We start from the raw sequence: 72,089 nt of genomic DNA, 5'->3' as shown, positions 1-72,089 counted from the left end.
AAAGAATCGAATTGAATCAAATCGAATCGAAATGAAAAGAATCGAATCGATTCAAATAGAAAAGAATCGAATCGAAAAGAATCAAATCGACACGAAAAGAATTGAATCGAATCAAAAAGTATCGAATTGATTCGAAAACATTCGAATCGAAAAGAATCGAATTGAAATGAATCCGATCGAAATGAAAAGAATCTACTCGATTCGAATCCAAAAGAATCGAATCCAAAAGAATCGAATCCAAAAGAATCGAATTGAATTGAATCAAAAGAAATGAATTGAATTGAATCAAAAAGGAACTAATCGAATCAAATCGAAAAAAATCGAATAGAATCAAATCGAATCAAAAAGAATCGAATAGCTTCGAATAAAAAAGAATCGAATTGAGGGATGCCTGGGTGGCGCAGCGGTTTAGCGCCTGCCTTTGGCCCAGGGCGCGATCCTGGAGACCCGGGATCGAATCCCACATCGGGCTCCTGGTGCATGGAGCCTGCTTCTCCCTCTGCATGTGTCTCTGCCTCTCTGTCTCTCTCTGTGACTATCTAAAAAAAAAGAATCGAATTAAATCGAGTTGAAAAAAATCATAAAGAATCAAATCGAAAAGAATCGAATTCCATGTAACGAAAAGATTCGAATTGAAAAGAATCGAATCGAAACAAAAGAATCGAATCGAATCGACATGAATCAAAAAGAATCGAATCAAAACGAATCGAAAAGAAACAAATCAAGTAGAATCTAAAAGAATCGAATCGAATCAAATCGAAAAAATTCGAATAGAATTGAATCGAAAAGAATCAAAACGAATCGAACCGAAGAGAATCGATTCGAATCAAAATAAAAAGTATCGTATCAAATCGAATCGAAAAGAATCATATCAAATAGAATCGAAAGAATGGAATAAAATCTAAAACAATCGAATCGAATCGAAAAGAATCGGATTGAATGGAATCGAATCGAAAAGAATACAATAGAATAGAATCGAAAGAAATCGAATAGAATCAAATCAAATCAAAAAGAATCGAATTGAATTGATCCTAACCAAAATAAGCGAAATGAATCGACTCGAACCGAAAAAAATCAAATCGAAAAGAATCTAATCTCAACGAAAATCATCCAAATGAATAGAAACGAATTGAATCAAATCGAAAAGAATCGAATGGAATCCAATCGAAAAGAATCAAATTGATTCGAATCGAAACAAATTGAATCCAATCGAAAAGAATCTAATTGAATCGAATCGAAAAGAATCGAATTCAATCAAAACGAATCGATTCGAATGGAATAGAAAAGAATAGAATAGAATAGAATCGAAAAGAATCAAATCAAATCGAAAAGAATCGAATCGAAAAGAATTGAATCGAATCGAAAAGAAACGAATCGAATCGAACCGAATCAAAAAGAAAACAATCGAATCGAATCAAATACAAAAGAATCGCTTTGAATAACATAGAATTGAAAAGAATCGAATCAATCGAATTGAAAACAATCGAATCGAAAAGAATCGAATCAAAAAAAGTCGAATCGAAACGAAAACAATCGAATCGAATCGAATCTAAAAGAATCGTATTGAATTGCATCGAGTCGAAAAGACTCGAATCAAAAAGACTCGAATCGAATTGAATCAAATCGAAAAGAATCTAATAGAAACCACTCGAACAGAATCAAATCGAAATGATTCAAAATGAATCGAATAGAATAGAATCGGGGATCCCTTGTTGGCACAGCGGTTTGGCGCGTGCCTTTGGCCCGGGGCGTGATCCTGGAGACCCGGGATCGAATCCCACATCGGGCTCCCCGTGCATGGAGCCTGCTTCTCCTTAAAAAAAAAAAGAAAGAAAGAAAAAAAGAATAGAATAGAATCGAAAAAAATCGAATAGAATCGAAACGAATCGAAACGAAATGAATCGAAGAGAATCGATTAGAATCGAAATGAAAAGAATCGTATTGAATCGAATCGAAAAGAATCAAATCAAATCGAATCGAGAGAATTGAATCAAATCGAAAAGAATCCAATCGAATCGAAAAGAATCGAACTGAATGGAATCAAATCGAAAAGAATCTAATCGAATCGAAAAGAATCGATCAAATTTAATGGAATCGAAAAGAATCGAATTGAATCGAAAAGAATCGAAATGAAACAAATCAGATCAAATGGAAAAGCATCAAATCGAATTGACAAGAATCGAATCGAATCGAAATGAATCGAATCGAATTAAAAATATCAAATCGAATCGAATCGAAAAGAATCGAATTGAAAAGACTCGAATTGAAACGAATCGATTTGAAACGAAAAGAATCGAATCGAATCGAATCGAATTGAAAGAATCGAATTGAATAGAAAAAAATCGAATAGAAAAGAATCCAACCGAAAAGAAAAGAATCAAATTGAATCAGTCGATTAAATTCTAGTCGAATCGAATCAAAAAGAATGAAATCGAGTCGAATCGAATCGAAAAGAATCGAATCGAATCGAAAAGAATCGAATTGTATCTAATCAAAAAGAATCGAATCGTACCGACTCGAATCGAAAAGAATCCAATTGCATCATCGAATGGAAACTAATCGAATTGAATAGAATAGAAAAGAATCGAATCGAATCAAATCGAAAACAATCAAATTGAATTGATCGAAAAGAATCGAATTGAATCAAATCGAATCGAAATGAAAAGAATCGAATCGATTCAAATAGAAAAGAATCGAATCGAAAAGAATCAAATCGACACGAAAAGAATCGAATCGAATCAAATAGTATCAAATTGATTCGAAAACATTCGAATCGAAAAGAATCGAATTGAAATGAATCCGATCGAAATGAAAAGAATGTACTCGATTCGAATCCAAAAGAATCGAATCCAAAAGAATCGAATCGAATCCAAAAGAATCGAATTGAATTGAATCAAAAGAAATGAATTGAATTGAATCAAAAAGGAACTGATCGAATCAAATCGAAAAAACTCGAATAGAATCAAATCGAATCAAAAAGAATCGAATAGATTCGAATAAAAAAGAATCGAATTGAGGGATCCCTGGGTGGCGCAGCGGTTTAGCGCCTGCCTTTGGCCCAGGGCGCGATCCTGGAGACCCGGGATCGAATCCCACATCGGGCTCCCGGTGCATGGAGCCTGCTTCTCCCTCTGCATGTGTCTCTGCCTCTCTCACTCTCTCTGTGACTGTCATAAAAAAAAGAATCGAATTGAATCGCGTTGAAAAAAATCATAAAGAATCAAATCGAAAAGAATCGAATTCCATGTAACGAAAAGATTCGAATTGAAAAGAATCGAATCGAAACAAAAGAATCGAATCGAATCGACATGAATCAAAAAGAATCGAATCAAAACGAATCGAAAAGAAACAAATCAAGTAGAATCTAAAAGATTCGAATCGAATCAAATCGAAAAAATTCGAATAGAATTGAATCGAAAAGAATCAAAACGAATCGAACCGAAGAGAATCGATTCGAATCAAAATAAAAAGTATCGTATCAAATCGAATCGAAAAGAATCATATCAAATAGAATCGAAAGAATGGAATCAAATCTAAAACAATCGAATCGAATCGAAAAGAATCGAATTGAACGGAATGGAATCGAAAAGAATACAATAGAATAGAATCGAAAGAAATCGAATAGAATCAAATCAAATCAAAAAGAATCGAATTGAATTGATCCTAACCAAAATAAGCGAAATGAATCGACTCGAACCGAAAAAAATCAAATCGAAAAGAATCTAATCTCAACGAAAATCATCCAAATGAATAGAATCGAAAAGAATCGAATTGAATCAAATCGAAAAGAATCGAATGGAATCCAATCGAAAAGAATCAAATTGATTCGACTCGAAACAAATTGAATCCAATCGAAAAGAATCTAATTGAATCGAATCGAAAAGAATCGAATTCAATCAAAACGAATCGATTCGAATGGAATAGAAAAGAATAGAATCGAATCGAAAAGAATCAAATCGAATCGAAAAGAATCGAATCGAAAAGAATTGAATCGAATCGAAAAGAAGCGAATCGAACCGAATCAAAAACAATCGAATCGAATCAAATACAAAAGAATCGCTTTGAATAGCATAGAATTGAAAAGAATCGAATCAATCGAATTGAAAACAATCGAATCGAAAAGAATCGAATCAAAAAAAGTCGAATCGAAACGAAAACAATCGAATCGAATCGAATCTAAAAGAATCGTATTGAATTGCATCGAGTCGAAAAGACTCGAATCAAAAAGACTCGAATCGAATTGAATCAAATCGAAAAGAATCTAATAGAAACCACTCGAACAGAATCAAATCGAAATGATTCAAAATGAATCGAATAGAATAGAATCGAAAAAATTCGAATAGAATCGAAACGAATCGAAACGAATTGAATCGAAGAGAATCGATTAGAATCGAAATGAAAAGAATCGTATTGAATCGAATCGAAAAGAATCAAATCAAATCGAATCGAAAGAATTGAATCAAATCGAAAAGAATCCAATCGAATCGAAAAGAATCGAATCAAATTTAATGGAATCGAAAAGAATCGAATTGAATCGAAAAGAATCGAAATGAAACAAATCAGATCAAATGGAAAAGCATCAAATCGAATTGAAAACAATCGAATCGAATCGAAATGAATCGAATCAAAAAGACTCGAATCGAAAAGAATAGAATTGAAAAGAATCGAATCGAATTCAAAAGACTCGAATCGAATTAAAAATATCAAATCGAATCGAATCGCAAAGATTCGAATTGAAAAGACTCGAATTGAAACGAATCGATTTGAAACGAAAAGAATCGAATCGATTCGAATTGAAAGAATCGAATTGAATAGAAAAAAATCGAATAGAAAAGAATCGAACCGAAAAGAAAAGAATCAAATTGAATCAGTCGATTAAATTCTAGTCGAATCGAATCAAAAAGAATGAAATCGAGTCGAATCGAATCGAAAAGAATCGAATTGTATCTAATCAAAAAGAATCGAAGCGTATCGACTCGAATCGAAAAGAATCCAATTGCATCACCGAATGGAAACTAATCGAATTGAATAGAATAGAAAAGAATTGAATCGAATCAAATCGAAAACAATCAAATTGAATTGATCGAAAAGAATCGAATTGAATCAAATCGAATCGAAATGAAAAGAATCGAATCGATTCAAATAGAAAAGAATCGAATCGAAAAGAATCAAATCGACACGAAAAGAATCGAATCGAATCAAAAAGTATCGAATTGATTCGAAAACATTCGAATCGAAAAGAATCGAATTGAAATGAATCCGATCGAAATGAAAAGAATCTACTCGATTCGAATCCAAAAGAATCGAATCCAAAAGAATCGAATCCAAAAGAATCGAATTGAATTGAATCAAAAGAAATGAATTGAATTGAATCAAAAAGGAACTAATCGAATCAAATCGAAAAAAATCGAATAGAATCAAATCGAATCAAAAAGAATCGAATAGCTTCGAATAAAAAAGAATCGAATTGAGGGATGCCTGGGTGGCGCAGCGGTTTAGCGCCTGCCTTTGGCCCAGGGCGCGATCCTGGAGACCCGGGATCGAATCCCACATCGGGCTCCTGGTGCATGGAGCCTGCTTCTCCCTCTGCATGTGTCTCTGCCTCTCTGTCTCTCTCTGTGACTATCTAAAAAAAAAGAATCGAATTAAATCGAGTTGAAAAAAATCATAAAGAATCAAATCGAAAAGAATCGAATTCCATGTAACGAAAAGATTCGAATTGAAAAGAATCGAATCGAAACAAAAGAATCGAATCGAATCGACATGAATCAAAAAGAATCGAATCAAAACGAATCGAAAAGAAACAAATCAAGTAGAATCTAAAAGAATCGAATCGAATCAAATCGAAAAAATTCGAATAGAATTGAATCGAAAAGAATCAAAACGAATCGAACCGAAGAGAATCGATTCGAATCAAAATAAAAAGTATCGTATCAAATCGAATCGAAAAGAATCATATCAAATAGAATCGAAAGAATGGAATAAAATCTAAAACAATCGAATCGAATCGAAAAGAATCGGATTGAATGGAATCGAATCGAAAAGAATACAATAGAATAGAATCGAAAGAAATCGAATAGAATCAAATCAAATCAAAAAGAATCGAATTGAATTGATCCTAACCAAAATAAGCGAAATGAATCGACTCGAACCGAAAAAAATCAAATCGAAAAGAATCTAATCTCAACGAAAATCATCCAAATGAATAGAAACGAATTGAATCAAATCGAAAAGAATCGAATGGAATCCAATCGAAAAGAATCAAATTGATTCGAATCGAAACAAATTGAATCCAATCGAAAAGAATCTAATTGAATCGAATCGAAAAGAATCGAATTCAATCAAAACGAATCGATTCGAATGGAATAGAAAAGAATAGAATAGAATAGAATCGAAAAGAATCAAATCAAATCGAAAAGAATCGAATCGAAAAGAATTGAATCGAATCGAAAAGAAACGAATCGAATCGAACCGAATCAAAAAGAAAACAATCGAATCGAATCAAATACAAAAGAATCGCTTTGAATAACATAGAATTGAAAAGAATCGAATCAATCGAATTGAAAACAATCGAATCGAAAAGAATCGAATCAAAAAAAGTCGAATCGAAACGAAAACAATCGAATCGAATCGAATCTAAAAGAATCGTATTGAATTGCATCGAGTCGAAAAGACTCGAATCAAAAAGACTCGAATCGAATTGAATCAAATCGAAAAGAATCTAATAGAAACCACTCGAACAGAATCAAATCGAAATGATTCAAAATGAATCGAATAGAATAGAATCGGGGATCCCTTGTTGGCACAGCGGTTTGGCGCGTGCCTTTGGCCCGGGGCGTGATCCTGGAGACCCGGGATCGAATCCCACATCGGGCTCCCCGTGCATGGAGCCTGCTTCTCCTTAAAAAAAAAAAAAAAGAAAGAAAAAAAGAATAGAATAGAATCGAAAAAAATCGAATAGAATCGAAACGAATCGAAACGAAATGAATCGAAGAGAATCGATTAGAATCGAAATGAAAAGAATCGTATTGAATCGAATCGAAAAGAATCAAATCAAATCGAATCGAGAGAATTGAATCAAATCGAAAAGAATCCAATCGAATCGAAAAGAATCGAACTGAATGGAATCAAATCGAAAAGAATCTAATCGAATCGAAAAGAATCGATCAAATTTAATGGAATCGAAAAGAATCGAATTGAATCGAAAAGAATCGAAATGAAACAAATCAGATCAAATGGAAAAGCATCAAATCGAATTGACAAGAATCGAATCGAATCGAAATGAATCGAATCGAATTAAAAATATCAAATCGAATCGAATCGAAAAGAATCGAATTGAAAAGACTCGAATTGAAACGAATCGATTTGAAACGAAAAGAATCGAATCGAATCGAATCGAATTGAAAGAATCGAATTGAATAGAAAAAAATCGAATAGAAAAGAATCCAACCGAAAAGAAAAGAATCAAATTGAATCAGTCGATTAAATTCTAGTCGAATCGAATCAAAAAGAATGAAATCGAGTCGAATCGAATCGAAAAGAATCGAATCGAATCGAAAAGAATCGAATTGTATCTAATCAAAAAGAATCGAATCGTACCGACTCGAATCGAAAAGAATCCAATTGCATCATCGAATGGAAACTAATCGAATTGAATAGAATAGAAAAGAATCGAATCGAATCAAATCGAAAACAATCAAATTGAATTGATCGAAAAGAATCGAATTGAATCAAATCGAATCGAAATGAAAAGAATCGAATCGATTCAAATAGAAAAGAATCGAATCGAAAAGAATCAAATCGACACGAAAAGAATCGAATCGAATCAAATAGTATCAAATTGATTCGAAAACATTCGAATCGAAAAGAATCGAATTGAAATGAATCCGATCGAAATGAAAAGAATGTACTCGATTCGAATCCAAAAGAATCGAATCCAAAAGAATCGAATCGAATCCAAAAGAATCGAATTGAATTGAATCAAAAGAAATGAATTGAATTGAATCAAAAAGGAACTGATCGAATCAAATCGAAAAAACTCGAATAGAATCAAATCGAATCAAAAAGAATCGAATAGATTCGAATAAAAAAGAATCGAATTGAGGGATCCCTGGGTGGCGCAGCGGTTTAGCGCCTGCCTTTGGCCCAGGGCGCGATCCTGGAGACCCGGGATCGAATCCCACATCGGGCTCCCGGTGCATGGAGCCTGCTTCTCCCTCTGCATGTGTCTCTGCCTCTCTCACTCTCTCTGTGACTGTCATAAAAAAAAGAATCGAATTGAATCGCGTTGAAAAAAATCATAAAGAATCAAATCGAAAAGAATCGAATTCCATGTAACGAAAAGATTCGAATTGAAAAGAATCGAATCGAAACAAAAGAATCGAATCGAATCGACATGAATCAAAAAGAATCGAATCAAAACGAATCGAAAAGAAACAAATCAAGTAGAATCTAAAAGATTCGAATCGAATCAAATCGAAAAAATTCGAATAGAATTGAATCGAAAAGAATCAAAACGAATCGAACCGAAGAGAATCGATTCGAATCAAAATAAAAAGTATCGTATCAAATCGAATCGAAAAGAATCATATCAAATAGAATCGAAAGAATGGAATCAAATCTAAAACAATCGAATCGAATCGAAAAGAATCGAATTGAACGGAATGGAATCGAAAAGAATACAATAGAATAGAATCGAAAGAAATCGAATAGAATCAAATCAAATCAAAAAGAATCGAATTGAATTGATCCTAACCAAAATAAGCGAAATGAATCGACTCGAACCGAAAAAAATCAAATCGAAAAGAATCTAATCTCAACGAAAATCATCCAAATGAATAGAATCGAAAAGAATCGAATTGAATCAAATCGAAAAGAATCGAATGGAATCCAATCGAAAAGAATCAAATTGATTCGACTCGAAACAAATTGAATCCAATCGAAAAGAATCTAATTGAATCGAATCGAAAAGAATCGAATTCAATCAAAACGAATCGATTCGAATGGAATAGAAAAGAATAGAATCGAATCGAAAAGAATCAAATCGAATCGAAAAGAATCGAATCGAAAAGAATTGAATCGAATCGAAAAGAAGCGAATCGAACCGAATCAAAAACAATCGAATCGAATCAAATACAAAAGAATCGCTTTGAATAGCATAGAATTGAAAAGAATCGAATCAATCGAATTGAAAACAATCGAATCGAAAAGAATCGAATCAAAAAAAGTCGAATCGAAACGAAAACAATCGAATCGAATCGAATCTAAAAGAATCGTATTGAATTGCATCGAGTCGAAAAGACTCGAATCAAAAAGACTCGAATCGAATTGAATCAAATCGAAAAGAATCTAATAGAAACCACTCGAACAGAATCAAATCGAAATGATTCAAAATGAATCGAATAGAATAGAATCGAAAAAATTCGAATAGAATCGAAACGAATCGAAACGAATTGAATCGAAGAGAATCGATTAGAATCGAAATGAAAAGAATCGTATTGAATCGAATCGAAAAGAATCAAATCAAATCGAATCGAAAGAATTGAATCAAATCGAAAAGAATCCAATCGAATCGAAAAGAATCGAATCAAATTTAATGGAATCGAAAAGAATCGAATTGAATCGAAAAGAATCGAAATGAAACAAATCAGATCAAATGGAAAAGCATCAAATCGAATTGAAAACAATCGAATCGAATCGAAATGAATCGAATCAAAAAGACTCGAATCGAAAAGAATAGAATTGAAAAGAATCGAATCGAATTCAAAAGACTCGAATCGAATTAAAAATATCAAATCGAATCGAATCGCAAAGATTCGAATTGAAAAGACTCGAATTGAAACGAATCGATTTGAAACGAAAAGAATCGAATCGATTCGAATTGAAAGAATCGAATTGAATAGAAAAAAATCGAATAGAAAAGAATCGAACCGAAAAGAAAAGAATCAAATTGAATCAGTCGATTAAATTCTAGTCGAATCGAATCAAAAAGAATGAAATCGAGTCGAATCGAATCGAAAAGAATCGAATTGTATCTAATCAAAAAGAATCGAAGCGTATCGACTCGAATCGAAAAGAATCCAATTGCATCACCGAATGGAAACTAATCGAATTGAATAGAATAGAAAAGAATTGAATCGAATCAAATCGAAAACAATCAAATTGAATTGATCGAAAAGAATCGAATTGAATCAAATCGAATCGAAATGAAAAGAATCGAATCGATTCAAATAGAAAAGAATCGAATCGAAAAGAATCAAATCGACACGAAAAGAATTGAATCGAATCAAAAAGTATCGAATTGATTCGAAAACATTCGAATCGAAAAGAATCGAATTGAAATGAATCCGATCGAAATGAAAAGAATCTACTCGATTCGAATCCAAAAGAATCGAATCCAAAAGAATCGAATCCAAAAGAATCGAATTGAATTGAATCAAAAGAAATGAATTGAATTGAATCAAAAAGGAACTAATCGAATCAAATCGAAAAAAATCGAATAGAATCAAATCGAATCAAAAAGAATCGAATAGCTTCGAATAAAAAAGAATCGAATTGAGGGATCCCTGGGTGGCGCAGCGGTTTAGCGCCTGCCTTTGGCCCAGGGCGCGATCCTGGAGACCCGGGATCGAATCCCACATCGGGCTCCTGGTGCATGGAGCCTGCTTCTCCCTCTGCATGTGTCTCTGCCTCTCTGTCTCTCTCTGTGACTATCTAAAAAAAAAGAATCGAATTAAATCGAGTTGAAAAAAATCATAAAGAATCAAATCGAAAAGAATCGAATTCCATGTAACGAAAAGATTCGAATTGAAAAGAATCGAATCGAAACAAAAGAATCGAATCGAATCGACATGAATCAAAAAGAATCGAATCAAAACGAATCGAAAAGAAACAAATCAAGTAGAATCTAAAAGAATCGAATCGAATCAAATCGAAAAAATTCGAATAGAATTGAATCGAAAAGAATCAAAACGAATCGAACCGAAGAGAATCGATTCGAATCAAAATAAAAAGTATCGTATCAAATCGAATCGAAAAGAATCATATCAAATAGAATCGAAAGAATGGAATAAAATCTAAAACAATCGAATCGAATCGAAAAGAATCGGATTGAATGGAATCGAATCGAAAAGAATACAATAGAATAGAATCGAAAGAAATCGAATAGAATCAAATCAAATCAAAAAGAATCGAATTGAATTGATCCTAACCAAAATAAGCGAAATGAATCGACTCGAACCGAAAAAAATCAAATCGAAAAGAATCTAATCTCAACGAAAATCATCCAAATGAATAGAAACGAATTGAATCAAATCGAAAAGAATCGAATGGAATCCAATCGAAAAGAATCAAATTGATTCGAATCGAAACAAATTGAATCCAATCGAAAAGAATCTAATTGAATCGAATCGAAAAGAATCGAATTCAATCAAAACGAATCGATTCGAATGGAATAGAAAAGAATAGAATAGAATAGAATCGAAAAGAATCAAATCAAATCGAAAAGAATCGAATCGAAAAGAATTGAATCGAATCGAAAAGAAACGAATCGAATCGAACCGAATCAAAAAGAAAACAATCGAATCGAATCAAATACAAAAGAATCGCTTTGAATAGCATAGAATTGAAAAGAATCGAATCAATCGAATTGAAAACAATCGAATCGAAAAGAATCGAATCAAAAAAAGTCGAATCGAAACGAAAACAATCGAATCGAATCGAATCTAAAAGAATCGTATTGAATTGCATCGAGTCGAAAAGACTCGAATCAAAAAGACTCGAATCGAATTGAATCAAATCGAAAAGAATCTAATAGAAACCACTCGAACAGAATCAAATCGAAATGATTCAAAATGAATCGAATAGAATAGAATCGGGGATCCCTTGTTGGCACAGCGGTTTGGCGCGTGCCTTTGGCCCGGGGCGTGATCCTGGAGACCCGGGATCGAATCCCACATCGGGCTCCCCGTGCATGGAGCCTGCTTCTCCTTAAAAAAAAAAAAAAAGAAAGAAAAAAAGAATAGAATAGAATCGAAAAAAATCGAATAGAATCGAAACGAATCGAAACGAAATGAATCGAAGAGAATCGATTAGAATCGAAATGAAAAGAATCGTATTGAATCGAATCGAAAAGAATCAAATCAAATCGAATCGAGAGAATTGAATCAAATCGAAAAGAATCCAATCGAATCGAAAAGAATCGAACTGAATGGAATCAAATCGAAAAGAATCTAATCGAATCGAAAAGAATCGATCAAATTTAATGGAATCGAAAAGAATCGAATTGAATCGAAAAGAATCGAAATGAAACAAATCAGATCAAATGGAAAAGCATCAAATCGAATTGACAAGAATCGAATCGAATCGAAATGAATCGAATCGAATTAAAAATATCAAATCGAATCGAATCGAAAAGAATCGAATTGAAAAGACTCGAATTGAAACGAATCGATTTGAAACGAAAAGAATCGAATCGAATCGAATCGAATTGAAAGAATCGAATTGAATAGAAAAAAATCGAATAGAAAAGAATCCAACCGAAAAGAAAAGAATCAAATTGAATCAGTCGATTAAATTCTAGTCGAATCGAATCAAAAAGAATGAAATCGAGTCGAATCGAATCGAAAAGAATCGAATCGAATCGAAAAGAATCGAATTGTATCTAATCAAAAAGAATCGAATCGTACCGACTCGAATCGAAAAGAATCCAATTGCATCATCGAATGGAAACTAATCGAATTGAATAGAATAGAAAAGAATCGAATCGAATCAAATCGAAAACAATCAAATTGAATTGATCGAAAAGAATCGAATCGAAAAGAATCAAATCGACACGAAAAGAATCGAATCGAATCAAATAGTATCAAATTGATTCGAAAACATTCGAATCGAAAAGAATCGAATTGAAATGAATCCGATCGAAATGAAAAGAATCTACTCGATTCGAATCCAAAAGAATCGAATCCAAAAGAATCGAATCCAAAAGAATCGAATTGAATTGAATCAAAAGAAATGAATTGAATTGAATCAAAAAGGAACTAATCGAATCAAATCGAAAAAAATCGAATAGAATCAAATCGAATCAAAAAGAATCGAATAGCTTCGAATAAAAAAGAATCGAATTGAGGGATCCCTGGGTGGCGCAGCGGTTTAGCGCCTGCCTTTGGCCCAGGGCGCGATCCTGGAGACCCGGGATCGAATCCCACATCGGGCTCCTGGTGCATGGAGCCTGCTTCTCCCTCTGCATGTGTCTCTGCCTCTCTGTCTCTCTCTGTGACTATCTAAAAAAAAAGAATCGAATTAAATCGAGTTGAAAAAAATCATAAAGAATCAAATCGAAAAGAATCGAATTCCATGTAACGAAAAGATTCGAATTGAAAAGAATCGAATCGAAACAAAAGAATCGAATCGAATCGACATGAATCAAAAAGAATCGAATCAAAACGAATCGAAAAGAAACAAATCAAGTAGAATCTAAAAGAATCGAATCGAATCAAATCGAAAAAATTCGAATAGAATTGAATCGAAAAGAATCAAAACGAATCGAACCGAAGAGAATCGATTCGAATCAAAATAAAAAGTATCGTATCAAATCGAATCGAAAAGAATCATATCAAATAGAATCGAAAGAATGGAATAAAATCTAAAACAATCGAATCGAATCGAAAAGAATCGGATTGAATGGAATCGAATCGAAAAGAATACAATAGAATAGAATCGAAAGAAATCGAATAGAATCAAATCAAATCAAAAAGAATCGAATTGAATTGATCCTAACCAAAATAAGCGAAATGAATCGACTCGAACCGAAAAAAATCAAATCGAAAAGAATCTAATCTCAACGAAAATCATCCAAATGAATAGAAACGAATTGAATCAAATCGAAAAGAATCGAATGGAATCCAATCGAAAAGAATCAAATTGATTCGAATCGAAACAAATTGAATCCAATCGAAAAGAATCTAATTGAATCGAATCGAAAAGAATCGAATTCAATCAAAACGAATCGATTCGAATGGAATAGAAAAGAATAGAATAGAATAGAATCGAAAAGAATCAAATCAAATCGAAAAGAATCGAATCGAAAAGAATTGAATCGAATCGAAAAGAAACGAATCGAATCGAACCGAATCAAAAAGAAAACAATCGAATCGAATCAAATACAAAAGAATCGCTTTGAATAGCATAGAATTGAAAAGAATCGAATCAATCGAATTGAAAACAATCGAATCGAAAAGAATCGAATCAAAAAAAGTCGAATCGAAACGAAAACAATCGAATCGAATCGAATCTAAAAGAATCGTATTGAATTGCATCGAGTCGAAAAGACTCGAATCAAAAAGACTCGAATCGAATTGAATCAAATCGAAAAGAATCTAATAGAAACCACTCGAACAGAATCAAATCGAAATGATTCAAAATGAATCGAATAGAATAGAATCGGAGATCCCTTGTTGGCACAGCGGTTTGGCGCGTGCCTTTGGCCCGGGGCGTGATCCTGGAGACCCGGGATCGAATCCCACATCGGGCTCCCCGTGCATGGAGCCTGCTTCTCCTTAAAAAAAAAAAAAAGAAAGAAAAAAAGAATAGAATAGAATCGAAAAAAATCGAATAGAATCGAAACGAATCGAAACGAAATGAATCGAAGAGAATCGATTAGAATCGAAATGAAAAGAATCGTATTGAATCGAATCGAAAAGAATCAAATCAAATCGAATCGAGAGAATTGAATCAAATCGAAAAGAATCCAATCGAATCGAAAAGAATCGAACTGAATGGAATCAAATCGAAAAGAATCTAATCGAATCGAAAAGAATCGATCAAATTTAATGGAATCGAAAAGAATCGAATTGAATCGAAAAGAATCGAAATGAAACAAATCAGATCAAATGGAAAAGCATCAAATCGAATTGACAAGAATCGAATCGAATCGAAATGAATCGAATCGAATTAAAAATATCAAATCGAATCGAATCGAAAAGAATCGAATTGAAAAGACTCGAATTGAAACGAATCGATTTGAAACGAAAAGAATCGAATCGAATCGAATCGAATTGAAAGAATCGAATTGAATAGAAAAAAATCGAATAGAAAAGAATCCAACCGAAAAGAAAAGAATCAAATTGAATCAGTCGATTAAATTCTAGTCGAATCGAATCAAAAAGAATGAAATCGAGTCGAATCGAATCGAAAAGAATCGAATCGAATCGAAAAGAATCGAATTGTATCTAATCAAAAAGAATCGAATCGTACCGACTCGAATCGAAAAGAATCCAATTGCATCATCGAATGGAAACTAATCGAATTGAATAGAATAGAAAAGAATCGAATCGAATCAAATCGAAAACAATCAAATTGAATTGATCGAAAAGAATCGAATTGAATCAAATCGAATCGAAATGAAAAGAATCGAATCGATTCAAATAGAAAAGAATCGAATCGAAAAGAATCAAATCGACACGAAAAGAATCGAATCGAATCAAATAGTATCAAATTGATTCGAAAACATTCGAATCGAAAAGAATCGAATTGAAATGAATCCGATCGAAATGAAAAGAATGTACTCGATTCGAATCCAAAAGAATCGAATCCAAAAGAATCGAATCGAATCCAAAAGAATCGAATTGAATTGAATCAAAAGAAATGAATTGAATTGAATCAAAAAGGAACTGATCGAATCAAATCGAAAAAACTCGAATAGAATCAAATCGAATCAAAAAGAATCGAATAGATTCGAATAAAAAAGAATCGAATTGAGGGATCCCTGGGTGGCGCAGCGGTTTAGCGCCTGCCTTTGGCCCAGGGCGCGATCCTGGAGACCCGGGATCGAATCCCACATCGGGCTCCCGGTGCATGGAGCCTGCTTCTCCCTCTGCATGTGTCTCTGCCTCTCTCACTCTCTCTGTGACTGTCATAAAAAAAAGAATCGAATTGAATCGCGTTGAAAAAAATCATAAAGAATCAAATCGAAAAGAATCGAATTCCATGTAACGAAAAGATTCGAATTGAAAAGAATCGAATCGAAACAAAAGAATCGAATCGAATCGACATGAATCAAAAAGAATCGAATCAAAACGAATCGAAAAGAAACAAATCAAGTAGAATCTAAAAGATTCGAATCGAATCAAATCGAAAAAATTCGAATAGAATTGAATCGAAAAGAATCAAAACGAATCGAACCGAAGAGAATCGATTCGAATCAAAATAAAAAGTATCGTATCAAATCGAATCGAAAAGAATCATATCAAATAGAATCGAAAGAATGGAATCAAATCTAAAACAATCGAATCGAATCGAAAAGAATCGAATTGAACGGAATGGAATCGAAAAGAATACAATAGAATAGAATCGAAAGAAATCGAATAGAATCAAATCAAATCAAAAAGAATCGAATTGAATTGATCCTAACCAAAATAAGCGAAATGAATCGACTCGAACCGAAAAGAATCAAATCGAAAAGAATCTAATCTCAACGAAAATCATCCAAATGAATAGAATCGAAAAGAATCGAATTGAATCAAATCGAAAAGAATCGAATGGAATCCAATCGAAAAGAATCAAATTGATTCGAATCGAAACAAATTGAATCCAATCGAAAAGAATCTAATTGAATCGAATCGAAAAGAATCGAATTCAATCAAAACGAATCGATTCGAATGGAATAGAAAAGAATAGAATCGAATCGAAAAGAATCAAATCGAATCGAAAAGAATCGAATCGAAAAGAATTGAATCGAATCGAAAAGAAGCGAATCGAACCGAATCAAAAACAATCGAATCGAATCAAATACAAAAGAATCGCTTTGAATAGCATAGAATTGAAAAGAATCGAATCAATCGAATTGAAAACAATCGAATCGAAAAGAATCGAATCAAAAAAAGTCGAATCGAAACGAAAACAATCGAATCGAATCGAATCTAAAAGAATCGTATTGAATTGCATCGAGTCGAAAAGACTCGAATCAAAAAGACTCGAATCGAATTGAATCAAATCGAAAAGAATCTAATAGAAACCACTCGAACAGAATCAAATCGAAATGATTCAAAATGAATCGAATAGAATAGAATCGAAAAAATTCGAATAGAATCGAAACGAATCGAAACGAATTGAATCGAAGAGAATCGATTAGAATCGAAATGAAAAGAATCGTATTGAATCGAATCGAAAAGAATCAAATCAAATCGAATCGAAAGAATTGAATCAAATCGAAAAGAATCCAATCGAATCGAAAAGAATCGAATCAAATTTAATGGAATCGAAAAGAATCGAATTGAATCGAAAAGAATCGAAATGAAACAAATCAGATCAAATGGAAAAGCATCAAATCGAATTGAAAACAATCGAATCGAATCGAAATGAATCGAATCAAAAAGACTCGAATCGAAAAGAATAGAATTGAAAAGAATCGAATCGAATTCAAAAGACTCGAATCGAATTAAAAATATCAAATCGAATCGAATCGCAAAGATTCGAATTGAAAAGACTCGAATTGAAACGAATCGATTTGAAACGAAAAGAATCGAATCGATTCGAATTGAAAGAATCGAATTGAATAGAAAAAAATCGAATAGAAAAGAATCGAACCGAAAAGAAAAGAATCAAATTGAATCAGTCGATTAAATTCTAGTCGAATCGAATCAAAAAGAATGAAATCGAGTCGAATCGAATCGAAAAGAATCGAATTGTATCTAATCAAAAAGAATCGAAGCGTATCGACTCGAATCGAAAAGAATCCAATTGCATCACCGAATGGAAACTAATCGAATTGAATAGAATAGAAAAGAATTGAATCGAATCAAATCGAAAACAATCAAATTGAATTGATCGAAAAGAATCGAATTGAATCAAATCGAATCGAAATGAAAAGAATCGAATCGATTCAAATAGAAAAGAATCGAATCGAAAAGAATCAAATCGACACGAAAAGAATTGAATCGAATCAAAAAGTATCGAATTGATTCGAAAACATTCGAATCGAAAAGAATCGAATTGAAATGAATCCGATCGAAATGAAAAGAATCTACTCGATTCGAATCCAAAAGAATCGAATCCAAAAGAATCGAATCCAAAAGAATCGAATTGAATTGAATCAAAAGAAATGAATTGAATTGAATCAAAAAGGAACTAATCGAATCAAATCGAAAAAAATCGAATAGAATCAAATCGAATCAAAAAGAATCGAATAGCTTCGAATAAAAAAGAATCGAATTGAGGGATGCCTGGGTGGCGCAGCGGTTTAGCGCCTGCCTTTGGCCCAGGGCGCGATCCTGGAGACCCGGGATCGAATCCCACATCGGGCTCCTGGTGCATGGAGCCTGCTTCTCCCTCTGCATGTGTCTCTGCCTCTCTGTCTCTCTCTGTGACTATCTAAAAAAAAAGAATCGAATTAAATCGAGTTGAAAAAAATCATAAAGAATCAAATCGAAAAGAATCGAATTCCATGTAACGAAAAGATTCGAATTGAAAAGAATCGAATCGAAACAAAAGAATCGAATCGAATCGACATGAATCAAAAAGAATCGAATCAAAACGAATCGAAAAGAAACAAATCAAGTAGAATCTAAAAGAATCGAATCGAATCAAATCGAAAAAATTCGAATAGAATTGAATCGAAAAGAATCAAAACGAATCGAACCGAAGAGAATCGATTCGAATCAAAATAAAAAGTATCGTATCAAATCGAATCGAAAAGAATCATATCAAATAGAATCGAAAGAATGGAATAAAATCTAAAACAATCGAATCGAATCGAAAAGAATCGGATTGAATGGAATCGAATCGAAAAGAATACAATAGAATAGAATCGAAAGAAATCGAATAGAATCAAATCAAATCAAAAAGAATCGAATTGAATTGATCCTAACCAAAATAAGCGAAATGAATCGACTCGAACCGAAAAAAATCAAATCGAAAAGAATCTAATCTCAACGAAAATCATCCAAATGAATAGAAACGAATTGAATCAAATCGAAAAGAATCGAATGGAATCCAATCGAAAAGAATCAAATTGATTCGAATCGAAACAAATTGAATCCAATCGAAAAGAATCTAATTGAATCGAATCGAAAAGAATCGAATTCAATCAAAACAAATCGATTCGAATGGAATAGAAAAGAATAGAATAGAATAGAATCGAAAAGAATCAAATCAAATCGAAAAGAATCGAATCGAAAAGAATTGAATCGAATCGAAAAGAAACGAATCGAATCGAACCGAATCAAAAAGAAAACAATCGAATCGAATCAAATACAAAAGAATCGCTTTGAATAACATAGAATTGAAAAGAATCGAATCAATCGAATTGAAAACAATCGAATCGAAAAGAATCGAATCAAAAAAAGTCGAATCGAAACGAAAACAATCGAATCGAATCGAATCTAAAAGAATCGTATTGAATTGCATCGAGTCGAAAAGACTCGAATCAAAAAGACTCGAATCGAATTGAATCAAATCGAAAAGAATCTAATAGAAACCACTCGAACAGAATCAAATCGAAATGATTCAAAATGAATCGAATAGAATAGAATCGGGGATCCCTTGTTGGCACAGCGGTTTGGCGCGTGCCTTTGGCCCGGGGCGTGATCCTGGAGACCCGGGATCGAATCCCACATCGGGCTCCCCGTGCATGGAGCCTGCTTCTCCTTAAAAAAAAAAAGAAAGAAAGAAAAAAAGAATAGAATAGAATCGAAAAAAATCGAATAGAATCGAAACGAATCGAAACGAAATGAATCGAAGAGAATCGATTAGAATCGAAATGAAAAGAATCGTATTGAATCGAATCGAAAAGAATCAAATCAAATCGAATCGAGAGAATTGAATCAAATCGAAAAGAATCCAATCGAATCGAAAAGAATCGAACTGAATGGAATCAAATCGAAAAGAATCTAATCGAATCGAAAAGAATCGATCAAATTTAATGGAATCGAAAAGAATCGAATTGAATCGAAAAGAATCGAAATGAAACAAATCAGATCAAATGGAAAAGCATCAAATCGAATTGACAAGAATCGAATCGAATCGAAATGAATCGAATCGAATTAAAAATATCAAATCGAATCGAATCGAAAAGAATCGAATTGAAAAGACTCGAATTGAAACGAATCGATTTGAAACGAAAAGAATCGAATCGAATCGAATCGAATTGAAAGAATCGAATTGAATAGAAAAAAATCGAATAGAAAAGAATCCAACCGAAAAGAAAAGAATCAAATTGAATCAGTCGATTAAATTCTAGTCGAATCGAATCAAAAAGAATGAAATCGAGTCGAATCGAATCGAAAAGAATCGAATCGAATCGAAAAGAATCGAATTGTATCTAATCAAAAAGAATCGAATCGTACCGACTCGAATCGAAAAGAATCCAATTGCATCATCGAATGGAAACTAATCGAATTGAATAGAATAGAAAAGAATCGAATCGAATCAAATCGAAAACAATCAAATTGAATTGATCGAAAAGAATCGAATTGAATCAAATCGAATCGAAATGAAAAGAATCGAATCGATTCAAATAGAAAAGAATCGAATCGAAAAGAATCAAATCGACACGAAAAGAATCGAATCGAATCAAATAGTATCAAATTGATTCGAAAACATTCGAATCGAAAAGAATCGAATTGAAATGAATCCGATCGAAATGAAAAGAATGTACTCGATTCGAATCCAAAAGAATCGAATCCAAAAGAATCGAATCGAATCCAAAAGAATCGAATTGAATTGAATCAAAAGAAATGAATTGAATTGAATCAAAAAGGAACTGATCGAATCAAATCGAAAAAACTCGAATAGAATCAAATCGAATCAAAAAGAATCGAATAGATTCGAATAAAAAAGAATCGAATTGAGGGATCCCTGGGTGGCGCAGCGGTTTAGCGCCTGCCTTTGGCCCAGGGCGCGATCCTGGAGACCCGGGATCGAATCCCACATCGGGCTCCCGGTGCATGGAGCCTGCTTCTCCCTCTGCATGTGTCTCTGCCTCTCTCACTCTCTCTGTGACTGTCATAAAAAAAAGAATCGAATTGAATCGCGTTGAAAAAAATCATAAAGAATCAAATCGAAAAGAATCGAATTCCATGTAACGAAAAGATTCGAATTGAAAAGAATCGAATCGAAACAAAAGAATCGAATCGAATCGACATGAATCAAAAAGAATCGAATCAAAACGAATCGAAAAGAAACAAATCAAGTAGAATCTAAAAGATTCGAATCGAATCAAATCGAAAAAATTCGAATAGAATTGAATCGAAAAGAATCAAAACGAATCGAACCGAAGAGAATCGATTCGAATCAAAATAAAAAGTATCGTATCAAATCGAATCGAAAAGAATCATATCAAATAGAATCGAAAGAATGGAATCAAATCTAAAACAATCGAATCGAATCGAAAAGAATCGAATTGAACGGAATGGAATCGAAAAGAATACAATAGAATAGAATCGAAAGAAATCGAATAGAATCAAATCAAATCAAAAAGAATCGAATTGAATTGATCCTAACCAAAATAAGCGAAATGAATCGACTCGAACCGAAAAAAATCAAATCGAAAAGAATCTAATCTCAACGAAAATCATCCAAATGAATAGAATCGAAAAGAATCGAATTGAATCAAATCGAAAAGAATCGAATGGAATCCAATCGAAAAGAATCAAATTGATTCGACTCGAAACAAATTGAATCCAATCGAAAAGAATCTAATTGAATCGAATCGAAAAGAATCGAATTCAATCAAAACGAATCGATTCGAATGGAATAGAAAAGAATAGAATCGAATCGAAAAGAATCAAATCGAATCGAAAAGAATCGAATCGAAAAGAATTGAATCGAATCGAAAAGAAGCGAATCGAACCGAATCAAAAACAATCGAATCGAATCAAATACAAAAGAATCGCTTTGAATAGCATAGAATTGAAAAGAATCGAATCAATCGAATTGAAAACAATCGAATCGAAAAGAATCGAATCAAAAAAAGTCGAATCGAAACGAAAACAATCGAATCGAATCGAATCTAAAAGAATCGTATTGAATTGCATCGAGTCGAAAAGACTCGAATCAAAAAGACTCGAATCGAATTGAATCAAATCGAAAAGAATCTAATAGAAACCACTCGAACAGAATCAAATCGAAATGATTCAAAATGAATCGAATAGAATAGAATCGAAAAAATTCGAATAGAATCGAAACGAATCGAAACGAATTGAATCGAAGAGAATCGATTAGAATCGAAATGAAAAGAATCGTATTGAATCGAATCGAAAAGAATCAAATCAAATCGAATCGAAAGAATTGAATCAAATCGAAAAGAATCCAATCGAATCGAAAAGAATCGAATCAAATTTAATGGAATCGAAAAGAATCGAATTGAATCGAAAAGAATCGAAATGAAACAAATCAGATCAAATGGAAAAGCATCAAATCGAATTGAAAACAATCGAATCGAATCGAAATGAATCGAATCAAAAAGACTCGAATCGAAAAGAATAGAATTGAAAAGAATCGAATCGAATTCAAAAGACTCGAATCGAATTAAAAATATCAAATCGAATCGAATCGCAAAGATTCGAATTGAAAAGACTCGAATTGAAACGAATCGATTTGAAACGAAAAGAATCGAATCGATTCGAATTGAAAGAATCGAATTGAATAGAAAAAAATCGAATAGAAAAGAATCGAACCGAAAAGAAAAGAATCAAATTGAATCAGTCGATTAAATTCTAGTCGAATCGAATCAAAAAGAATGAAATCGAGTCGAATCGAATCGAAAAGAATCGAATTGTATCTAATCAAAAAGAATCGAAGCGTATCGACTCGAATCGAAAAGAATCCAATTGCATCACCGAATGGAAACTAATCGAATTGAATAGAATAGAAAAGAATTGAATCGAATCAAATCGAAAACAATCAAATTGAATTGATCGAAAAGAATCGAATTGAATCAAATCGAATCGAAATGAAAAGAATCGAATCGATTCAAATAGAAAAGAATCGAATCGAAAAGAATCAAATCGACACGAAAAGAATCGAATCGAATCAAAAAGTATCGAATTGATTCGAAAACATTCGAATCGAAAAGAATCGAATTGAAATGAATCCGATCGAAATGAAAAGAATCTACTCGATTCGAATCCAAAAGAATCGAATCCAAAAGAATCGAATCCAAAAGAATCGAATTGAATTGAATCAAAAGAAATGAATTGAATTGAATCAAAAAGGAACTAATCGAATCAAATCGAAAAAAATCGAATAGAATCAAATCGAATCAAAAAGAATCGAATAGCTTCGAATAAAAAAGAATCGAATTGAGGGATGCCTGGGTGGCGCAGCGGTTTAGCGCCTGCCTTTGGCCCAGGGCGCGATCCTGGAGACCCGGGATCGAATCCCACATCGGGCTCCTGGTGCATGGAGCCTGCTTCTCCCTCTGCATGTGTCTCTGCCTCTCTGTCTCTCTCTGTGACTATCTAAAAAAAAAGAATCGAATTAAATCGAGTTGAAAAAAATCATAAAGAATCAAATCGAAAAGAATCGAATTCCATGTAACGAAAAGATTCGAATTGAAAAGAATCGAATCGAAACAAAAGAATCGAATCGAATCGACATGAATCAAAAAGAATCGAATCAAAACGAATCGAAAAGAAACAAATCAAGTAGAATCTAAAAGAATCGAATCGAATCAAATCGAAAAAATTCGAATAGAATTGAATCGAAAAGAATCAAAACGAATCGAACCGAAGAGAATCGATTCGAATCAAAATAAAAAGTATCGTATCAAATCGAATCGAAAAGAATCATATCAAATAGAATCGAAAGAATGGAATCAAATCTAAAACAATCGAATCGAATCGAAAAGAATCGGATTGAATGGAATCGAATCGAAAAGAATACAATAGAATAGAATCGAAAGAAATCGAATAGAATCAAATCAAATCAAAAAGAATCGAATTGAATTGATCCTAACCAAAATAAGCGAAATGAATCGACTCGAACCGAAAAAAATCAAATCGAAAAGAATCTAATCTCAACGAAAATCATCCAAATGAATAGAAACGAATTGAATCAAATCGAAAAGAATCGAATGGAATCCAATCGAAAAGAATCAAATTGATTCGAATCGAAACAAATTGAATCCAATCGAAAAGAATCTAATTGAATCGAATCGAAAAGAATCGAATTCAATCAAAACGAATCGATTCGAATGGAATAGAAAAGAATAGAATAGAATAGAATCGAAAAGAATCAAATCAAATCGAAAAGAATCGAATCGAAAAGAATTGAATCGAATCGAAAAGAAACGAATCGAATCGAACCGAATCAAAAAGAAAACAATCGAATCGAATCAAATACAAAAGAATCGCTTTGAATAGCATAGAATTGAAAAGAATCGAATCAATCGAATTGAAAACAATCGAATCGAAAAGAATCGAATCAAAAAAAGTCGAATCGAAACGAAAACAATCGAATCGAATCGAATCTAAAAGAATCGTATTGAATTGCATCGAGTCGAAAAGACTCGAATCAAAAAGACTCGAATCGAATTGAATCAAATCGAAAAGAATCTAATAGAAACCACTCGAACAGAATCAAATCGAAATGATTCAAAATGAATCGAATAGAATAGAATCGGAGATCCCTTGTTGGCACAGCGGTTTGGCGCGTGCCTTTGGCCCGGGGCGTGATCCTGGAGACCCGGGATCGAATCCCACATCGGGCTCCCCGTGCATGGAGCCTGCTTCTCCTTAAAAAAAAAAAAAAAGAAAGAAAAAAAGAATAGAATAGAATCGAAAAAAATCGAATAGAATCGAAACGAATCGAAACGAAATGAATCGAAGAGAATCGATTAGAATCGAAATGAAAAGAATCGTATTGAATCGAATCGAAAAGAATCAAATCAAATCGAATCGAGAGAATTGAATCAAATCGAAAAGAATCCAATCGAATCGAAAAGAATCGAACTGAATGGAATCAAATCGAAAAGAATCTAATCGAATCGAAAAGAATCGATCAAATTTAATGGAATCGAAAAGAATCGAATTGAATCGAAAAGAATCGAAATGAAACAAATCAGATCAAATGGAAAAGCATCAAATCGAATTGACAAGAATCGAATCGAATCGAAATGAATCGAATCGAATTAAAAATATCAAATCGAATCGAATCGAAAAGAATCGAATTGAAAAGACTCGAATTGAAACGAATCGATTTGAAACGAAAAGAATCGAATCGAATCGAATCGAATTGAAAGAATCGAATTGAATAGAAAAAAATCGAATAGAAAAGAATCCAACCGAAAAGAAAAGAATCAAATTGAATCAGTCGATTAAATTCTAGTCGAATCGAATCAAAAAGAATGAAATCGAGTCGAATCGAATCGAAAAGAATCGAATCGAATCGAAAAGAATCGAATTGTATCTAATCAAAAAGAATCGAATCGTACCGACTCGAATCGAAAAGAATCCAATTGCATCATCGAATGGAAACTAATCGAATTGAATAGAATAGAAAAGAATCGAATCGAATCAAATCGAAAACAATCAAATTGAATTGATCGAAAAGAATCGAATTGAATCAAATCGAATCGAAATGAAAAGAATCGAATCGATTCAAATAGAAAAGAATCGAATCGAAAAGAATCAAATCGACACGAAAAGAATCGAATCGAATCAAATAGTATCAAATTGATTCGAAAACATTCGAATCGAAAAGAATCGAATTGAAATGAATCCGATCGAAATGAAAAGAATGTACTCGATTCGAATCCAAAAGAATCGAATCCAAAAGAATCGAATCGAATCCAAAAGAATCGAATTGAATTGAATCAAAAGAAATGAATTGAATTGAATCAAAAAGGAACTGATCGAATCAAATCGAAAAAACTCGAATAGAATCAAATCGAATCAAAAAGAATCGAATAGATTCGAATAAAAAAGAATCGAATTGAGGGATCCCTGGGTGGCGCAGCGGTTTAGCGCCTGCCTTTGGCCCAGGGCGCGATCCTGGAGACCCGGGATCGAATCCCACATCGGGCTCCCGGTGCATGGAGCCTGCTTCTCCCTCTGCATGTGTCTCTGCCTCTCTCACTCTCTCTGTGACTGTCATAAAAAAAAGAATCGAATTGAATCGCGTTGAAAAAAATCATAAAGAATCAAATCGAAAAGAATCGAATTCCATGTAACGAAAAGATTCGAATTGAAAAGAATCGAATCGAAACAAAAGAATCGAATCGAATCGACATGAATCAAAAAGAATCGAATCAAAACGAATCGAAAAGAAACAAATCAAGTAGAATCTAAAAGATTCGAATCGAATCAAATCGAAAAAATTCGAATAGAATTGAATCGAAAAGAATCAAAACGAATCGAACCGAAGAGAATCGATTCGAATCAAAATAAAAAGTATCGTATCAAATCGAATCGAAAAGAATCATATCAAATAGAATCGAAAGAATGGAATCAAATCTAAAACAATCGAATCGAATCGAAAAGAATCGAATTGAACGGAATGGAATCGAAAAGAATACAATAGAATAGAATCGAAAGAAATCGAATAGAATCAAATCAAATCAAAAAGAATCGAATTGAATTGATCCTAACCAAAATAAGCGAAATGAATCGACTCGAACCGAAAAAAATCAAATCGAAAAGAATCTAATCTCAACGAAAATCATCCAAATGAATAGAATCGAAAAGAATCGAATTGAATCAAATCGAAAAGAATCGAATGGAATCCAATCGAAAAGAATCAAATTGATTCGAATCGAAACAAATTGAATCCAATCGAAAAGAATCTAATTGAACCGAATCGAAAAGAATCGAATTCAATCAAAACGAATCGATTCGAATGGAATAGAAAAGAATAGAATCGAATCGAAAAGAATCAAATCGAATCGAAAAGAATCGAATCGAAAAGAATTGAATCGAATCGAAAAGAAGCGAATCGAACCGAATCAAAAACAATCGAATCGAATCAAATACAAAAGAATCGCTTTGAATAGCATAGAATTGAAAAGAATCGAATCAATCGAATTGAAAACAATCGAATCGAAAAGAATCGAATCAAAAAAAGTCGAATCGAAACGAAAACAATCGAATCGAATCGAATCTAAAAGAATCGTATTGAATTGCATCGAGTCGAAAAGACTCGAATCAAAAAGACTCGAATCGAATTGAATCAAATCGAAAAGAATCTAATAAAAACCACTCGAACAGAATCAAATCGAAATGATTCAAAATGAATCGAATAGAATAGAATCGAAAAAATTCGAATAGAATCGAAACGAATCGAAACGAATTGAATCGAAGAGAATCGATTAGAATCGAAATGAAAAGAATCGTATTGAATCGAATCGAAAAGAATCAAATCAAATCGAATCGAAAGAATTGAATCAAATCGAAAAGAATCCAATCGAATCGAAAAGAATCGAATCAAATTTAATGGAATCGAAAAGAATCGAATTGAATCGAAAAGAATCGAAATGAAACAAATCAGATCAAATGGAAAAGCATCAAATCGAATTGAAAACAATCGAATCGAATCGAAATGAATCGAATCAAAAAGACTCGAATCGAAAAGAATAGAATTGAAAAGAATCGAATCGAATTCAAAAGACTCGAATCGAATTAAAAATATCAAATCGAATCGAATCGCAAAGATTCGAATTGAAAAGACTCGAATTGAAACGAATCGATTTGAAACGAAAAGAATCGAATCGATTCGAATTGAAAGAATCGAATTGAATAGAAAAAAATCGAATAGAAAAGAATCGAACCGAAAAGAAAAGAATCAAATTGAATCAGTCGATTAAATTCTAGTCGAATCGAATCAAAAAGAATGAAATCGAGTCGAATCGAATCGAAAAGAATCGAATTGTATCTAATCAAAAAGAATCGAAGCGTATCGACTCGAATCGAAAAGAATCCAATTGCATCACCGAATGGAAACTAATCGAATTGAATAGAATAGAAAAGAATTGAATCGAATCAAATCGAAAACAATCAAATTGAATTGATCGAAAAGAATCGAATTGAATCAAATCGAATCGAAATGAAAAGAATCGAATCGATTCAAATAGAAAAGAATCGAATCGAAAAGAATCAAATCGACACGAAAAGAATTGAATCGAATCAAAAAGTATCGAATTGATTCGAAAACATTCGAATCGAAAAGAATCGAATTGAAATGAATCCGATCGAAATGAAAAGAATCTACTCGATTCGAATCCAAAAGAATCGAATCCAAAAGAATCGAATCCAAAAGAATCGAATTGAATTGAATCAAAAGAAATGAATTGAATTGAATCAAAAAGGAACTAATCGAATCAAATCGAAAAAAATCGAATAGAATCAAATCGAATCAAAAAGAATCGAATAGCTTCGAATAAAAAAGAATCGAATTGAGGGATGCCTGGGTGGCGCAGCGGTTTAGCGCCTGCCTTTGGCCCAGGGCGCGATCCTGGAGACCCGGGATCGAATCCCACATCGGGCTCCTGGTGCATGGAGCCTGCTTCTCCCTCTGCATGTGTCTCTGCCTCTCTGTCTCTCTCTGTGACTATCTAAAAAAAAAGAATCGAATTAAATCGAGTTGAAAAAAATCATAAAGAATCAAATCGAAAAGAATCGAATTCCATGTAACGAAAAGATTCGAATTGAAAAGAATCGAATCGAAACAAAAGAATCGAATCGAATCTACATGAATCAAAAAGAATCGAATCAAAACGAATCGAAAAGAAACAAATCAAGTAGAATCTAAAAGAATCGAATCGAATCAAATCGAAAAAATTCGAATAGAATTGAATCGAAAAGAATCAAAACGAATCGAACCGAAGAGAATCGATTCGAATCAAAATAAAAAGTATCGTATCAAATCGAATCGAAAAGAATCATATCAAATAGAATCGAAAGAATGGAATAAAATCTAAAACAATCGAATCGAATCGAAAAGAATCGGATTGAATGGAATCGAATCGAAAAGAATACAATAGAATAGAATCGAAAGAAATCGAATAGAATCAAATCAAATCAAAAAGAATCGAATTGAATTGATCCTAACCAAAATAAGCGAAATGAATCGACTCGAACCGAAAAAAATCAAATCGAAAAGAATCTAATCTCAACGAAAATCATCCAAATGAATAGAAACGAATTGAATCAAATCGAAAAGAATCGAATGGAATCCAATCGAAAAGAATCAAATTGATTCGAATCGAAACAAATTGAATCCAATCGAAAAGAATCTAATTGAATCGAATCGAAAAGAATCGAATTCAATCAAAACGAATCGATTCGAATGGAATAGAAAAGAATAGAATAGAATAGAATCGAAAAGAATCAAATCAAATCGAAAAGAATCGAATCGAAAAGAATTGAATCGAATCGAAAAGAAACGAATCGAATCGAACCGAATCAAAAAGAAAACAATCGAATCGAATCAAATACAAAAGAATCGCTTTGAATAACATAGAATTGAAAAGAATCGAATCAATCGAATTGAAAACAATCGAATCGAAAAGAATCGAATCAAAAAAAGTCGAATCGAAACGAAAACAATCGAATCGAATCGAATCTAAAAGAATCGTATTGAATTGCATCGAGTCGAAAAGACTCGAATCAAAAAGACTCGAATCGAATTGAATCAAATCGAAAAGAATCTAATAGAAACCACTCGAACAGAATCAAATCGAAATGATTCAAAATGAATCGAATAGAATAGAATCGGGGATCCCTTGTTGGCACAGCGGTTTGGCGCGTGCCTTTGGCCCGGGGCGTGATCCTGGAGACCCGGGATCGAATCCCACATCGGGCTCCCCGTGCATGGAGCCTGCTTCTCCTTAAAAAAAAAAAAAAAGAAAGAAAAAAAGAATAGAATAGAATCGAAAAAAATCGAATAGAATCGAAATGAATCGAAACGAAATGAATCGAAGAGAATCGATTAGAATCGAAATGAAAAGAATCGTATTGAATCGAATCGAAAAGAATCAAATCAAATCGAATCGAGAGAATTGAATCAAATCGAAAAGAATCCAATCGAATCGAAAAGAATCGAACTGAATGGAATCAAATCGAAAAGAATCTAATCGAATCGAAAAGAATCGATCAAATTTAATGGAATCGAAAAGAATCGAATTGAATCGAAAAGAATCGAAATGAAACAAATCAGATCAAATGGAAAAGCATCAAATCGAATTGACAAGAATCGAATCGAATCGAAATGAATCGAATCGAATTAAAAATATCAAATCGAATCGAATCGAAAAGAATCGAATTGAAAAGACTCGAATTGAAACGAATCGATTTGAAACGAAAAGAATCGAATCGAATCGAATCGAATTGAAAGAATCGAATTGAATAGAAAAAAATCGAATAGAAAAGAATCCAACCGAAAAGAAAAGAATCAAATTGAATCAGTCGATTAAATTCTAGTCGAATCGAATCAAAAAGAATGAAATCGAGTCGAATCGAATCGAAAAGAATCGAATCGAATCGAAAAGAATCGAATTGTATCTAATCAAAAAGAATCGAATCGTACCGACTCGAATCGAAAAGAATCCAATTGCATCATCGAATGGAAACTAATCGAATTGAATAGAATAGAAAAGAATCGAATCGAATCAAATCGAAAACAATCAAATTGAATTGATCGAAAAGAATCGAATTGAATCAAATCGAATCGAAATGAAAAGAATCGAATCGATTCAAATAGAAAAGAATCGAATCGAAAAGAATCAAATCGACACGAAAAGAATCGAATCGAATCAAATAGTATCAAATTGATTCGAAAACATTCGAATCGAAAAGAATCGAATTGAAATGAATCCGATCGAAATGAAAAGAATGTACTCGATTCGAATCCAAAAGAATCGAATCCAAAAGAATCGAATCGAATCCAAAAGAATCGAATTGAATTGAATCAAAAGAAATGAATTGAATTGAATCAAAAAGGAACTGATCGAATCAAATCGAAAAAACTCGAATAGAATCAAATCGAATCAAAAAGAATCGAATAGATTCGAATAAAAAAGAATCGAATTGAGGGATCCCTGGGTGGCGCAGCGGTTTAGCGCCTGCCTTTGGCCCAGGGCGCGATCCTGGAGACCCGGGATCGAATCCCACATCGGGCTCCCGGTGCATGGAGCCTGCTTCTCCCTCTGCATGTGTCTCTGCCTCTCTCACTCTCTCTGTGACTGTCATAAAAAAAAGAATCGAATTGAATCGCGTTGAAAAAAATCATAAAGAATCAAATCGAAAAGAATCGAATTCCATGTAACGAAAAGATTCGAATTGAAAAGAATCGAATCGAAACAAAAGAATCGAATCGAATCGACATGAATCAAAAAGAATCGAATCAAAACGAATCGAAAAGAAACAAATCAAGTAGAATCTAAAAGATTCGAATCGAATCAAATCGAAAAAATTCGAATAGAATTGAATCGAAAAGAATCAAAACGAATCGAACCGAAGAGAATCGATTCGAATCAAAATAAAAAGTATCGTATCAAATCGAATCGAAAAGAATCATATCAAATAGAATCGAAAGAATGGAATCAAATCTAAAACAATCGAATCGAATCGAAAAGAATCGAATTGAACGGAATGGAATCGAAAAGAATACAATAGAATAGAATCGAAAGAAATCGAATAGAATCAAATCAAATCAAAAAGAATCGAATTGAATTGATCCTAACCAAAATAAGCGAAATGAATCGACTCGAACCGAAAAAAATCAAATCGAAAAGAATCTAATCTCAACGAAAATCATCCAAATGAATAGAATCGAAAAGAATCGAATTGAATCAAATCGAAAAGAATCGAATGGAATCCAATCGAAAAGAATCAAATTGATTCGACTCGAAACAAATTGAATCCAATCGAAAAGAATCTAATTGAATCGAATCGAAAAGAATCGAATTCAATCAAAACGAATCGATTCGAATGGAATAGAAAAGAATAGAATCGAATCGAAAAGAATCAAATCGAATCGAAAAGAATCGAATCGAAAAGAATTGAATCGAATCGAAAAGAAGCGAATCGAACCGAATCAAAAACAATCGAATCGAATCAAATACAAAAGAATCGCTTTGAATAGCATAGAATTGAAAAGAATCGAATCAATCGAATTGAAAACAATCGAATCGAAAAGAATCGAATCAAAAAAAGTCGAATCGAAACGAAAACAATCGAATCGAATCGAATCTAAAAGAATCGTATTGAATTGCATCGAGTCGAAAAGACTCGAATCAAAAAGACTCGAATCGAATTGAATCAAATCGAAAAGAATCTAATAGAAACCACTCGAACAGAATCAAATCGAAATGATTCAAAATGAATCGAATAGAATAGAATCGAAAAAATTCGAATAGAATCGAAACGAATCGAAACGAATTGAATCGAAGAGAATCGATTAGAATCGAAATGAAAAGAATCGTATTGAATCGAATCGAAAAGAATCAAATCAAATCGAATCGAAAGAATTGAATCAAATCGAAAAGAATCCAATCGAATCGAAAAGAATCGAATCAAATTTAATGGAATCGAAAAGAATCGAATTGAATCGAAAAGAATCGAAATGAAACAAATCAGATCAAATGGAAAAGCATCAAATCGAATTGAAAACAATCGAATCGAATCGAAATGAATCGAATCAAAAAGACTCGAATCGAAAAGAATAGAATTGAAAAGAATCGAATCGAATTCAAAAGACTCGAATCGAATTAAAAATATCAAATCGAATCGAATCGCAAAGATTCGAATTGAAAAGACTCGAATTGAAACGAATCGATTTGAAACGAAAAGAATCGAATCGATTCGAATTGAAAGAATCGAATTGAATAGAAAAAAATCGAATAGAAAAGAATCGAACCGAAAAGAAAAGAATCAAATTGAATCAGTCGATTAAATTCTAGTCGAATCGAATCAAAAAGAATGAAATCGAGTCGAATCGAATCGAAAAGAATCGAATTGTATCTAATCAAAAAGAATCGAAGCGTATCGACTCGAATCGAAAAGAATCCAATTGCATCACCGAATGGAAACTAATCGAATTGAATAGAATAGAAAAGAATTGAATCGAATCAAATCGAAAACAATCAAATTGAATTGATCGAAAAGAATCGAATTGAATCAAATCGAATCGAAATGAAAAGAATCGAATCGATTCAAATAGAAAAGAATCGAATCGAAAAGAATCAAATCGACACGAAAAGAATTGAATCGAATCAAAAAGTATCGAATTGATTCGAAAACATTCGAATCGAAAAGAATCGAATTGAAATGAATCCGATCGAAATGAAAAGAATCTACTCGATTCGAATCCAAAAGAATCGAATCCAAAAGAATCGAATCCAAAAGAATCGAATTGAATTGAATCCAAAGAAATGAATTGAATTGAATCAAAAAGGAACTAATCGAATCAAATCGAAAAAAATCGAATAGAATCAAATCGAATCAAAAAGAATCGAATAGCTTCGAATAAAAAAGAATCGAATTGAGGGATGCCTGGGTGGCGCAGCGGTTTAGCGCCTGCCTTTGGCCCAGGGCGCGATCCTGGAGACCCGGGATCGAATCCCACATCGGGCTCCTGGTGCATGGAGCCTGCTTCTCCCTCTGCATGTGTCTCTGCCTCTCTGTCTCTCTCTGTGACTATCTAAAAAAAAAGAATCGAATTAAATCGAGTTGAAAAAAATCATAAAGAATCAAATCGAAAAGAATCGAATTCCATGTAACGAAAAGATTCGAATTGAAAAGAATCGAATCGAAACAAAAGAATCGAATCGAATCGACATGAATCAAAAAGAATCGAATCAAAACGAATCGAAAAGAAACAAATCAAGTAGAATCTAAAAGAATCGAATCGAATCAAATCGAAAAAATTCGAATAGAATTGAATCGAAAAGAATCAAAACGAATCGAACCGAAGAGAATCGATTCGAATCAAAATAAAAAGTATCGTATCAAATCGAATCGAAAAGAATCATATCAAATAGAATCGAAAGAATGGAATAAAATCTAAAACAATCGAATCGAATCGAAAAGAATCGGATTGAATGGAATCGAATCGAAAAGAATACAATAGAATAGAATCGAAAGAAATCGAATAGAATCAAATCAAATCAAAAAGAATCGAATTGAATTGATCCTAACCAAAATAAGCGAAATGAATCGACTCGAACCGAAAAAAATCAAATCGAAAAGAATCTAATCTCAACGAAAATCATCCAAATGAATAGAAACGAATTGAATCAAATCGAAAAGAATCGAATGGAATCCAATCGAAAAGAATCAAATTGATTCGAATCGAAACAAATTGAATCCAATCGAAAAGAATCTAATTGAATCGAATCGAAAAGAATCGAATTCAATCAAAACGAATCGATTCGAATGGAATAGAAAAGAATAGAATAGAATAGAATCGAAAAGAATCAAATCAAATCGAAAAGAATCGAATCGAAAAGAATTGAATCGAATCGAAAAGAAACGAATCGAATCGAACCGAATCAAAAAGAAAACAATCGAATCGAATCAAATACAAAAGAATCGCTTTGAATAACATAGAATTGAAAAGAATCGAATCAATCGAATTGAAAACAATCGAATCGAAAAGAATCGAATCAAAAAAAGTCGAATCGAAACGAAAACAATCGAATCGAATCGAATCTAAAAGAATCGTATTGAATTGCATCGAGTCGAAAAGACTCGAATCAAAAAGACTCGAATCGAATTGAATCAAATCGAAAAGAATCTAATAGAAACCACTCGAACAGAATCAAATCGAAATGATTCAAAATGAATCGAATAGAATAGAATCGGGGATCCCTTGTTGGCACAGCGGTTTGGCGCGTGCCTTTGGCCCGGGGCGTGATCCTGGAGACCCGGGATCGAATCCCACATCGGGCTCCCCGTGCATGGAGCCTGCTTCTCCTTAAAAAAAAAAAGAAAGAAAGAAAAAAAGAATAGAATAGAATCGAAAAAAATCGAATAGAATCGAAACGAATCGAAACGAAATGAATCGAAGAGAATCGATTAGAATCGAAATGAAAAGAATCGTATTGAATCGAATCGAAAAGAATCAAATCAAATCGAATCGAGAGAATTGAATCAAATCGAAAAGAATCCAATCGAATCGAAAAGAATCGAACTGAATGGAATCAAATCGAAAAGAATCTAATCGAATCGAAAAGAATCGATCAAATTTAATGGAATCGAAAAGAATCGAATTGAATCGAAAAGAATCGAAATGAAACAAATCAGATCAAATGGAAAAGCATCAAATCGAATTGACAAGAATCGAATCGAATCGAAATGAATCGAATCGAATTAAAAATATCAAATCGAATCGAATCGAAAAGAATCGAATTGAAAAGACTCGAATTGAAACGAATCGATTTGAAACGAAAAGAATCGAATCGAATCGAATCGAATTGAAAGAATCGAATTGAATAGAAAAAAATCGAATAGAAAAGAATCCAACCGAAAAGAAAAGAATCAAATTGAATCAGTCGATTAAATTCTAGTCGAATCGAATCAAAAAGAATGAAATCGAGTCGAATCGAATCGAAAAGAATCGAATCGAATCGAAAAGAATCGAATTGTATCTAATCAAAAAGAATCGAATCGTACCGACTCGAATCGAAAAGAATCCAATTGCATCATCGAATGGAAACTAATCGAATTGAATAGAATAGAAAAGAATCGAATCGAATCAAATCGAAAACAATCAAATTGAATTGATCGAAAAGAATCGAATTGAATCAAATCGAATCGAAATGAAAAGAATCGAATCGATTCAAATAGAAAAGAATCGAATCGAAAAGAATCAAATCGACACGAAAAGAATCGAATCGAATCAAATAGTATCAAATTGATTCGAAAACATTCGAATCGAAAAGAATCGAATTGAAATGAATCCGATCGAAATGAAAAGAATGTACTCGATTCGAATCCAAAAGAATCGAATCCAAAAGAATCGAATCGAATCCAAAAGAATCGAATTGAATTGAATCAAAAGAAATGAATTGAATTGAATCAAAAAGGAACTGATCGAATCAAATCGAAAAAACTCGAATAGAATCAAATCGAATCAAAAAGAATCGAATAGATTCGAATAAAAAAGAATCGAATTGAGGGATCCCTGGGTGGCGCAGCGGTTTAGCGCCTGCCTTTGGCCCAGGGCGCGATCCTGGAGACCCGGGATCGAATCCCACATCGGGCTCCCGGTGCATGGAGCCTGCTTCTCCCTCTGCATGTGTCTCTGCCTCTCTCACTCTCTCTGTGACTGTCATAAAAAAAAGAATCGAATTGAATCGCGTTGAAAAAAATCATAAAGAATCAAATCGAAAAGAATCGAATTCCATGTAACGAAAAGATTCGAATTGAAAAGAATCGAATCGAAACAAAAGAATCGAATCGAATCGACATGAATCAAAAAGAATCGAATCAAAACGAATCGAAAAGAAACAAATCAAGTAGAATCTAAAAGATTCGAATCGAATCAAATCGAAAAAATTCGAATAGAATTGAATCGAAAAGAATCAAAACGAATCGAACCGAAGAGAATCGATTCGAATCAAAATAAAAAGTATCGTATCAAATCGAATCGAAAAGAATCATATCAAATAGAATCGAAAGAATGGAATCAAATCTAAAACAATCGAATCGAATCGAAAAGAATCGAATTGAACGGAATGGAATCGAAAAGAATACAATAGAATAGAATCGAAAGAAATCGAATAGAATCAAATCAAATCAAAAAGAATCGAATTGAATTGATCCTAACCAAAATAAGCGAAATGAATCGACTCGAACCGAAAAAAATCAAATCGAAAAGAATCTAATCTCAACGAAAATCATCCAAATGAATAGAATCGAAAAGAATCGAATTGAATCAAATCGAAAAGAATCGAATGGAATCCAATCGAAAAGAATCAAATTGATTCGACTCGAAACAAATTGAATCCAATCGAAAAGAATCTAATTGAATCGAATCGAAAAGAATCGAATTCAATCAAAACGAATCGATTCGAATGGAATAGAAAAGAATAGAATCGAATCGAAAAGAATCAAATCGAATCGAAAAGAATCGAATCGAAAAGAATTGAATCGAATCGAAAAGAAGCGAATCGAACCGAATCAAAAACAATCGAATCGAATCAAATACAAAAGAATCGCTTTGAATAGCATAGAATTGAAAAGAATCGAATCAATCGAATTGAAAACAATCGAATCGAAAAGAATCGAATCAAAAAAAGTCGAATCGAAACGAAAACAATCGAATCGAATCGAATCTAAAAGAATCGTATTGAATTGCATCGAGTCGAAAAGACTCGAATCAAAAAGACTCGAATCGAATTGAATCAAATCGAAAAGAATCTAATAGAAACCACTCGAACAGAATCAAATCGAAATGATTCAAAATGAATCGAATAGAATAGAATCGAAAAAATTCGAATAGAATCGAAACGAATCGAAACGAATTGAATCGAAGAGAATCGATTAGAATCGAAATGAAAAGAATCGTATTGAATCGAATCGAAAAGAATCAAATCAAATCGAATCGAAAGAATTGAATCAAATCGAAAAGAATCCAATCGAATCGAAAAGAATCGAATCAAATTTAATGGAATCGAAAAGAATCGAATTGAATCGAAAAGAATCGAAATGAAACAAATCAGATCAAATGGAAAAGCATCAAATCGAATTGAAAACAATCGAATCGAATCGAAATGAATCGAATCAAAAAGACTCGAATCGAAAAGAATAGAATTGAAAAGAATCGAATCGAATTCAAAAGACTCGAATCGAATTAAAAATATCAAATCGAATCGAATCGCAAAGATTCGAATTGAAAAGACTCGAATTGAAACGAATCGATTTGAAACGAAAAGAATCGAATCGATTCGAATTGAAAGAATCGAATTGAATAGAAAAAAATCGAATAGAAAAGAATCGAACCGAAAAGAAAAGAATCAAATTGAATCAGTCGATTAAATTCTAGTCGAATCGAATCAAAAAGAATGAAATCGAGTCGAATCGAATCGAAAAGAATCGAATTGTATCTAATCAAAAAGAATCGAAGCGTATCGACTCGAATCGAAAAGAATCCAATTGCATCACCGAATGGAAACTAATCGAATTGAATAGAATAGAAAAGAATTGAATCGAATCAAATCGAAAACAATCAAATTGAATTGATCGAAAAGAATCGAATTGAATCAAATCGAATCGAAATGAAAAGAATCGAATCGATTCAAATAGAAAAGAATCGAATCGAAAAGAATCAAATCGACACGAAAAGAATTGAATCGAATCAAAAAGTATCGAATTGATTCGAAAACATTCGAATCGAAAAGAATCGAATTGAAATGAATCCGATCGAAATGAAAAGAATCTACTCGATTCGAATCCAAAAGAATCGAATCCAAAAGAATCGAATCCAAAAGAATCGAATTGAATTGAATCCAAAGAAATGAATTGAATTGAATCAAAAAGGAACTAATCGAATCAAATCGAAAAAAATCGAATAGAATCAAATCGAATCAAAAAGAATCGAATAGCTTCGAATAAAAAAGAATCGAATTGAGGGATGCCTGGGTGGCGCAGCGGTTTAGCGCCTGCCTTTGGCCCAGGGCGCGATCCTGGAGACCCGGGATCGAATCCCACATCGGGCTCCTGGTGCATGGAGCCTGCTTCTCCCTCTGCATGTGTCTCTGCCTCTCTGTCTCTCTCTGTGACTATCTAAAAAAAAAGAATCGAATTAAATCGAGTTGAAAAAAATCATAAAGAATCAAATCGAAAAGAATCGAATTCCATGTAACGAAAAGATTCGAATTGAAAAGAATCGAATCGAAACAAAAGAATCGAATCGAATCGACATGAATCAAAAAGAATCGAATCAAAACGAATCGAAAAGAAACAAATCAAGTAGAATCTAAAAGAATCGAATCGAATCAAATCGAAAAAATTCGAATAGAATTGAATCGAAAAGAATCAAAACGAATCGAACCGAAGAGAATCGATTCGAATCAAAATAAAAAGTATCGTATCAAATCGAATCGAAAAGAATCATATCAAATAGAATCGAAAGAATGGAATAAAATCTAAAACAATCGAATCGAATCGAAAAGAATCGGATTGAATGGAATCGAATCGAAAAGAATACAATAGAATAGAATCGAAAGAAATCGAATAGAATCAAATCAAATCAAAAAGAATCGAATTGAATTGATCCTAACCAAAATAAGCGAAATGAATCGACTCGAACCGAAAAAAATCAAATCGAAAAGAATCTAATCTCAACGAAAATCATCCAAATGAATAGAAACGAATTGAATCAAATCGAAAAGAATCGAATGGAATCCAATCGAAAAGAATCAAATTGATTCGAATCGAAACAAATTGAATCCAATCGAAAAGAATCTAATTGAATCGAATCGAAAAGAATCGAATTCAATCAAAACGAATCGATTCGAATGGAATAGAAAAGAATAGAATAGAATAGAATCGAAAAGAATCAAATCAAATCGAAAAGAATCGAATCGAAAAGAATTGAATCGAATCGAAAAGAAACGAATCGAATCGAACCGAATCAAAAAGAAAACAATCGAATCGAATCAAATACAAAAGAATCGCTTTGAATAACATAGAATTGAAAAGAATCGAATCAATCGAATTGAAAACAATCGAATCGAAAAGAATCGAATCAAAAAAAGTCGAATCGAAACGAAAACAATCGAATCGAATCGAATCTAAAAGAATCGTATTGAATTGCATCGAGTCGAAAAGACTCGAATCAAAAAGACTCGAATCGAATTGAATCAAATCGAAAAGAATCTAATAGAAACCACTCGAACAGAATCAAATCGAAATGATTCAAAATGAATCGAATAGAATAGAATCGGGGATCCCTTGTTGGCACAGCGGTTTGGCGCGTGCCTTTGGCCCGGGGCGTGATCCTGGAGACCCGGGATCGAATCCCACATCGGGCTCCCCGTGCATGGAGCCTGCTTCTCCTTAAAAAAAAAAGAAAGAAAGAAAAAAAGAATAGAATAGAATCGAAAAAAATCGAATAGAATCGAAACGAATCGAAACGAAATGAATCGAAGAGAATCGATTAGAATCGAAATGAAAAGAATCGTATTGAATCGAATCGAAAAGAATCAAATCAAATCGAATCGAGAGAATTGAATCAAATCGAAAAGAATCCAATCGAATCGAAAAGAATCGAACTGAATGGAATCAAATCGAAAAGAATCTAATCGAATCGAAAAGAATCGATCAAATTTAATGGAATCGAAAAGAATCGAATTGAATCGAAAAGAATCGAAATGAAACAAATCAGATCAAATGGAAAAGCATCAAATCGAATTGACAAGAATCGAATCGAATCGAAATGAATCGAATCGAATTAAAAATATCAAATCGAATCGAATCGAAAAGAATCGAATTGAAAAGACTCGAATTGAAACGAATCGATTTGAAACGAAAAGAATCGAATCGAATCGAATCGAATTGAAAGAATCGAATTGAATAGAAAAAAATCGAATAGAAAAGAATCCAACCGAAAAGAAAAGAATCAAATTGAATCAGTCGATTAAATTCTAGTCGAATCGAATCAAAAAGAATGAAATCGAGTCGAATCGAATCGAAAAGAATCGAATCGAATCGAAAAGAATCGAATTGTATCTAATCAAAAAGAATCGAATCGTACCGACTCGAATCGAAAAGAATCCAATTGCATCATCGAATGGAAACTAATCGAATTGAATAGAATAGAAAAGAATCGAATCGAATCAAATCGAAAACAATCAAATTGAATTGATCGAAAAGAATCGAATTGAATCAAATCGAATCGAAATGAAAAGAATCGAATCGATTCAAATAGAAAAGAATCGAATCGAAAAGAATCAAATCGACACGAAAAGAATCGAATCGAATCAAATAGTATCAAATTGATTCGAAAACATTCGAATCGAAAAGAATCGAATTGAAATGAATCCGATCGAAATGAAAAGAATGTACTCGATTCGAATCCAAAAGAATCGAATCCAAAAGAATCGAATCGAATCCAAAAGAATCGAATTGAATTGAATCAAAAGAAATGAATTGAATTGAATCAAAAAGGAACTGATCGAATCAAATCGAAAAAACTCGAATAGAATCAAATCGAATCAAAAAGAATCGAATAGATTCGAATAAAAAAGAATCGAATTGAGGGATCCCTGGGTGGCGCAGCGGTTTAGCGCCTGCCTTTGGCCCAGGGCGCGATCCTGGAGACCCGGGATCGAATCCCACATCGGGCTCCCGGTGCATGGAGCCTGCTTCTCCCTCTGCATGTGTCTCTGCCTCTCTCACTCTCTCTGTGACTGTCATAAAAAAAAGAATCGAATTGAATCGCGTTGAAAAAAATCATAAAGAATCAAATCGAAAAGAATCGAATTCCATGTAACGAAAAGATTCGAATTGAAAAGAATCGAATCGAAACAAAAGAATCGAATCGAATCGACATGAATCAAAAAGAATCGAATCAAAACGAATCGAAAAGAAACAAATCAAGTAGAATCTAAAAGATTCGAATCGAATCAAATCGAAAAAATTCGAATAGAATTGAATCGAAAAGAATCAAAACGAATCGAACCGAAGAGAATCGATTCGAATCAAAATAAAAAGTATCGTATCAAATCGAATCGAAAAGAATCATATCAAATAGAATCGAAAGAATGGAATCAAATCTAAAACAATCGAATCGAATCGAAAAGAATCGAATTGAACGGAATGGAATCGAAAAGAATACAATAGAATAGAATCGAAAGAAATCGAATAGAATCAAATCAAATCAAAAAGAATCGAATTGAATTGATCCTAACCAAAATAAGCGAAATGAATCGACTCGAACCGAAAAAAATCAAATCGAAAAGAATCTAATCTCAACGAAAATCATCCAAATGAATAGAATCGAAAAGAATCGAATTGAATCAAATCGAAAAGAATCGAATGGAATCCAATCGAAAAGAATCAAATTGATTCGACTCGAAACAAATTGAATCCAATCGAAAAGAATCTAATTGAACCGAATCGAAAAGAATCGAATTCAATCAAAACGAATCGATTCGAATGGAATAGAAAAGAATAGAATCGAATCGAAAAGAATCAAATCGAATCGAAAAGAATCGAATCGAAAAGAATTGAATCGAATCGAAAAGAAGCGAATCGAACCGAATCAAAAACAATCGAATCGAATCAAATACAAAAGAATCGCTTTGAATAGCATAGAATTGAAAAGAATCGAATCAATCGAATTGAAAACAATCGAATCGAAAAGAATCGAATCAAAAAAAGTCGAATCGAAACGAAAACAATCGAATCGAATCGAATCTAAAAGAATCGTATTGAATTGCATCGAGTCGAAAAGACTCGAATCAAAAAGACTCGAATCGAATTGAATCAAATCGAAAAGAATCTAATAGAAACCACTCGAACAGAATCAAATCGAAATGATTCAAAATGAATCGAATAGAATAGAATCGAAAAAATTCGAATAGAATCGAAACGAATCGAAACGAATTGAATCGAAGAGAATCGATTAGAATCGAAATGAAAAGAATCGTATTGAATCGAATCGAAAAGAATCAAATCAAATCGAATCGAAAGAATTGAATCAAATCGAAAAGAATCCAATCGAATCGAAAAGAATCGAATCAAATTTAATGGAATCGAAAAGAATCGAATTGAATCGAAAAGAATCGAAATGAAACAAATCAGATCAAATGGAAAAGCATCAAATCGAATTGAAAACAATCGAATCGAATCGAAATGAATCGAATCAAAAAGACTCGAATCGAAAAGAATAGAATTGAAAAGAATCGAATCGAATTCAAAAGACTCGAATCGAATTAAAAATATCAAATCGAATCGAATCGCAAAGATTCGAATTGAAAAGACTCGAATTGAAACGAATCGATTTGAAACGAAAAGAATCGAATCGATTCGAATTGAAAGAATCGAATTGAATAGAAAAAAATCGAATAGAAAAGAATCGAACCGAAAAGAAAAGAATCAAATTGAATCAGTCGATTAAATTCTAGTCGAATCGAATCAAAAAGAATGAAATCGAGTCGAATCGAATCGAAAAGAATCGAATTGTATCTAATCAAAAAGAATCGAAGCGTATCGACTCGAATCGAAAAGAATCCAATTGCATCACCGAATGGAAACTAATCGAATTGAATAGAATAGAAAAGAATTGAATCGAATCAAATCGAAAACAATCAAATTGAATTGATCGAAAAGAATCGAATTGAATCAAATCGAATCGAAATGAAAAGAATCGAATCGATTCAAATAGAAAAGAATCGAATCGAAAAGAATCAAATCGACACGAAAAGAATTGAATCGAATCAAAAAGTATCGAATTGATTCGAAAACATTCGAATCGAAAAGAATCGAATTGAAATGAATCCGATCGAAATGAAAAGAATCTACTCGATTCGAATCCAAAAGAATCGAATCCAAAAGAATCGAATCCAAAAGAATCGAATTGAATTGAATCCAAAGAAATGAATTGAATTGAATCAAAAAGGAACTAATCGAATCAAATCGAAAAAAATCGAATAGAATCAAATCGAATCAAAAAGAATCGAATAGCTTCGAATAAAAAAGAATCGAATTGAGGGATGCCTGGGTGGCGCAGCGGTTTAGCGCCTGCCTTTGGCCCAGGGCGCGATCCTGGAGACCCGGGATCGAATCCCACATCGGGCTCCTGGTGCATGGAGCCTGCTTCTCCCTCTGCATGTGTCTCTGCCTCTCTGTCTCTCTCTGTGACTATCTAAAAAAAAAGAATCGAATTAAATCGAGTTGAAAAAAATCATAAAGAATCAAATCGAAAAGAATCGAATTCCATGTAACGAAAAGATTCGAATTGAAAAGAATCGAATCGAAACAAAAGAATCGAATCGAATCGACATGAATCAAAAAGAATCGAATCAAAACGAATCGAAAAGAAACAAATCAAGTAGAATCTAAAAGAATCGAATCGAATCAAATCGAAAAAATTCGAATAGAATTGAATCGAAAAGAATCAAAACGAATCGAACCGAAGAGAATCGATTCGAATCAAAATAAAAAGTATCGTATCAAATCGAATCGAAAAGAATCATATCAAATAGAATCGAAAGAATGGAATAAAATCTAAAACAATCGAATCGAATCGAAAAGAATCGGATTGAATGGAATCGAATCGAAAAGAATACAATAGAATAGAATCGAAAGAAATCGAATAGAATCAAATCAAATCAAAAAGAATCGAATTGAATTGATCCTAACCAAAATAAGCGAAATGAATCGACTCGAACCGAAAAAAATCAAATCGAAAAGAATCTAATCTCAACGAAAATCATCCAAATGAATAGAAACGAATTGAATCAAATCGAAAAGAATCGAATGGAATCCAATCGAAAAGAATCAAATTGATTCGAATCGAAACAAATTGAATCCAATCGAAAAGAATCTAATTGAATCGAATCGAAAAGAATCGAATTCAATCAAAACGAATCGATTCGAATGGAATAGAAAAGAATAGAATAGAATAGAATCGAAAAGAATCAAATCAAATCGAAAAGAATCGAATCGAAAAGAATTGAATCGAATCGAAAAGAAACGAATCGAATCGAACCGAATCAAAAAGAAAACAATCGAATCGAATCAAATACAAAAGAATCGCTTTGAATAACATAGAATTGAAAAGAATCGAATCAATCGAATTGAAAACAATCGAATCGAAAAGAATCGAATCAAAAAAAGTCGAATCGAAACGAAAACAATCGAATCGAATCGAATCTAAAAGAATCGTATTGAATTGCATCGAGTCGAAAAGACTCGAATCAAAAAGACTCGAATCGAATTGAATCAAATCGAAAAGAATCTAATAGAAACCACTCGAACAGAATCAAATCGAAATGATTCAAAATGAATCGAATAGAATAGAATCGGGGATCCCTTGTTGGCACAGCGGTTTGGCGCGTGCCTTTGGCCCGGGGCGTGATCCTGGAGACCCGGGATCGAATCCCACATCGGGCTCCCCGTGCATGGAGCCTGCTTCTCCTTAAAAAAAAAAAGAAAGAAAGAAAAAAAGAATAGAATAGAATCGAAAAAAATCGAATAGAATCGAAACGAATCGAAACGAAATGAATCGAAGAGAATCGATTAGAATCGAAATGAAAAGAATCGTATTGAATCGAATCGAAAAGAATCAAATCAAATCGAATCGAGAGAATTGAATCAAATCGAAAAGAATCCAATCGAATCGAAAAGAATCGAACTGAATGGAATCAAATCGAAAAGAATCTAATCGAATCGAAAAGAATCGATCAAATTTAATGGAATCGAAAAGAATCGAATTGAATCGAAAAGAATCGAAATGAAACAAATCAGATCAAATGGAAAAGCATCAAATCGAATTGACAAGAATCGAATCGAATCGAAATGAATCGAATCGAATTAAAAATATCAAATCGAATCGAATCGAAAAGAATCGAATTGAAAAGACTCGAATTGAAACGAATCGATTTGAAACGAAAAGAATCGAATCGAATCGAATCGAATTGAAAGAATCGAATTGAATAGAAAAAAATCGAATAGAAAAGAATCCAACCGAAAAGAAAAGAATCAAATTGAATCAGTCGATTAAATTCTAGTCGAATCGAATCAAAAAGAATGAAATCGAGTCGAATCGAATCGAAAAGAATCGAATCGAATCGAAAAGAATCGAATTGTATCTAATCAAAAAGAATCGAATCGTACCGACTCGAATCGAAAAGAATCCAATTGCATCATCGAATGGAAACTAATCGAATTGAATAGAATAGAAAAGAATCGAATCGAATCAAATCGAAAACAATCAAATTGAATTGATCGAAAAGAATCGAATTGAATCAAATCGAATCGAAATGAAAAGAATCGAATCGATTCAAATAGAAAAGAATCGAATCGAAAAGAATCAAATCGACACGAAAAGAATCGAATCGAATCAAATAGTATCAAATTGATTCGAAAACATTCGAATCGAAAAGAATCGAATTGAAATGAATCCGATCGAAATGAAAAGAATGTACTCGATTCGAATCCAAAAGAATCGAATCCAAAAGAATCGAATCGAATCCAAAAGAATCGAATTGAATTGAATCAAAAGAAATGAATTGAATTGAATCAAAAAGGAACTGATCGAATCAAATCGAAAAAACTCGAATAGAATCAAATCGAATCAAAAAGAATCGAATAGATTCGAATAAAAAAGAATCGAATTGAGGGATCCCTGGGTGGCGCAGCGGTTTAGCGCCTGCCTTTGGCCCAGGGCGCGATCCTGGAGACCCGGGATCGAATCCCACATCGGGCTCCCGGTGCATGGAGCCTGCTTCTCCCTCTGCATGTGTCTCTGCCTCTCTCACTCTCTCTGTGACTGTCATAAAAAAAAGAATCGAATTGAATCGCGTTGAAAAAAATCATAAAGAATCAAATCGAAAAGAATCGAATTCCATGTAACGAAAAGATTCGAATTGAAAAGAATCGAATCGAAACAAAAGAATCGAATCGAATCGACATGAATCAAAAAGAATCGAATCAAAACGAATCGAAAAGAAACAAATCAAGTAGAATCTAAAAGATTCGAATCGAATCAAATCGAAAAAATTCGAATAGAATTGAATCGAAAAGAATCAAAACGAATCGAACCGAAGAGAATCGATTCGAATCAAAATAAAAAGTATCGTATCAAATCGAATCGAAAAGAATCATATCAAATAGAATCGAAAGAATGGAATCAAATCTAAAACAATCGAATCGAATCGAAAAGAATCGAATTGAACGGAATGGAATCGAAAAGAATACAATAGAATAGAATCGAAAGAAATCGAATAGAATCAAATCAAATCAAAAAGAATCGAATTGAATTGATCCTAACCAAAATAAGCGAAATGAATCGACTCGAACCGAAAAAAATCAAATCGAAAAGAATCTAATCTCAACGAAAATCATCCAAATGAATAGAATCGAAAAGAATCGAATTGAATCAAATCGAAAAGAATCGAATGGAATCCAATCGAAAAGAATCAAATTGATTCGACTCGAAACAAATTGAATCCAATCGAAAAGAATCTAATTGAATCGAATCGAAAAGAATCGAATTCAATCAAAACGAATCGATTCGAATGGAATAGAAAAGAATAGAATCGAATCGAAAAGAATCAAATCGAATCGAAAAGAATCGAATCGAAAAGAATTGAATCGAATCGAAAAGAAGCGAATCGAACCGAATCAAAAACAATCGAATCGAATCAAATACAAAAGAATCGCTTTGAATAGCATAGAATTGAAAAGAATCGAATCAATCGAATTGAAAACAATCGAATCGAAAAGAATCGAATCAAAAAAAGTCGAATCGAAACGAAAACAATCGAATCGAATCGAATCTAAAAGAATCGTATTGAATTGCATCGAGTCGAAAAGACTCGAATCAAAAAGACTCGAATCGAATTGAATCAAATCGAAAAGAATCTAATAGAAACCACTCGAACAGAATCAAATCGAAATGATTCAAAATGAATCGAATAGAATAGAATCGAAAAAATTCGAATAGAATCGAAACGAATCGAAACGAATTGAATCGAAGAGAATCGATTAGAATCGAAATGAAAAGAATCGTATTGAATCGAATCGAAAAGAATCAAATCAAATCGAATCGAAAGAATTGAATCAAATCGAAAAGAATCCAATCGAATCGAAAAGAATCGAATCAAATTTAATGGAATCGAAAAGAATCGAATTGAATCGAAAAGAATCGAAATGAAACAAATCAGATCAAATGGAAAAGCATCAAATCGAATTGAAAACAATCGAATCGAATCGAAATGAATCGAATCAAAAAGACTCGAATCGAAAAGAATAGAATTGAAAAGAATCGAATCGAATTCAAAAGACTCGAATCGAATTAAAAATATCAAATCGAATCGAATCGCAAAGATTCGAATTGAAAAGACTCGAATTGAAACGAATCGATTTGAAACGAAAAGAATCGAATCGATTCGAATTGAAAGAATCGAATTGAATAGAAAAAAATCGAATAGAAAAGAATCGAACCGAAAAGAAAAGAATCAAATTGAATCAGTCGATTAAATTCTAGTCGAATCGAATCAAAAAGAATGAAATCGAGTCGAATCGAATCGAAAAGAATCGAATTGTATCTAATCAAAAAGAATCGAAGCGTATCGACTCGAATCGAAAAGAATCCAATTGCATCACCGAATGGAAACTAATCGAATTGAATAGAATAGAAAAGAATTGAATCGAATCAAATCGAAAACAATCAAATTGAATTGATCGAAAAGAATCGAATTGAATCAAATCGAATCGAAATGAAAAGAATCGAATCGATTCAAATAGAAAAGAATCGAATCGAAAAGAATCAAATCGACACGAAAAGAATCGAATCGAATCAAATAGTATCAAATTGATTCGAAAACATTCGAATCGAAAAGAATCGAATTGAAATGAATCCGATCGAAATGAAAAGAATGTACTCGATTCGAATCCAAAAGAATCGAATCCAAAAGAATCGAATCCAAAAGAATCGAATTGAATTGAATCAAAAGAAATGAATTGAATTGAATCAAAAAGGAACTAATCGAATCAAATCGAAAAAAATCGAATAGAATCAAATCGAATCAAAAAGAATCGAATAGCTTCGAATAAAAAAGAATCGAATTGAGGGATGCCTGGGTGGCGCAGCGGTTTAGCGCCTGCCTTTGGCCCAGGGCGCGATCCTGGAGACCCGGGATCGAATCCCACATCGGGCTCCTGGTGCATGGAGCCTGCTTCTCCCTCTGCATGTGTCTCTGCCTCTCTGTCTCTCTCTGTGACTATCTAAAAAAAAAGAATCGAATTAAATCGAGTTGAAAAAAATCATAAAGAATCAAATCGAAAAGAATCGAATTCCATGTAACGAAAAGATTCGAATTGAAAAGAATCGAATCGAAACAAAAGAATCGAATCGAATCGACATGAATCAAAAAGAATCGAATCAAAACGAATCGAAAAGAAACAAATCAAGTAGAATCTAAAAGAATCGAATCGAATCAAATCGAAAAAATTCGAATAGAATTGAATCGAAAAGAATCAAAACGAATCGAACCGAAGAGAATCGATTCGAATCAAAATAAAAAGTATCGTATCAAATCGAATCGAAAAGAATCATATCAAATAGAATCGAAAGAATGGAATAAAATCTAAAACAATCGAATCGAATCGAAAAGAATCGGATTGAATGGAATCGAATCGAAAAGAATACAATAGAATAGAATCGAAAGAAATCGAATAGAATCAAATCAAATCAAAAAGAATCGAATTGAATTGATCCTAACCAAAATAAGCGAAATGAATCGACTCGAACCGAAAAAAATCAAATCGAAAAGAATCTAATCTCAACGAAAATCATCCAAATGAATAGAAACGAATTGAATCAAATCGAAAAGAATCGAATGGAATCCAATCGAAAAGAATCAAATTGATTCGAATCGAAACAAATTGAATCCAATCGAAAAGAATCTAATTGAATCGAATCGAAAAGAATCGAATTCAATCAAAACGAATCGATTCGAATGGAATAGAAAAGAATAGAATAGAATAGAATCGAAAAGAATCAAATCAAATCGAAAAGAATCGAATCGAAAAGAATTGAATCGAATCGAAAAGAAACGAATCGAATCGAACCGAATCAAAAAGAAAACAATCGAATCGAATCAAATACAAAAGAATCGCTTTGAATAGCATAGAATTGAAAAGAATCGAATCAATCGAATTGAAAACAATCGAATCGAAAAGAATCGAATCAAAAAAAGTCGAATCGAAACGAAAACAATCGAATCGAATCGAATCTAAAAGAATCGTATTGAATTGCATCGAGTCGAAAAGACTCGAATCAAAAAGACTCGAATCGAATTGAATCAAATCGAAAAGAATCTAATAGAAACCACTCGAACAGAATCAAATCGAAATGATTCAAAATGAATCGAATAGAATAGAATCGGGGATCCCTTGTTGGCACAGCGGTTTGGCGCGTGCCTTTGGCCCGGGGCGTGATCCTGGAGACCCGGGATCGAATCCCACATCGGGCTCCCCGTGCATGGAGCCTGCTTCTCCTTAAAAAAAAAAAGAAAGAAAGAAAAAAAGAATAGAATAGAATCGAAAAAAATCGAATAGAATCGAAACGAATCGAAACGAAATGAATCGAAGAGAATCGATTAGAATCGAAATGAAAAGAATCGTATTGAATCGAATCGAAAAGAATCAAATCAAATCGAATCGAGAGAATTGAATCAAATCGAAAAGAATCCAATCGAATCGAAAAGAATCGAACTGAATGGAATCAAATCGAAAAGAATCTAATCGAATCGAAAAGAATCGATCAAATTTAATGGAATCGAAAAGAATCGAATTGAATCGAAAAGAATCGAAATGAAACAAATCAGATCAAATGGAAAAGCATCAAATCGAATTGACAAGAATCGAATCGAATCGAAATGAATCGAATCGAATTAAAAATATCAAATCGAATCGAATCGAAAAGAATCGAATTGAAAAGACTCGAATTGAAACGAATCGATTTGAAACGAAAAGAATCGAATCGAATCGAATCGAATTGAAAGAATCGAATTGAATAGAAAAAAATCGAATAGAAAAGAATCCAACCGAAAAGAAAAGAATCAAATTGAATCAGTCGATTAAATTCTAGTCGAATCGAATCAAAAAGAATGAAATCGAGTCGAATCGAATCGAAAAGAATCGAATCGAATCGAAAAGAATCGAATTGTATCTAATCAAAAAGAATCGAATCGTACCGACTCGAATCGAAAAGAATCCAATTGCATCATCGAATGGAAACTAATCGAATTGAATAGAATAGAAAAGAATCGAATCGAATCAAATCGAAAACAATCAAATTGAATTGATCGAAAAGAATCGAATTGAATCAAATCGAATCGAAATGAAAAGAATCGAATCGATTCAAATAGAAAAGAATCGAATCGAAAAGAATCAAATCGACACGAAAAGAATCGAATCGAATCAAATAGTATCAAATTGATTCGAAAACATTCGAATCGAAAAGAATCGAATTGAAATGAATCCGATCGAAATGAAAAGAATGTACTCGATTCGAATCCAAAAGAATCGAATCCAAAAGAATCGAATCGAATCCAAAAGAATCGAATTGAATTGAATCAAAAGAAATGAATTGAATTGAATCAAAAAGGAACTGATCGAATCAAATCGAAAAAACTCGAATAGAATCAAATCGAATCAAAAAGAATCGAATAGATTCGAATAAAAAAGAATCGAATTGAGGGATCCCTGGGTGGCGCAGCGGTTTAGCGCCTGCCTTTGGCCCAGGGCGCGATCCTGGAGACCCGGGATCGAATCCCACATCGGGCTCCCGGTGCATGGAGCCTGCTTCTCCCTCTGCATGTGTCTCTGCCTCTCTCACTCTCTCTGTGACTGTCATAAAAAAAAGAATCGAATTGAATCGCGTTGAAAAAAATCATAAAGAATCAAATCGAAAAGAATCGAATTCCATGTAACGAAAAGATTCGAATTGAAAAGAATCGAATCGAAACAAAAGAATCGAATCGAATCGACATGAATCAAAAAGAATCGAATCAAAACGAATCGAAAAGAAACAAATCAAGTAGAATCTAAAAGATTCGAATCGAATCAAATCGAAAAAATTCGAATAGAATTGAATCGAAAAGAATCAAAACGAATCGAACCGAAGAGAATCGATTCGAATCAAAATAAAAAGTATCGTATCAAATCGAATCGAAAAGAATCATATCAAATAGAATCGAAAGAATGGAATCAAATCTAAAACAATCGAATCGAATCGAAAAGAATCGAATTGAACGGAATGGAATCGAAAAGAATACAATAGAATAGAATCGAAAGAAATCGAATAGAATCAAATCAAATCAAAAAGAATCGAATTGAATTGATCCTAACCAAAATAAGCGAAATGAATCGACTCGAACCGAAAAAAATCAAATCGAAAAGAATCTAATCTCAACGAAAATCATCCAAATGAATAGAATCGAAAAGAATCGAATTGAATCAAATCGAAAAGAATCGAATGGAATCCAATCGAAAAGAATCAAATTGATTCGACTCGAAACAAATTGAATCCAATCGAAAAGAATCTAATTGAATCGAATCGAAAAGAATCGAATTCAATCAAAACGAATCGATTCGAATGGAATAGAAAAGAATAGAATCGAATCGAAAAGAATCAAATCGAATCGAAAAGAATCGAATCGAAAAGAATTGAATCGAATCGAAAAGAAGCGAATCGAACCGAATCAAAAACAATCGAATCGAATCAAATACAAAAGAATCGCTTTGAATAGCATAGAATTGAAAAGAATCGAATCAATCGAATTGAAAACAATCGAATCGAAAAGAATCGAATCAAAAAAAGTCGAATCGAAACGAAAACAATCGAATCGAATCGAATCTAAAAGAATCGTATTGAATTGCATCGAGTCGAAAAGACTCGAATCAAAAAGACTCGAATCGAATTGAATCAAATCGAAAAGAATCTAATAGAAACCACTCGAACAGAATCAAATCGAAATGATTCAAAATGAATCGAATAGAATAGAATCGAAAAAATTCGAATAGAATCGAAACGAATCGAAACGAATTGAATCGAAGAGAATCGATTAGAATCGAAATGAAAAGAATCGTATTGAATCGAATCGAAAAGAATCAAATCAAATCGAATCGAAAGAATTGAATCAAATCGAAAAGAATCCAATCGAATCGAAAAGAATCGAATCAAATTTAATGGAATCGAAAAGAATCGAATTGAATCGAAAAGAATCGAAATGAAACAAATCAGATCAAATGGAAAAGCATCAAATCGAATTGAAAACAATCGAATCGAATCGAAATGAATCGAATCAAAAAGACTCGAATCGAAAAGAATAGAATTGAAAAGAATCGAATCGAATTCAAAAGACTCGAATCGAATTAAAAATATCAAATCGAATCGAATCGCAAAGATTCGAATTGAAAAGACTCGAATTGAAACGAATCGATTTGAAACGAAAAGAATCGAATCGATTCGAATTGAAAGAATCGAATTGAATAGAAAAAAATCGAATAGAAAAGAATCGAACCGAAAAGAAAAGAATCAAATTGAATCAGTCGATTAAATTCTAGTCGAATCGAATCAAAAAGAATGAAATCGAGTCGAATCGAATCGAAAAGAATCGAATTGTATCTAATCAAAAAGAATCGAAGCGTATCGACTCGAATCGAAAAGAATCCAATTGCATCACCGAATGGAAACTAATCGAATTGAATAGAATAGAAAAGAATTGAATCGAATCAAATCGAAAACAATCAAATTGAATTGATCGAAAAGAATCGAATTGAATCAAATCGAATCGAAATGAAAAGAATCGAATCGATTCAAATAGAAAAGAATCGAATCGAAAAGAATCAAATCGACACGAAAAGAATTGAATCGAATCAAAAAGTATCGAATTGATTCGAAAACATTCGAATCGAAAAGAATCGAATTGAAATGAATCCGATCGAAATGAAAAGAATCTACTCGATTCGAATCCAAAAGAATCGAATCCAAAAGAATCGAATCCAAAAGAATCGAATTGAATTGAATCAAAAGAAATGAATTGAATTGAATCAAAAAGGAACTAATCGAATCAAATCGAAAAAAATCGAATAGAATCAAATCGAATCAAAAAGAATCGAATAGCTTCGAATAAAAAAGAATCGAATTGAGGGATGCCTGGGTGGCGCAGCGGTTTAGCGCCTGCCTTTGGCCCAGGGCGCGATCCTGGAGACCCGGGATCGAATCCCACATCGGGCTCCTGGTGCATGGAGCCTGCTTCTCCCTCTGCATGTGTCTCTGCCTCTCTGTCTCTCTCTGTGACTATCTAAAAAAAAAGAATCGAATTAAATCGAGTTGAAAAAAATCATAAAGAATCAAATCGAAAAGAATCGAATTCCATGTAACGAAAAGATTCGAATTGAAAAGAATCGAATCGAAACAAAAGAATCGAATCGAATCGACATGAATCAAAAAGAATCGAATCAAAACGAATCGAAAAGAAACAAATCAAGTAGAATCTAAAAGAATCGAATCGAATCAAATCGAAAAAATTCGAATAGAATTGAATCGAAAAGAATCAAAACGAATCGAACCGAAGAGAATCGATTCGAATCAAAATAAAAAGTATCGTATCAAATCGAATCGAAAAGAATCATATCAAATAGAATCGAAAGAATGGAATAAAATCTAAAACAATCGAATCGAATCGAAAAGAATCGGATTGAATGGAATCGAATCGAAAAGAATACAATAGAATAGAATCGAAAGAAATCGAATAGAATCAAATCAAATCAAAAAGAATCGAATTGAATTGATCCTAACCAAAATAAGCGAAATGAATCGACTCGAACCGAAAAAAATCAAATCGAAAAGAATCTAATCTCAACGAAAATCATCCAAATGAATAGAAACGAATTGAATCAAATCGAAAAGAATCGAATGGAATCCAATCGAAAAGAATCAAATTGATTCGAATCGAAACAAATTGAATCCAATCGAAAAGAATCTAATTGAATCGAATCGAAAAGAATCGAATTCAATCAAAACGAATCGATTCGAATGGAATAGAAAAGAATAGAATAGAATAGAATCGAAAAGAATCAAATCAAATCGAAAAGAATCGAATCGAAAAGAATTGAATCGAATCGAAAAGAAACGAATCGAATCGAACCGAATCAAAAAGAAAACAATCGAATCGAATCAAATACAAAAGAATCGCTTTGAATAGCATAGAATTGAAAAGAATCGAATCAATCGAATTGAAAACAATCGAATCGAAAAGAATCGAATCAAAAAAAGTCGAATCGAAACGAAAACAATCGAATCGAATCGAATCTAAAAGAATCGTATTGAATTGCATCGAGTCGAAAAGACTCGAATCAAAAAGACTCGAATCGAATTGAATCAAATCGAAAAGAATCTAATAGAAACCACTCGAACAGAATCAAATCGAAATGATTCAAAATGAATCGAATAGAATAGAATCGGGGATCCCTTGTTGGCACAGCGGTTTGGCGCGTGCCTTTGGCCCGGGGCGTGATCCTGGAGACCCGGGATCGAATCCCACATCGGGCTCCCCGTGCATGGAGCCTGCTTCTCCTTAAAAAAAAAAAGAAAGAAAGAAAAAAAGAATAGAATAGAATCGAAAAAAATCGAATAGAATCGAAACGAATCGAAACGAAATGAATCGAAGAGAATCGATTAGAATCGAAATGAAAAGAATCGTATTGAATCGAATCGAAAAGAATCAAATCAAATCGAATCGAGAGAATTGAATCAAATCGAAAAGAATCCAATCGAATCGAAAAGAATCGAACTGAATGGAATCAAATCGAAAAGAATCTAATCGAATCGAAAAGAATCGATCAAATTTAATGGAATCGAAAAGAATCGAATTGAATCGAAAAGAATCGAAATGAAACAAATCAGATCAAATGGAAAAGCATCAAATCGAATTGACAAGAATCGAATCGAATCGAAATGAATCGAATCGAATTAAAAATATCAAATCGAATCGAATCGAAAAGAATCGAATTGAAAAGACTCGAATTGAAACGAATCGATTTGAAACGAAAAGAATCGAATCGAATCGAATCGAATTGAAAGAATCGAATTGAATAGAAAAAAATCGAATAGAAAAGAATCCAACCGAAAAGAAAAGAATCAAATTGAATCAGTCGATTAAATTCTAGTCGAATCGAATCAAAAAGAATGAAATCGAGTCGAATCGAATCGAAAAGAATCGAATCGAATCGAAAAGAATCGAATTGTATCTAATCAAAAAGAATCGAATCGTACCGACTCGAATCGAAAAGAATCCAATTGCATCATCGAATGGAAACTAATCGAATTGAATAGAATAGAAAAGAATCGAATCGAATCAAATCGAAAACAATCAAATTGAATTGATCGAAAAGAATCGAATTGAATCAAATCGAATCGAAATGAAAAGAATCGAATCGATTCAAATAGAAAAGAATCGAATCGAAAAGAATCAAATCGACACGAAAAGAATCGAATCGAATCAAATAGTATCAAATTGATTCGAAAACATTCGAATCGAAAAGAATCGAATTGAAATGAATCCGATCGAAATGAAAAGAATGTACTCGATTCGAATCCAAAAGAATCGAATCCAAAAGAATCGAATCGAATCCAAAAGAATCGAATTGAATTGAATCAAAAGAAATGAATTGAATTGAATCAAAAAGGAACTGATCGAATCAAATCGAAAAAACTCGAATAGAATCAAATCGAATCAAAAAGAATCGAATAGATTCGAATAAAAAAGAATCGAATTGAGGGATCCCTGGGTGGCGCAGCGGTTTAGCGCCTGCCTTTGGCCCAGGGCGCGATCCTGGAGACCCGGGATCGAATCCCACATCGGGCTCCCGGTGCATGGAGCCTGCTTCTCCCTCTGCATGTGTCTCTGCCTCTCTCACTCTCTCTGTGACTGTCATAAAAAAAAGAATCGAATTGAATCGCGTTGAAAAAAATCATAAAGAATCAAATCGAAAAGAATCGAATTCCATGTAACGAAAAGATTCGAATTGAAAAGAATCGAATCGAAACAAAAGAATCGAATCGAATCGACATGAATCAAAAAGAATCGAATCAAAACGAATCGAAAAGAAACAAATCAAGTAGAATCTAAAAGATTCGAATCGAATCAAATCGAAAAAATTCGAATAGAATTGAATCGAAAAGAATCAAAACGAATCGAACCGAAGAGAATCGATTCGAATCAAAATAAAAAGTATCGTATCAAATCGAATCGAAAAGAATCATATCAAATAGAATCGAAAGAATGGAATCAAATCTAAAACAATCGAATCGAATCGAAAAGAATCGAATTGAACGGAATGGAATCGAAAAGAATACAATAGAATAGAATCGAAAGAAATCGAATAGAATCAAATCAAATCAAAAAGAATCGAATTGAATTGATCCTAACCAAAATAAGCGAAATGAATCGACTCGAACCAAAAAAAATCAAATCGAAAAGAATCTAATCTCAACGAAAATCATCCAAATGAATAGAATCGAAAAGAATCGAATTGAATCAAATCGAAAAGAATCGAATGGAATCCAATCGAAAAGAATCAAATTGATTCGAATCGAAACAAATTGAATCCAATCGAAAAGAATCTAATTGAATCGAATCGAAAAGAATCGAATTCAATCAAAACGAATCGATTCGAATGGAATAGAAAAGAATAGAATCGAATCGAAAAGAATCAAATCGAATCGAAAAGAATCGAATCGAAAAGAATTGAATCGAATCGAAAAGAAGCGAATCGAACCGAATCAAAAACAATCGAATCGAATCAAATACAAAAGAATCGCTTTGAATAGCATAGAATTGAAAAGAATCGAATCAATCGAATTGAAAACAATCGAATCGAAAAGAATCGAATCAAAAAAAGTCGAATCGAAACGAAAACAATCGAATCGAATCGAATCTAAAAGAATCGTATTGAATTGCATCGAGTCGAAAAGACTCGAATCAAAAAGACTCGAATCGAATTGAATCAAATCGAAAAGAATCTAATAGAAACCACTCGAACAGAATCAAATCGAAATGATTCAAAATGAATCGAATAGAATAGAATCGAAAAAATTCGAATAGAATCGAAACGAATCGAAACGAATTGAATCGAAGAGAATCGATTAGAATCGAAATGAAAAGAATCGTATTGAATCGAATCGAAAAGAATCAAATCAAATCGAATCGAAAGAATTGAATCAAATCGAAAAGAATCCAATCGAATCGAAAAGAATCGAATCAAATTTAATGGAATCGAAAAGAATCGAATTGAATCGAAAAGAATCGAAATGAAACAAATCAGATCAAATGGAAAAGCATCAAATCGAATTGAAAACAATCGAATCGAATCGAAATGAATCGAATCAAAAAGACTCGAATCGAAAAGAATAGAATTGAAAAGAATCGAATCGAATTCAAAAGACTCGAATCGAATTAAAAATATCAAATCGAATCGAATCGCAAAGATTCGAATTGAAAAGACTCGAATTGAAACGAATCGATTTGAAACGAAAAGAATCGAATCGATTCGAATTGAAAGAATCGAATTGAATAGAAAAAAATCGAATAGAAAAGAATCGAACCGAAAAGAAAAGAATCAAATTGAATCAGTCGATTAAATTCTAGTCGAATCGAATCAAAAAGAATGAAATCGAGTCGAATCGAATCGAAAAGAATCGAATTGTATCTAATCAAAAAGAATCGAAGCGTATCGACTCGAATCGAAAAGAATCCAATTGCATCACCGAATGGAAACTAATCGAATTGAATAGAATAGAAAAGAATTGAATCGAATCAAATCGAAAACAATCAAATTGAATTGATCGAAAAGAATCGAATTGAATCAAATCGAATTGAAATGAAAAGAATCGAATCGATTCAAATAGAAAAGAATCGAATCGAAAAGAATCAAATCGACACGAAAAGAATTGAATCGAATCAAAAAGTATCGAATTGATTCGAAAACATTCGAATCGAAAAGAATCGAATTGAAATGAATCCGATCGAAATGAAAAGAATCTACTCGATTCGAATCCAAAAGAATCGAATCCAAAAGAATCGAATCCAAAAGAATCGAATTGAATTGAATCAAAAGAAATGAATTGAATTGAATCAAAAAGGAACTAATCGAATCAAATCGAAAAAAATCGAATAGAATCAAATCGAATCAAAAAGAATCGAATAGCTTCGAATAAAAAAGAATCGAATTGAGGGATGCCTGGGTGGCGCAGCGGTTTAGCGCCTGCCTTTGGCCCAGGGCGCGATCCTGGAGACCCGGGATCGAATCCCACATCGGGCTCCTGGTGCATGGAGCCTGCTTCTCCCTCTGCATGTGTCTCTGCCTCTCTCACTCTCTCTGTGACTATCATAAAAAAAAGAATCGAATTGAATCGCGTTGAAAAAAATCATAAAGAATCAAATCGAAAAGAATCGAATTCCATGTAACGAAAAGATTCGAATTGAAAAGATTCGAATCGAAACAAAAGAATCGAATCGAATCGACATGAATCAAAAAGAATCGAATCAAAACGAATCGAAAAGAAACAAATCAAGTAGAATCTAAAAGATTCGAATCGAATCAAATCGAAAAAATTCGAATAGAATTGAATCGAAAAGAATCAAAACGAATCGAACCGAAGAGAATCGATTCGAATCAAAATAAAAAGTATCGTATCAAATCGAATCGAAAAGAATCATATCAAATAGAATCGAAAGAATGGAATCAAATCTAAAACAATCGAATCGAATCGAAAAGAATCGAATTGAACGGAATGGAATCGAAAAGAATACAATAGAATAGAATCGAAAGAAATCGAATAGAATCAAATCAAATCAAAAAGAATCGAATTGAATTGATCCTAACCAAAATAAGCGAAATGAATCGACTCGAACCGAAAAAAATCAAATCGAAAAGAATCTAATCTCAACGAAAATCATCCAAATGAATAGAATCGAAAAGAATCGAATTGAATCAAATCGAAAAGAATCGAATGGAATCCAATCGAAAAGAATCAAATTGATTCGAATCGAAACAAATTGAATCCAATCGAAAAGAATCTAATTGAACCGAATCGAAAAGAATCGAATTCAATCAAAACGAATCGATTCGAATGGAATAGAAAAGAATAGAATCGAATCGAAAAGAATCAAATCGAATCGAAAAGAATCGAATCGAAAAGAATTGAATCGAATCGAAAAGAAACGAATCGAACCGAATCAAAAAGAAAACAATCGAATCGAATCAAATACAAAAGAATCGCTTTGAATAGCATAGAATTGAAAAGAATCGAATCAATCGAATTGAAAACAATCGAATCGAAAAGAATCGAATCAAAAAAAGTCGAATCGAAACGAAAACAATCGAATCGAATCGAATCTAAAAGAATCGTATTGAATTGCATCGAGTCGAAAAGACTCGAATCAAAAAGACTCGAATCGAATTGAATCAAATCGAAAAGAATCTAATAGAAACCACTCGAACAGAATCAAATCGAAATGATTCAAAATGAATCGAATAGAATAGAATCGAAAAAATTCGAATAGAATCGAAACGAATCGAAACGAATTGAATCGAAGAGAATCGATTAGAATCGAAATGAAAAGAATCGTATTGAATCGAATCGAAAAGAATCAAATCAAATCGAATCGAAAGAATTGAATCAAATCGAAAAGAATCCAATCGAATCGAAAAGAATCGAATCAAATTTAATGGAATCGAAAAGAATCGAATTGAATCGAAAAGAATCGAAATGAAACAAATCAGATCAAATGGAAAAGCATCAAATCGAATTGAAAACAATCGAATCGAATCGAAATGAATCGAATCAAAAAGACTCGAATCGAAAAGAATAGAATTGAAAAGAATCGAATCGAATTCAAAAGACTCGAATCGAATTAAAAATATCAAATCGAATCGAATCGCAAAGATTCGAATTGAAAAGACTCGAATTGAAACGAATCGATTTGAAACGAAAAGAATCGAATCGATTCGAATTGAAAGAATCGAATTGAATAGAAAAAAATCGAATAGAAAAGAATCGAACCGAAAAGAAAAGAATCAAATTGAATCAGTCGATTAAATTCTAGTCGAATCGAATCAAAAAGAATGAAATCGAGTCGAATCGAATCGAAAAGAATCGAATTGTATCTAATCAAAAAGAATCGAAGCGTATCGACTCGAATCGAAAAGAATCCAATTGCATCACCGAATGGAAACTAATCGAATTGAATAGAATAGAAAAGAATTGAATCGAATCAAATCGAAAACAATCAAATTGAATTGATCGAAAAGAATCGAATTGAATCAAATCGAATTGAAATGAAAAGAATCGAATCGATTCAAATAGAAAAGAATCGAATCGAAAAGAATCAAATCGACACGAAAAGAATTGAATCGAATCAAAAAGTATCGAATTGATTCGAAAACATTCGAATCGAAAAGAATCGAATTGAAATGAATCCGATCGAAATGAAAAGAATCTACTCGATTCGAATCCAAAAGAATCGAATCCAAAAGAATCGAATCCAAAAGAATCGAATTGAATTGAATCAAAAGAAATGAATTGAATTGAATCAAAAAGGAACTAATCGAATCAAATCGAAAAAAATCGAATAGAATCAAATCGAATCAAAAAGAATCGAATAGCTTCGAATAAAAAAGAATCGAATTGAGGGATGCCTGGGTGGCGCAGCGGTTTAGCGCCTGCCTTTGGCCCAGGGCGCGATCCTGGAGACCCGGGATCGAATCCCACATCGGGCTCCTGGTGCATGGAGCCTGCTTCTCCCTCTGCATGTGTCTCTGCCTCTCTGTCTCTCTCTGTGACTATCTAAAAAAAAAGAATCGAATTAAATCGAGTTGAAAAAAATCATAAAGAATCAAATCGAAAAGAATCGAATTCCATGTAACGAAAAGATTCGAATTGAAAAGAATCGAATCGAAACAAAAGAATCGAATCGAATCGACATGAATCAAAAAGAATCGAATCAAAACGAATCGAAAAGAAACAAATCAAGTAAAATCTAAAAGAATCGAATCGAATCAAATCGAAAAAATTCGAATAGAATTGAATCGAAAAGAATCAAAACGAATCGAACCGAAGAGAATCGATTCGAATCAAAATAAAAAGTATCGTATCAAATCGAATCGAAAAGAATCATATCAAATAGAATCGAAAGAATGGAATAAAATCTAAAACAATCGAATCGAATCGAAAAGAATCGGATTGAATGGAATCGAATCGAAAAGAATACAATAGAATAGAATCGAAAGAAATCGAATAGAATCAAATCAAATCAAAAAGAATCGAATTGAATTGATCCTAACCAAAATAAGCGAAATGAATCGACTCGAACCGAAAAAAATCAAATCGAAAAGAATCTAATCTCAACGAAAATCATCCAAATGAATAGAAACGAATTGAATCAAATCGAAAAGAATCGAATGGAATCCAATCGAAAAGAATCAAATTGATTCGAATCGAAACAAATTGAATCCAATCGAAAAGAATCTAATTGAACCGAATCGAAAAGAATCGAATTCAATCAAAACGAATCGATTCGAATGGAATAGAAAAGAATAGAATCGAATAGAATCGAAAAGAATCAAATCGAATCGAAAAGAATCGAATCGAAAAGAATTGAATCGAATCGAAAAGAAACGAATCGAACCGAATCAAAAAGAAAACAATCGAATCAAATCAAATACAAAAGAATCGCTTTGAATAGCATAGAATTGAAAAGAATCGAATCAATCGAATTGAAAACAATCGAATCGAAAAGAATCGAATCAAAAAAAGTCGAATCGAAACGAAAACAATCGAATCGAATCGAATCTAAAAGAATCGTATTGAATTGCATCGAGTCGAAAAGACTCGAATCAAAAAGATTCGAATCGAATTGAATCAAATCGAAAAGAATCTAATAGAAACCACTCGAACAGAATCAAATCGAAATGATTCAAAATGAATCGAATAGAATAGAATCGGGGATCCCTTGTTGGCACAGCGGTTTGGCGCGTGCCTTTGGCCCGGGGCGTGATCCTGGAGACCCGGGATCGAATCCCACATCGGGCTCCCCGTGCATGGAGCCTGCTTCTCCTTAAAAAAAAAAAAAGAAAGAAAAAAAGAATAGAATAGAATCGAAAAAAATCGAATAGAATCGAAACGAATCGAAACGAAATGAATCGAAGAGAATCGATTAGAATCGAAATGAAAAGAATCGTATTGAATCGAATCGAAAAGAATCAAATCAAATCGAATCGAGAGAATTGAATCAAATCGAAAAGAATCCAATCGAATCGAAAAGAATCGAACTGAATGGAATCAAATCGAAAAGAATCTAATCGAATCGAAAAGAATCGATCAAATTTAATGGAATCGAAAAGAATCGAATTGAATCGAAAAGAATCGAAATGAAACAAATCAGATCAAATGGAAAAGCATCAAATCGAATTGACAAGAATCGAATCGAATCGAAATGAATCGAATCGAATTAAAAATATCAAATCGAATCGAATCGAAAAGAATCGAATTGAAAAGACTCGAATTGAAACGAATCGATTTGAAACGAAAAGAATCGAATCGAATCGAATCGAATTGAAAGAATCGAATTGAATAGAAAAAAATCGAATAGAAAAGAATCCAACCGAAAAGAAAAGAATCAAATTGAATCAGTCGATTAAATTCTAGTCGAATCGAATCAAAAAGAATGAAATCGAGTCGAATCGAATCGAAAAGAATCGAATCGAATCGAAAAGAATCGAATTGTATCTAATCAAAAAGAATCGAATCGTACCGACTCGAATCGAAAAGAATCCAATTGCATCATCGAATGGAAACTAATCGAATTGAATAGAATAGAAAAGAATCGAATCGAATCAAATCGAAAACAATCAAATTGAATTGATCGAAAAGAATCGAATTGAATCAAATCGAATCGAAATGAAAAGAATCGAATCGATTCAAATAGAAAAGAATCGAATCGAAAAGAATCAAATCGACACGAAAAGAATCGAATCGAATCAAATAGTATCGAATTGATTCGAAAACATTCGAATCGAAAAGAATCGAATTGAAATGAATCCGATCGAAATGAAAAGAATCTACTCGATTCGAATCCAAAAGAATCGAATCCAAAAGAATCGAATCGAATCCAAAAGAATCGAATTGAATTGAATCAAAAGAAATGAATTGAATTGAATCAAAAAGGAACTAATCGAATCAAATCGAAAAAACTCGAATAGGGGATCCCTAGGTGGCGCAGCGGTTTGGCGCCTGCCTTCGGCCTAGGGCACGATCCTGGAGACCCGGGATCGAATCCCACATCGGGCTCCCAGTGCATGGAGCCTGCTTCTCCCTCTGCCTGTGTCTCTGCCTCTCTCTCTCTCTCTCTCTCTGTGACTATCATAAATAAATTAAAAAAAAAATTAAAAAAAAAAAAAGAAAAAACTCGAATAGAATCAAATCGAATCAAAAAGAATCGAATAGATTCGAATAAAAAAGAATCGAATTGAGGGATCCCTGGGTGGCGCACCGGTTTAGCGCCTGCCTTTGGCCCAGGGCGCGATCCTGGAGACCCGGGATCGAATCCCACATCGGGCTCCCGGTGCATGGACCCTGCTTCTCCCTCTGCCTGTGTCTCTGCCTCTCTCTCTCTCTCTTTGTGACTATCATAAAAAAAAGATTCGAATTGTATCGAGTTGAAAAAAATCATAAAGAATCAAATCGAAAAGAATCGAATTCCATGTTTCCCCACCGGGACATGATTGCTGTGGACTCCTTCTTGGCCTCACCTGGAACTCGTGACTCTGATCCTATCTGGGCGTCAACCAGACCTGGTTACTCTGGTTCTCACCTGGGCATCATTGGTACCTGGTGACTCTGTTCCACACTTGAGCCTCTCCTGAACATGATGACTCTTGAACCTCTCTGGGCCTCACCCTGACCTGGTGACTCTGGTCCCCATCTGGATGTCACCTGGACCAGGTGATTCTGGTATCCCTCTAGGCTCAACCAGATCTGGTGATTCTGGTCCAAAACTGGGCCTCACCTGGACCTAGTGAATATGCTCCATCAGGGCCTCATTTGGACCTGGTGACTCTGGTCCCTCTCTGGGCTTCATCGGGACATGGTTCCACAGCATGGCATGCAGTTTGGCCTCACCGGGACCTGGTAACTCTAGTCCCTACCTGGGCATCATCGGGACATGGTTCCTCTGCATGGCCGGCAGTTTGGCCTAACCAGGACCTGGTGAGTGGGGTTGCCACCTGGGCCTCACCCATACCTGGTGACTCAGGTCCCCACGTGGGCCTCTAGGACCTGGTGAATCTGGTCCTTACCTGGTCCTCTCCCATACCCGGGGACTCTGGTCACCACCTGGGCCTCACATGGACCTGGTGAATCTGGTCCCCATCTGGGCCTCACCCACTCCTCGTGACTTTGTTCCCCACCTGGACCTGATTGCTGTGGACTCCTTTTGGGCCTCACCTGGAACTGGTGACTCTGATCCTAACTGGGCCTCACCCAGATCTGTTGACTCTGGTCCTCACCTGTGGACCACTATGACCTGGATACTCTGTTCCACACCTGAGCCTCACCTGGACATGATGACTCTGGATCCCCTCTGGGCATCACCCTGACATGGTGACTCTGCTCCCCATCTGGATGTCACCTAGACCAGGTGAATCTGGGACCGCTCTAGGCCTCAACTAGACCTGGGGATTCTGTTCCTCAAGTGCGCCTCACCGAGACCTAGAGAATATGCTCCCCACCTGCTCCTCATCTGGACCTGGTGACTCTGGTTCTACCTGCGCATCATCGGGACATGGTTACTCTATTCCCCACTGGGACTGACCTGATCCTGGTAACTCTGGTCCTGACTTTGGCCTCTTTTGTACCAGGTGACTCTGGCTCCACCTGGGCCTCACCAGAAACTGGTGACTCTGATTCTAAGCATGGCCTCACCAGACCTGGTGACTGTGGTTCCCATCGGGACCTCACCTGGACCTCATAACTCTGGTCCCACCTGGGCCTCACCAGGACCTGGTGTCTCTGGTACCCACCAGGGTAGCATCAGGATATGATTACACTGTTCACTAACAGTGACCCAGCCGGACCTATTAACTCTGGTCTTCACCTGGGCCACACCTGGACATGGTGACACTCGTTCCCACCTGGGTCTCACCTGGACATGGTGAGTCGGATCCCCACCTTCTCCTCACCTGTAACTGGTGATTCTCGTTCCCACATGGACATCCTGTGGACCTGGTGGCTGCAGTGTTTCTAGCTTCTCATGTACCTCGTGACTCCGGTTCCCACCAGGGCCTCACCGGGACCTGGTGAGTGTGGTTGCCACCTGCACCTCACCTGGACTTGGTGATTCTGGTCTGCACCTGAGACTACCCTGGATCTGGTGACTCTGGTCCCCACCTGGGCTTCTCCTGGATTTGGGGACTCCGGTCCCCATCTGGGCCTCACCTGGCCCTGTTGACCATTGTCCTCAACTGGGCACAATTGGGACCCGGTGACTGTGTTCGACAACTGGACTTCACCTGGACCAGGTCACTCTGGTCCCCCTCTGGGTCTCACCGTGCCCTAATGACTGTGAACCCCACTTTGGCCTGACTTGGACCTGCTGACCCTGTTTGCCACCTGCGCCTGACCTCGAACTGTTGACTCTGGTTCTTTCAAGGGCCTGCACTGTACCTCGTGTTTGTGGTCCCCACCTGGACCAAACCAGGACGTGGTGACATTTGTCACCACCGGGGAATCACCTGGACCTACTTACTGTTTTCCACACCTGGGTCTCAAGTAGACCTGTTGACCATGGTCCCTAAGCAGGCCTCACATGGACCTGTTGCCTCTGATCCCCACTGGGGCCTCACGTGTACCTGGTAACTCTGGTCCTCACCTGGGCCTCATTTGGACCTAGTGACTCTGGTCCCCACCTGGACTTCACCTGGATCTCGTGACTCTGGTCCCCACCTGGACTTCACCTGGATCTGATGACACTGGTCCCCACCTGGACCTCACCTGGACCTGGTGACTCTGGTCCTCAGTTTGGCCTCACCTAGACCTGTTGACTCTTGTCCCCACTTTGACCTAACTCAGAACTGCTGAAACTTGCCCCACATAGGCCGCACCCAGACCTGGTGACTCTTGTCCCCAGCTATGCCTCAATTCGACCTGAAGAATCTGGTCCTCACTTGGGCCTCACATGGACCTGGGACTCAGCTGGAAAGAGTGGCTCTGGTTCCCACAAGGAGCTCACCTGATACTGCTGACTGTGGTCTTATTCTATGCCTCACCAGGACCTGGTGATTCTGTTCCCCATCTAGGCCTGCATGGCCCTAGTAACACTGTTCCTCACCCAGGCATCATTGGGACCTGGATACTCTTTTCCACACCTGGGCCTCACTCTGACCAGGGACCTCTGGTCCCATTCTCGGCCTCAAACTAAACTGGTTACTCTGGTTCCCCCTCTGGGCCTCACCCTTACTTGGTGATTCTGGTCACCCCTTTGACTTCTCTTGGGCCTGGTGAATCTGGACCTTAGCTGGTCCGCACCTGGATGTGGTGACTGGTCGCCAACTGGGCCTCCCCTGGACTTGATGAATCCTGTTGCCAATTGCGCCTCACCTGGACCTTGTGACTGTGTTCCCACCTGGACCTCACATGGATCTGGTGGCTCTGGTTCCCATATTGGGCTCTCCTGGACCTGGTTCCTGTGGTCTCCATCTGGCCTCACCTGGAAAACAATGACTCTGATCCATATTTGGGCCTATCCTGGATCTGTTGTCTCTGGTCCTTACCTGGCCTCATTGGGACCTGGATACTCACTTATATACCTGGGCCTCACCTGGACCTGGTGACTGTGGTCCCACCTGGGCCTCACTTGGACGAGGTGCCTGGTTCCCACAGGGACCTCACCTGGACCTGGTGACTCTTGTTCCCACATGAACCACACCTGGACCTGGTGAATGTGGTGTTCTTGTAGACTCACATTTACCTGGTGACTCCGGTCCCCATTAGGGCCTCACCTGCAACTCGTAACTCTGGTCCCTACCTGGGCATTATCGGGACACGGTTCCTCTGCATGGCCCGAAGGTTGGCCTCCCCTGGACCTGGTGAGTGGGGTTGCCATCTGGGCTTCACCCATACCGGTGACACAGGTCCCACGTGGGCCTCTTGGACCTGGTGAATCTGGTCCTTACCTGGTCCTCTCCCAGACCCGGGGACTCTGGTCAACACCTGGGCCTCACCTGGACATTATGACTCTGGATCCACTCTGGGCCTCACCCTGACCTGGTGACTCTGGTCCCCATCTGGATGTCACCTGGACCAGGTGATTCTGGTACCCCTCTAGGCCTCAACAAGATCTGGTGACTCTGGTCCTCAACTGGGCCTCACCTGGACCTAGTGAATATGCTCCATCTGGGCCTCATTTGGACCTGGTGACTCTGGTCACTACTTGGGCAACATCGGGACATGATTCCACTGCATGGCCTGCAGGTTGGACTCACCTAGACCTGGTAACTCTGGACCCTCCCTGGGCATCATCGGGACACGGTTCTTCTGCATGGCCTGCACGTATGCCTCACCTGGCCCTGGTGAGTGGGTTTGCCACCTGGGCCTCACCCATACCTGGTGACACAGGTCCCGACGTGGGCCTCAATTGGACCTTGTGAATCTTGTCCTTACCTGGTCCTCACCGGAACTGGTAAATCTGGTCACCACTTGGGAATCACCTGGACCAGTGAATCTGGTCCCCATCTGGGCCTCACCCAGTCCTGGTCACATTGTTCCCCACCTGGACATCATTGCTGTGGACTCTTTCTTGGCCTCACCTGGAACTGGTGACTTTGATCCTATCTGCGGGACAACCAGACCTGGTGACTCTGGTCCTCACCTGGGCATCATTGGTACCTGGTGACTCTGTTCTGCACCTGAGACTCACATGGACATGATGACTCTGGAACCCCTCTGGGCCTCACCCTGACCTTGTGACTCTGGTCCCCAACTGGATGTCACCTGGACCAGGTGATTCTGGTACCACTCTAGGCCTCAACCAGATCTGGTGACTCTGGTCCTCAACTAGGCCTCACCTTGACCTAGTGAATATGCTCAATCTGGACCTCTTTTGGACCTGGTGCCTCTGGTCCCTACCTGAGCATCATCGGGACTTGGCTCCACTGCATGGCCTGCAGGTTGGCCTCACCTGGACCTGGTAACTCTGGTCCCTACCTGGGCATCATCAGGACATGGTTCCTTTGCATGACCTGCAGGTTGGCCTCATCTGCCCCTGGTGAGTGGGGTTGCCACCTGGGCCTCACCCATACCTGGTGACTCGGGTCCCCACGTGGGCCTCTTGGACCTGATGAATCTGGTCCTTACCTGGTCCTCTCCCAGTCCCGGGGACTCTGGTCACCACATGGAACTGATTGCTGTGGACACCTTCTTGGCCTACCTGGAACTGATGACTCTGATCCTATCTGGGCCTCACCCAGATCTGCTGACTCTGGTCCTCACCTGTGGACCATTATTACCTGGATACTCTGTTCCACACCTGAGCCTCACCAGGACCTGATGACTCTTAATCCTCTCTGGGCCTCAGCCTGATATGGTGACTCTGGTCCCCATCTGGATGTCACCTAGACCAGGTGAATCTTGTACCCCTCCAGGCCTCAACTAGACCTGGTGACTCTGGTGCTCAACTGGGCCTCATCGGGACCGAGTGAAAATGCTCCCCACCTGCGCCTCAATTGGACCTGTTGACTCTGGTTCTACCTAGGCATCATCCGGACATGGTTACTCTATTCCCCACTGGGACTAATCTGATCCTGGTAACTCTGGTCCTGACTTTGGCCTCTTCTGTACCAGGTGACTCTGGCTCCACCTGGGCCTCACCTGTAACTGGTGACTCTGATCCTAAGCATGGCCTAACCTGACCTGGTGACTGTGGTTCCCATTGGAATCTCACCTGGACCTCATGTCTCCGGTCCCACCTGGGCCTCACCAGGACATAGTGTCTCTGGTACCCAAAAGGGTAGCATCAGGATATGGTTACACTGTTCACTAACAGTGACCCAGCCGGACCTATTAACTCTGGTCTTCACCTGGGCCACACCTGGACATGGTGACACTCGTTCCCACCTGGGTCTCACCTGGATATGGTGAGTCGGATCCCCACATGGTCCTCACCTGTAACTGGTGATTCTCGTTCCCACATGGACATCATGTGGACTTGGTGGCTGCAGTGTTTCTAGCTTCTCATATACCTCGTGACTCTGGTCCCCACCAGGGCCTCACCGGGACCTGGTGAGTGTGGTTGCCACTTGCACCTCACCTTGACCTGGTGAATCTGGTCTGCACCTGAGACTGCCCTGGATCTGGTGACTGTGGTCCCACCTGGGCCTCACCTGGACGAGGAGACTGGTTCCCACAGGGACCTCACCTGGCCCTGGTGACTCAGGTCCTCATATGGGCATCATGGGACCTGGTTTCTCAGTTCCACATCGGGGCCTCACCTGGACCTAGAGATTCTCGTCCCGCTCTGGGCCTCACCCTGACGTGGTGACTCTGGTCCCCACCTGGATATCACCAGAACTGGGTCACTCTGGTCCCCCTCTGGGACTCACCCGTAGCTGGGGACACTGCTCCTCAACTGGGCCTCAACAGGACCTGGTGAATCTACTCCTCACTTGGACCTCGTCTGGACCCGGTGACTCTTTTCCCACCTGGCATCGATGGGACATGGTTACTCTTTTCCCCACCTGGGCCTCACCTGGACATGATAACTTTGGTCCGCACTTTGGCCTCAACTGGTCCTGATGACTCTGGTCCCCCCACCTAGGCCTCAATCTGGACCTGGTGACTGTGGTCCCCACCTGGGTCTCACCTGGACCTGGTGATTCTCGTTCCCACATGAACCACACCAGGACCTGGTGACTGTGGTGTTCTTGTAGACTCACATTTACCTGGTGACTCCGGTCCCCTCTAGGGACTCACCTGGATCTGGAGACTCTGGCCTGCAGGTTGGCTTCACCTGGACTTGGTGAGTGGGGTTGCCACCTGGGCCTCACCCATACCTGTTGACTCAGTTCCCCACGTGGGTCTCTTGGACCTCGTGAATCTGGTCCTTACCTGGTCCTCTCCCGGACACGGGGACTCTGGTCACCACCTGGGACTCACCTGGACCTGGTGAATCTGGTCCCCATCTGGGTCTCACCCAGTCCTGGTGATTTGTTCCCCACCTGGACCTGATTGCTGTGGACTCTTTCTTGGCCTCACCTGGACCTGGTGAATCTGGTCCCCATCTGGGCCTCACCCAGGCCTGGTGACTTTGTTCCCCACCTGGATCTGAATGCTGTGGACTCTTTCTTGGCCTCACCTGGAACTGGTGAATCTGATCCTATCTGCGCATCACCCAGACCTGGTGACTCTGGTCCTCACCTGGGCATTATTGGTACCTGGTGACTCTGTTCCACACCTTAGGCTCACCTGGACATGATGACTCTGGAACCTCTCTGGGCCTCACCCTGACCTGGTGACTCTGGTCCCCATCTGGATGTCACCTGAACCATGTGATTCTGGTACCCCTCTAGGCCTCAACCAGATCTGGTGACTCTGGTCCTCAACTTGGCCTCACCTGGACCTAGTGTATATGCCCCATCTGGGCCTCATTTGGACCTGATGACTCCGGTCCCTACCTGGGCATCATCGGGACATGGTTCCACTGTATGGCCTGCAGGTTGGCCTCACCTGGACCTGGTGAGTGGGGTTGCCACCTGGGCCTCACCCATACTTGGTGACACAGGTCCCACGTGGGCTTCACTTGGACCTGGTGAATCTGGTCCTTACCTGTTCCTCACGCGGAACTGGTAACTCTGGTCATCACCTGGGAATCACCTGCACCGGGTGAATCTGGTCCACATCTGGGCCTCCCCCAGTCCTGGTGACTTTGTTCCCCACCTGGACCTGATTGCTGTGGACTCCTTCTTGCCTCACCTGGAACTGGTGACTCTGATCCTAACAGGACCTCACCCAGATCTGGTGACTCTGGTCCTCACTTGTGGACCATTATGACCTGGATACTCTTTTCCCTACTTGGGCCTCACCTGGACATGATAACTTTGCTCCACAGTTGGGCCTCAACTGGTCCTGATGACACTGGTACCCTCTTAGGCCTCAATCCGGACCTGGTGACTGGCGTCCCCACCTGGTTCTCACCTGGAACTGGTTACTCTCGTTCCCACATGAACCACACCTGGACCTGGTGACTGTGGTGTTCTTGTAGACTCACTTTTACCTGCTGTCTCCGGTGCCGACTAGGGCCTCACGTGGATATGGTGACTTTGGCATGCAGGTTGGACTCACCTGGACCTGGTGATTGGGGTTGC

The sequence above is a fragment of the Canis lupus genome, chromosome 25 (genome assembly GCF_048164855.1).
Source record: "Canis lupus baileyi chromosome 25, mCanLup2.hap1, whole genome shotgun sequence".
Lineage (NCBI taxonomy): Eukaryota > Metazoa > Chordata > Mammalia > Carnivora > Canidae > Canis > Canis lupus.
The sequence above is the reverse complement of the archived record's forward strand: the minus strand, read 5'-3'. Positions refer to the sequence as shown.